The sequence below is a fragment of the Arachis hypogaea genome, chromosome 13 (genome assembly GCF_003086295.3).
Source record: "Arachis hypogaea cultivar Tifrunner chromosome 13, arahy.Tifrunner.gnm2.J5K5, whole genome shotgun sequence".
NCBI classification, from domain to species: domain Eukaryota; kingdom Viridiplantae; phylum Streptophyta; class Magnoliopsida; order Fabales; family Fabaceae; genus Arachis; species Arachis hypogaea.
Genome location: NC_092048.1, coordinates 32,512,441 through 32,583,230, shown reverse-complemented (window position 1 = coordinate 32,583,230; position 70,790 = coordinate 32,512,441). Strand labels below are relative to the sequence as shown.

The 70,790-nt window shown below is 34.8% G+C and overlaps 3 protein-coding genes across 9 annotated transcripts; all 3 read right to left on the bottom strand.

The window, feature by feature from the left end:
* Nucleotides 1-44,730: 44,730 nt before the first annotated feature.
* LOC112733371 (protein FAR1-RELATED SEQUENCE 5-like) lies at nt 44,731-48,900 on the bottom strand. The gene is made up of 5 exons (XM_025782307.2): nt 48,896-48,900; nt 46,642-46,693; nt 46,439-46,543; nt 45,148-45,783; nt 44,731-45,024 (listed from the first exon to the last, which is right to left on the bottom strand). Exons 1-5 carry the CDS (start codon nt 48,898-48,900, stop codon nt 44,731-44,733), a joined length of 1,092 nt encoding a protein of 363 aa, XP_025638092.2.
* Nucleotides 48,901-55,816: 6,916 nt separating this feature from the next.
* On the bottom strand, nt 55,817-56,131 carry LOC112733369 (putative lipid-transfer protein DIR1). Its single transcript, XM_025782306.1, has one exon. It carries the CDS (start codon nt 56,129-56,131, stop codon nt 55,817-55,819), a length of 315 nt encoding a protein of 104 aa, XP_025638091.1.
* Nucleotides 56,132-59,070: 2,939 nt separating this feature from the next.
* LOC112737980 (proton pump-interactor 1) lies at nt 59,071-64,218 on the bottom strand. Of its 7 annotated transcripts, none has more exons than XM_025788178.3 (8): nt 64,012-64,218; nt 62,670-63,083; nt 61,628-61,816; nt 61,350-61,529; nt 61,045-61,239; nt 60,707-60,805; nt 60,059-60,562; nt 59,071-59,571 (listed from the first exon to the last, which is right to left on the bottom strand). In XM_025788178.3, exons 2-8 carry the CDS (start codon nt 63,045-63,047, stop codon nt 59,260-59,262), a joined length of 1,857 nt encoding a protein of 618 aa, XP_025643963.1. In that variant the 5' UTR covers nt 63,048-63,083; nt 64,012-64,218; the 3' UTR covers nt 59,071-59,259. The 7 variants fall into 7 exon arrangements, with proteins under 7 accessions (XP_025643963.1, XP_025643960.1, XP_025643959.1 ...); XM_025788175.3 differs by having other exon boundaries at nt 63,994-64,185; XM_025788174.2 differs by having other exon boundaries at nt 63,907-64,151.
* Between the last annotated feature and the right edge of the window lie 6,572 nt (nt 64,219-70,790).

Below are 70,790 nucleotides of genomic sequence, written 5' to 3'. Positions count from 1 at the left end.
AATCTTCTATACTCCCACGTACTCTCATTCTCTATTAAATTAGTTTATATTTGATGCATAAAATTTAGAATCATATGGCTATTTTAGTCATTTTGCATAATATTTTAGTTTTGTCCATGTCTATCCAAACATAGTACAGGATATTACATTAGTGTCTTATACATTATATCCAAACACGATACACAAAGGATAATTTTTAATGTCTTTGTTCTATTGTCTCTGTTTCAGTATCATGTTCTGTTATGTCCACAAAAACAAATGCAGCATAATAGATGGATATTATAAAGATGGGGACATGAAATTTGGACTGGAGATCAAGAAAAAAATGATTGAAAGGGATTGAACTGATGAGATAGTTTTTACTGCACTCATACCAGGACTTTGCAAAGAAAAAGAAAGAGAAGAAGGAGCAAAAAACTGAGGTTGCCGCTAACCAAGGCCAGCAACCAATGTAACAAATACAATGACTTATTGAAATTTAGGGATATTTGTCCTATTTCATTATTTATTATGGATTTATGTGTCTATGTTTAACCTAGTTAGGGGTTTAAGTGTCTTCTAAATTTTTTTTAGGGATTTAATTGTCTTATTTTACTGCATTGCTAATACGGTTAGGGGCGTTTTGTCCCTTGAAATAGTTCATTGACACCTCATCAGTTAACATGACACGTAAGCAAAATCTGTTAGTTCTAAATAGAGACATTAATAGAGAGATAGAATTTCGGATGAAATTAATCGTTAGAGGCCATAATGTCATTTTTCAATCGATGAGGAACGAGAATTGAAGTATAGATTTTTCTCTAAAAATTTTAATATCATATAATAAAGCCATTCCTTCAAAATTTTAAATTGACAAAAAAAAGAGACATATATGTTTAACAAAGTTTGTATTTGTACATTTTTTTTTAGGAAATATTGTTATAACATTTATTCTATTTATGTCGAATATTATTACGTCTTATTCAATTATAAAAACAAAGTCATTTTATGTAATTTGTATGATGCCATGTTGCCAAACTCTAGACAGGAATACTCAAAGGATAACCATAGTTCCACTAGACACTACTTCCACCTTAAATTAATAACTTAATGGAAACGCAAATATGCAATTTAATGAAGTCTTTTTGTAAGATTAGAATGGAGAAATAATTTAAAAAAAGTAGAACGTACAGTTCCACACTTCCACGTCAGAATATAATATATTGGTGAAACTGCAATTTGTAGTCCTTTCATAGTATTATTGAAGCAGAGAAAAATTAGTCCCACTACATCCCGAATATAATACCATATATAGTAGTGGAAATGCAATTTTTAAGTTAGTCTTCGTACATCAGATTAGAGTATAGAAGAGAAAACATTGTTTCCACCTTAAAATATAACACCTACTAGTCATGAGGAACGAAATTTAAAGTCTTTTAATAATGTTAGAGTGGAGAATTAATCATGATTAACGCCATAAGAGTTGAGTTTTAACATTCATTAGAGGAGAATGACGCACCTGAAGCATGCTGGCAAAGGCTTTAAACCTTCTTATAATTTGTGTCATAGTCACAAAGTCTTTCTACTAATAAGAAAGTGGAATTTTGCAGTGGACGTCTTGGTCATCTCGGATGATGGGACCCATTTGCCCTTTTTCTACGCCCTCCGCGTAATAGATAAGTCACAGTCACCATAGGAACACACGACATTCATGTCGTTTTGGTAGTTAGGATTTTTGTTTATTCTCAACATTTAAATTGAACATAAATATAAATAAAAAACTAACGGTCAACATTGACCGACTAGTGTTAAATATTTCATAGTCAGGCATTAAATTGTTGAGAAATTTAGGTATTCATTCCATGACTACCACAACATTTTAATACTAATAAATTGACTGAGCGTTTTGATTAATTAAAAATATATTTCGTGTGAGTATATTTTTTAGGGTAAAGTATATTTTTTATTTTAATTTTGTTCTAAAAATTTTGGATTTGTATTAAATATATTTTTAATGGCTAATTTTTTTAAAAAATTTAGGACCAATTCAACAATAATTTTATAAGAACAACTTTTAACACAAGCAAATCAAGCATAATTTTCATACATTATTGTTAGATTGGTCTTAAATTTTTTAAAAGTTTAGCCGTCGAAGATATATTTGATACAAATAAAAAATTTTTGGGACAAAATTAAAACAAAATAAAACTTAAAGGTATTTTTTAAACTTTTATCAAATTTTAGAGACAAAAAATATACTTTACCTATTTTTTTATTATCAATGTAATGATTTTATATTACAATTAATTTAAGGAATATATATATATATAATATTAATATGAATTTATTTTTATTTTAATTTGTTATATTTTGACTAATTTAATTTAAAATGCTTTGTGGATATTATAATATTAAGAAATATATTTAAAAGTTAGTTTAGTATAACAAAAGTGAAAATATATATTATTAGTATACGTATATAGAAGGAATTTTAAAAGAATAAAAACATAAAAATACACTTACATAGAATAATGGTAGGTATATAATATTATTATCGCGAATAAGTTATAACTCAAATGACATAGTCTCTCACAATCCTCATATTCATTTAAGAGGTCGCGAGTTCGAGTTTCCTATCTTTGGTAATATATATATATATATATATATATATATATATATATATATATATATATATATATATATATATATATATATATATATATATAGTCTCGCTACACATACAAGTTCATATAAGTTAATCTTAACTCAACAAAATCTATTTATATAAGAGTAATTCTCCACATACAAGTAATTTTCCATACAAGTCATACAAGTCATTTATAAACACGCCGTTTCACGTTTTTTTGTGTGCCTCTTTTTCTTCTTCTTCTTTCTCCGTGCTTCCTCTTCCTCTTCCTCTTCTTCTTCTTATTCTTCTTCTTCTTCTTTCTCTATGTCTCTTTTTCTTCTCTTTCTCCCTCTTTTTTTATTGAAATTTTTCTCCTCTTTTCGTTTTCTCTTTCTCCTTCATCAAAATCACCAGAAAAAACGAAGAAACATTATTCAAGGTACATTTCTTACCTTCTCTTTCTCCTTCTTCTTCTTCTTGCTACACGTTCTTCTTCCTCTTCCTGTTCTTCTTCTTCATTTACGTGCTTTTCTCTTTGTTTTCTTTCTTCGTTATTCTCGGTTTCCATTATTTTTTGACATCAAGCTCTGAAATCGTTTTTTAAGAAGAAGAAGCAGCAGCAGAAGATGAGGAGGAAAAAGAGAAAGAGTTCTGAATTATGCATAAGGTGTACTTCAACGAATTTTGGGTATATTTTTTAAATTCTTTGGGTATATTTTTGTAATCCTTTGGGTGTATTTCTATAATTCTTTGGGTGTATTGATTTCAAGAAGAAATATACTGTCTCTCCCTATATTGGGTGTATTTCTTAAATCCTTTGAGTGTATTTCTTAAATCCTTTGAGTGTATTTTTGTAATCCTTTGGGTGTATTTCTGTAATCGTTTGGTTTATTTCTGTAACTGTTTGGGTGTATTTCTGTAATCCTTTGGATGTATTTCTATAATCGTTTGGGTGTATTTTTGTAATCGTTCGGGTGTATTTCTGAAGTTCCATCATCTTCAAAACAATTTCAAAGCTTGATTTCAGAAACCATGAAAATCGAAAAAAACAGAAGGAGATCGAAGGCAAAGAGAGAACGCTTTTCCATACAAATCATACAAGTTATTTATATTTACGCTTCTTCTTCTTCTTCTTCTTCTTCTTCTTCTTCTTCTTCTTCTTCTTCTTCTTCTTCTTCTTCTTCTTCTTCTTCTGTAACGCGCGTGTTAGGCCCAACTTGTAAGACTTGTAAACAAAAATGACTTGTATGTGTAGCACTCCTCTTTATATAATGCGCGCGTTCCTCCTCCAATGTTTGTATCTTGCGTTCCTCCTCCTCTTCTTCTTCCTTCTTCTTCTCCTTTTTCTTTGCATTTTTTCTCTTTTTTCGCGTGTTTCAACTTCATCGTCGTTCTTTTTATTACTGTTGTTGCTGTATTTTTTTCCTCCTCCTCTTTCTATTGATTTTGTAACATTATGTATTTTTTTTCTTTGTTTGATTTTTTCTCCCAAAAAGAATTATATAAATATGAAATGAGAAGATGAAGAAGAAGCAGCTGCAGAAGATGAGGAGAAAGAAGAGGAAGAGTTTTGAATTATGCAAAACTTATCAGAATAAAAATATATCTAAACGAGAATGGAATAGATTCATCACAATAACAATTCAGATTCAGAACTCCTACATTAAAATTTTTGTTACAAATACACAAAAATATTTTCTTTAATGCATCTTTTCTTCTTCTTATTTTTCTTATTTCTTTCTTTCTTTTAGTTGAATGAATGTGAGTTCATCCTCTTCCAAGTAATTTTACAGCATTATGTGTTTCTTCTTCTTCTTTATTTAATTTTTTTTTATTTTTATTCTTGTTAAAAGAGTAAAACAAGAGAAAACTTGAGATGGTAAAACAAGAAAAAAAGATGAATAAAAAAAGAGAAGATGATGAAATCAAGCTCTGAAAATTAGTTTTGAACAGTTATCTTATTGTTGAAGATAATGAATGATTCAAGTTCAGATTAATATTTTGAATCCAATCAAGTGGTTGAGATGTGGTTCGATTCTAGTTAATATTTTCATTAGTAGTTTATGATTCTATAGGTGAATAATGTTGTTTCTGTTTGTGAAAATTGTTATTCATCACTGATAGTTTGAATTGAATGTAATGTAGGAGTTCTACGTTAAAAAAAGGTAAATTCTACTCAATCCCTTCTAAAATAACATGTAAGTTACCTTTCATCATGTGTCAAATTTTAATTGGTCATCATCTTAACCATAGTTAGATTATTTTATAATTTATTATTTGAGATGGGTAATGACATGATTTCTTAAAATATCAAAACCCCACTTCCGTTAATTGAAACACCTTTCTACTCCTCCATTATTTTTTCATCGCGTAGTTTCCGTCCTTCCAAGCATCGCCGTCATGACAAAAAGCGCCAACGTCGTCGTCTCTTAACGACGTCGTTAAATTGTCATCGTAACTTTGCCGTTTTTTTTAATATAGTCAATGCTGACCTTATCGCTATCTCCTATCCTCTCATTCGATCCCTCTTTCTGCAGTAGATCACTCCTTATCAACATAATTAATGGTTAGTTTGATTATTAAATTTTTTATTAAAAAAATATATCTTTATTTAATTACATAATAGAATATATTTTCGTATGTAAAATATAATATAATAAAATAAATCTATTCAAAGTACTTAAACGTATCATTAAAATCAAGAACATACAAATATAATAATAAAATTTGTATTTTAAACAAATAAACATATCTTTTATCATACATAAATTATTTAAAAAATAAATAAATAGTTAAAATTAATAACACAAGTTTAAAATGATAAAATTCAACTTTTTTACAAGTATTTTTATAGTATTTTTATTCTTTTAAATTTTAATTTATTAGTACTTTATTATTTACTTAATAATTAAACAAATTATTTTCATGAAAATTTATTTTTTGTATTATTTTAAAGAAGAGACCAATATAACAGTTTAAAAAATAACGTAAAAATAATATTTTAAATAAAAAATAGTTAATATTAAAATTTTTAAATACAAAAATAAATTGTATAAATATTTAAGAGATAAATATAAAATACATGTCTAAAATAAATAAAAACAGACAAAAATAATTCTCTATTTTTTAATTTTCAAGAGTACTTCTATTTATATATTTAATTTTCAAGAGTACTTCTATTTATATATTTTATTTATTTTAGGCATGTATTTCATATTTATCTGTTAAATATTTATACAATTTATTTTTGTATTTAAAAATTTTAATATTAAATATTTTTTATTTAAAATATTATTTTTACGTTATTTTTTAAACTGTTATATTGGTCTCTTTTTTAAGATAAAACAAAAAATAATTTTTCATAAAAATAATTTATTTAATAATTAATTAAATAATAAATTAAAAATTAAAAGAATAAAATATTATAAAAAAATACGGTAAAAAGTTAGATTTTATCATTTTAAATTTTTGTTATTAATTTAACAATTTATTCAATTTTTTTAAATAATTTATGTATGATAAAACATATGTTTACTTGTTTAGAATACAAATTTTACTATTATATTTATATATTCATGATTTTAATTATATTTTCAGTACCCTAAATAGATTTACTTTATTATATTATATTTTACATATGAAAATATGTTCTATTATGTAATTAAATAAAGATATATTTTTTTAATAAAAAATTTAGTAACCAAATTATCCATTAATTATGTTAGTAAGAGTGATCCACAATAGAAAGAGGAATTGAGTAAGAAGACAGGAGATAGCAATGATATCGGCGTTCGGGAATTTAACAACGTAGTTAAGAAATAATAATGCACTGAAGAAAGAGAGATTGTATGAGAATGCAGTATCCGGAGAGACGTCATTTGCTCCTTTAAACCTTTCCTCTTACGGATATCAATAACAAGCTGTGCAGCCTGTGATCCAGACTCCAATGGATATGAAGACATCATGTCCGAGTGATCAAATACACATTGCGGGAACGGCTCTCAAGGTGCTGGAGAATACAAAGGACTCGACGACAGGGAGGTAAGCCTTGATGTTGTAGAGTGGAGTCCCGGGCCTCTGCATTTTCTCAAACACGTGTGACGACGAAGTCGGCGCTTCTTGTCACGACGGCACGGCGATGCTTGGAAGAATTGAGGAGTGAAAAGGTGTTTCAATTAACGGAGATTTTGATATTTTAAGAAATTATGTTACCTAGATTATTTCTTTATCAATAATAGGTTTACCATTGTAATTATTTTTTTGTGAGAGTACATAAAAAGTACATAGTATATAAGGTGTAATAACTCAACAAATATTTTCTAAGGGGATTTTTCATTCTCTCTAAAAATGAGAAGAATTTATTTCTCTTCCTCTTTTAATTCCTTCTGGTTCATCAAACCATCAACATCACAGCTTGAATAGCTTAGGGCATGAGATTTTCTTCATCGTGCGGTGAGCGTGGAGAGCAACCAAGCTGGGAATCAAATTATTAAAAAAAAAAGTTGTGAATTGAGATCAATCCAATTTTGCCATTTTCTTTCTATTCCTAATTCTTCTTTCGACATTTTCTTTCCCCCATTCTTACCCCTTCCTTCAAACTCATCCAATAGAGTTTGATGAGAGGCTATTTCGCAAGATTCTTTTTTGGTGAACATAGCTGTTCCAATCAACGAGTTGGAAGGAAGAAGATCTGAATTCCTATTACTCTGTGATTCATTGATTTCTCAAAATGGCAAACATGGCAAACAGATCCTCCCATTGCAGAGGTCGTGGAGCTACATTGGCTTGCTCTCATTGCAACAAGCAAGGCCACACAGAAGATGTATGCTATAAGAAGCATGGGTACTCCTCCCATTTCTATCAATGGCAGCAACATAACACCACCATCAATCATGTGATCACTGAGGGGCATGATGATATACTCAGTGACAAATAATTCCAGCTCAATTGTCTCCAAGAGAACACTAAAATATCAAGATCTGGATTCACTCTAGAGCAAAGATTTGCCTTATTAGAGTTGATCAAAGACAAAAGTGTACAGCAACAACCTCATAATGCAAATCAAATTTTGACTAATTCCATTCAAACTTCCACTCCAGATAAAACCATTGCATTATATTTTAATGCGAGAATTATGAGCATTATCACTCCAAAATATGTACTATGGGTTATTGATTTCGGTGCAACAGATCATGTGACTTTTGACTTAAAAGATTTTGTAAATTTTTAAAATATTGATCCAATCAATGTGATATTGCCAAATGGGACCAAAACTGTTAGCACCATCATTGGCACAATCACATTCTCTAAAAAAAATTTTCTCAAAAATGTTTTATACATTCCTTCTTTTTATTTTAAACCGATATCTGTGTCAAAGTTAACCTCAAACTTACATTGTCAACTGTTAATCAATGATAAGTGTTGTGAGATACAAGATAGATCCACATAAAAAATGATTGGCATTGCTGAGTGTATAGAAGGGTTATATACAATGAGTAGAGAACCAGAATTCTCTCACTTTCCCCCTCTTCCAACAAAGCACACTTCATTGACGGTAACTACGACTACTACTCATCCCACCACACCTTCACACAGTGAGCACAACAACATTTGGCATCTTAGATTAGGACACATACCCATGCATAAATTGATTTTTCTGAAGAAGTATTATCATTTTATAGATTGTATTGCTTCAAAATTTCCTTGTGATTCATGTCATTTTGCAAAATAAAAGAAATTATCTTTTAATCTTAGTACAACTAAAATAAAAGATTGTTTTGACTTAGTTCATATGGATATCTGGAGTCCTATTTCTGTCCCTTCCAATAAAGGACATATGTATTTTTTTACTGTGGTGGATGGTAAGAGCAAATTCACTTGATTTTTTTTATGAAAACCAAATCTGAAGCATCACAATTGGTTATTAATTTTGTGAATTTTGTCAGAGTACAATTTGAAAAACAAGTTAAGTGTATAAGGACCGACAATGGGCTAGAGTTCACTCTAAAATCTTTTTTTGCATCAACTGAAATTTTACACCAAACTTCTTGTGTCGAAACACCAAAGCAAAACGAGATTGTAGAGAGAAAACACTAGCATATTTTAGGTGTTGCTAGAGCACTGCTATTTCAATCAGGAATTCCACATTGTTTTTGGCAATACGCAGTTGCTCACACCATTCACCTAATTAATAGGCTGCCCAGCACTAACCTGGATAATGTTAGTCCTTATAAACTTTTGTATGGTAACTTACCTGACCTTTCATATTTAAGAGTATTTGGTTCTCTTGCATATGCTTCCACATTAACAAATTCAAGAACAAAATTAGACCCAAGAGCCAGAAAAATAGCTTTTCTTGGTTTTAAATTAGGAACAAAGGGTTTTCGACTTATTGATTTAAAATCAAAGAAAATTTTCATATCCAGAAATGTAATTTTTTATGAAACTCATTTTCCATTTTTACATTCCACTAGCACTGACATTTCTGTGGTACCCATTCGTACTCCACAATGCATTGATCTTTTTCAATATGATACACCATCCACACATCATTTGCAATCACCCACACATACCACACTCATAGATTCAAATGAACATTTCTCAAGCTCAATACACTCACCAATTTTCTCACACACCATTGCACCCATTACCACACCACACACTAACAATGCACCTGCATCATAACACTCTGACATCACACATGACTGCATTACTAGAAAGTCTGAAAGAGTCAAGAAACTGCCTGCTTATTTGAAGGACTATCATTGTATGACAACCCACACAGCTCACTCTAGCAACGTTGCCAACTCTAACTCTTTATATCCTATCTCACAATACTTGTCATATGATAAACTAACCCCAAAATATAAGTCACTTTCTCTAGCCATCACCTCAAATCAAGAACCTAGCACTTATGAGGAAGCGGCTACACATGAATGTTGGAGAAAGGCAATACAAGATGAATTGACAGCTCTAGATCAGAACAGAACTTGGTGTCTCACTGAACTCCCAAAAGACAAGAAGGCTATGGGTTGTAAATGGGTTTTTCGGGTAAAATTCAATCCCGATGGCACCATAGAGAGGCACAAAGCAAGGCTAGTTGCAAAAGGATTCACTCAAGTGCAAGGAGTAGATTATGGTGATACTTTTAGTCCAGTTGTCAAAATGACTACCCTACGAGTAATGTTAGCATTAGCAGTGGCAAAGAAATGGCATTTGAAACAGCTGGACGTCAACACTGCCTTCCTTCATGGAGATTTGGACAAGGAAGTTTATATAAAGATACCACCCGGTTTGGCTGTGTCACAACCAGGTTTGGTTTGTAAATTACAAAAATCTCTATATGGGCTTAAGTAAGCAAGCAGGTAATGGAACATTAAGCTCACTCAGACTCTTGTGGATGCTGGTTATAAGCAGTTTTTTTATGATCATTCACTCTTCATCAAGAAACAATCTGAAAGCTTCACTGCCATTCTAGTATATGTTGATGACTTGGTTTTAACCGGGAATGACATTGGTGAAATCAATTCCATCAAGCAAGATTTGGATGACAAATTCAAAATAAAGGATCTTGGTGATCTCAAATACTTCTTGGGAATGGAAGTAACATGCTCTAAATCTGGAATTCACATTTATCAGTGGAAGTATACCATGGACCTTCTCAGAGATTTTGGTTATCTAGATTGCAAGCCTCTCTCTACTCCATTTGATTATAGTCAGAAACTCTCAAAGGAATCAGGTACCATTTTAACAGACAACACTGTTTACAGATAGCTCATCGGCCGACTCCTTTACCTCACAAACACTAGACCCGATATCTCTTATGCTGTGGGACGTTTGAGCCAATTTTTGAACTGTGCAACCACTTCTCACCTACAGGCTACTTTTCGTGTACTCCGATATTTAAAAGGCCGACCTGCAACTGGTCTCTTCTTCTCCTCTACTTCTAATCTGCATCTCACTGGATTTGCCGACGCTGACTGGGCTACCTGTGCCGATACTCGTCGCTCCGTTTCCGATTATTGCTTCATGCTTGGGAACTCGCTCATTAGCTGAAAGAGTAAGAAGCAAGTTGCCAAGTCCTCTGCAGAAGCTGAATATAGGTCTCTTGCTGTTGCCACTTGGGAAGCTAGTTGGTTATCTTTCTTAATGGATTTCATTGGCTTGCCGCTTCAAAAGTCTATCACTCTATTCTGTGACAACCAGTCAGCTATTCACATTGCCAATAATCCCATCTTTCATGAAAGAACTAAACACATTGAAGTGGACTGCCACATTGTTCGTGAAAAGCATTTGTCTCATTCATCTTATGCCAGTTCGTTCCAATGATCAACTTGCTGATTTTCTTACCAAAGCTCTGACACCGGGTTCTTTTCTTGCTAATGTTTCCAAGCTAGAATTGTTAGATTTACACAATTCTAGCTTGCGGGAGGGTGTTACCTAGATTATTTCTTTATCAATAATAGGTTTACCATTATAATTATTTTTTAGTGAGAGTACATAAAAAGTACATAGTATATAAAGTGTAATAACTCAACAAATATTTTCTAAGGAAATTTTTCATTCTCTCCAACAATGAGAAGAACTTATTTCTCTCCCGCTCTTAATCCCTTCTGGTTCATCAAACCATCAACATCACAGCTTGAACAGCTTAGGGCATGAGATTTTCTTCAAATTATACCATTACCGCTCTCAAATAATAAATTACAAAATAACCCAACTATGATTAAGATAATGACCAACTAAAATTTGACATATCATGAAGAATAATTTACATGTTATTTTAGAGGGGGTTGGGTAGCATTCACCTAAAAAAAATATTTTTGTGTATTTGTAGCAAATTTCGGTGTAAAACTAAGATATTTATGTGTATTGTTTAAGAATTTTTTGTGCATGTGTACTGATAAGTTCTGCATAATTCAAAACACTTCTTTTCCATTTTCCTCATCTTCTGCTGCTTCTTCTTCTTTTTCATCATCATCATCATCATCATCTTCTTTCTTTTTTCTTATTCATCTTTTCCTTCTCAAGTTTCTTCTTGTTGTACTCTTTTAACAAGAATAAAAACAAAAAAAATTAAACAAAGAAGAAAAAGAAACACATAATGCTGTAAAATTACTTGAAATGGGATGAACTTATATTCATTCAACTAAAAGAAAGAGTTTTAAATTATGTAAAACTTATCAAAATAAAAATGCACTGAAATATTTCCAAAATACACCGCAATATTTTTAAAATACACCGCAAGTTTTTTAAAAAATATCGAAACGAGAATGGAACAGATTCATCATAATAACAATATTCAGATTCAGAACTTCTACATCAAAATTTTGCTACAAATGTACAAAAATATTTTTTTTAATTTTGAATTAGACAACATCATCAATATGGCAAAAATTCTACGATAACAATAACAACAATACGTAAGAAGAAGAAGACGACGACGATGACTATAACGATAATGATCATGATAAAGAAGATAATGAAGGAGAAGAGGAAAAAGAAAGAAGAAAAAGAGATTTCAATAAAAAAAAAGAAAAAAGAAAAAGAGAAAGTAGTGTTGATAAAGATGATAATAAAAAAGAAAAAAAAAACGTAGAGTAACTAACACAAAAAAAACATACGCATACAAATATAAATAACTTATATAAATTTTTGTATCAAAAAATAATTTATATACGGAGAATAATTAATAAAAATAAGTGTTGCCTATTCATTTAAATTATGTTCCTTGAGTAAGGGAGAAGCATAGACATAGTCTGGTGTGGTAACATCTTCAAAAGCGCAATCTATTCTTATTTAAAAAAAATGTAATCTATAATCAGGGATTGATGCATGTAGATTTTTATGGGGACAAATGTTCTCACTAGCATTTTTAATATTTACAAAAAAGTATATATATATATATATATATATATATATATATATATATATATATATATATATATATATATGTTCTCTGTTAAAATTATGTTTATCTCTATATTAAAATAAAAATTAAATTTAATTATTTTATTAATTTTTATAATTTTATTAATTTTATAATTAATTTTTTGTAATTTTTTTAATAAAATTTTTACGTTATTTTTAATTTTATAATTTAATTATTTTTATATTAAAAATATTAAAATTAATAAAAATTCTTTTTTTAAAAATATACGATCAAAAATTTAATTTAATTTTTAATTATGAATACTTTCTATTTGTAAAAAAAACATTCAGTTAAATTAAATTTTTGATGAATTTAATGCATTAAAAATATAAACAATTTATTTTTTAATTATTTTTAATAAATTATTTTTTATAATATTTTTAAAATGTGTTTTTAAGATACATGTAAGTAAAATTCTATATATTAAATCAATTTAATAAAAAATAGAATATCGTGATACTATGTCATTAATAATTTATTTAATTGAAGTTTATATTTTTTATTTTTTTATTCGACTTTAATCTTTACTAGTAAATTACAAATGTATTTTGACAATTAATTCTCAAATATAAATTAAATAAAAATATTAAAAAATTAACTGAAATAATAAAATATTTTATACTTTTATTTATCTATCTAACTTCTTTATTATTCTTATTATTATTATTATTTAAATTAAATTTAAATTTTTATTAAATAATTGAATAATTATTAAGTAATTTATAAAATATCTAACCGAAATATGAGAGATTTGGCGTTTTTTTTTTGAAATATTATTCATTACATATAATTCATAAAAATGTATTTTGCTATTTTAAAGATTTAAATAAAAATTCTATTAATTAAAAGATAATCAATTTATTATTTTAATTTATCTTATATTTATTATTATTATTATATATATTAAATATGGATAATAAAAAATTATTAAATATTTTATATTTTTATGTTATTTAATTATATATATTTTAATATATTTATATAAAATTTTTTGTTATTTTCATACGATATATATTTATTCTCACTATTTAAAATATTTGAATCAGTGACTGTTTATAATACGTCTTTGTATATAAAAGCGATGTCTTTAAAAATAAACATGATTTTATAGACAATTTTAAATAATACGTCTTTATAGTTAAATAAGTGTAGTATTGATAAAAATATAATTTTTTAAAAATAGTTATACGGATGACCACATACGAAAAAATAAAAATGTATGACTATTCATATGTGGTCAAAATTTCAAATTCAACCATAAATGAAAATTCATACTTTATTTTTTATGTAACTAGCGTCATTATTGAGAGTTGAGGGTCTAACACTCAACATCTCCGTTCAAGGCACCTGCGCTGTAATCGATATAGCTCCGACATGTGTTTTTGAAAAACTATAAAGAAACTAGTACATTACACATGTCATTCTATGGAAACGTAAGAAATGTTATTACAATACACAATGCAACTGATTATTATGCTGGAATTTTTTTAAATAAATAATTTAATTATTTTATTTATGAATATAGATAATTTATAACATATTTATTAATTTATATTATTTTATATATTTTGTTTACAGTATAAACAAAATAAATTTATGCATATCTTATTATATTATAGGAAAGCTTTCCAATGCTCCAGTCCACTTTTCTGGTTCTTTGATGATCCAGGGTGCAGTACCCTTGAGATATATCATTAAAAATGTTGAGGGTGCAGATTTATTAGGATTATTATGGTGTAGAATCATAGAAAAAGGGTGTAAGGTGTTCCCAAAACTTATTGAAAAGGTGACAAGCAAAAGCTACAGGAGTACTTGTTGAGAGTGGAGGCAGCTGTGGTGTGTTGTTAAATTATGGAGCCGCAGCTATTAAGCCAGCGCGGTAGTGGAGTTGGTTTTTTTGTAGACTAACATGGGCATGATTGTTTATGTTGGATCGGGTTTAGAGTTAAAAACCATGTCCCACCCCCATTTGATTACCTGAATATCATCAGTGGTAACCTAGCGCAGCACCTCACAGCCACTCCCAGTCCCAGGAACCAACGCCCCCTAACCGCATGCGAGTCCCGTTGAAGAACCGCTTCCAAGCAGCGCCGGAGAGCCATGGAGCAGCGTGGACCATCCCCTCCCAACAGTGGCAAACCGGCGAACCGAACCCCTTCGAGTCCAGATATGGAGGCTCCAACTTAGGTATTAATTTGAACGATTTCTTTTCTTTGGTGTGTAATGCAGTGTAATTTTCTTTGAATTTCCTGGTAATAGTTATTGATATCCTTGTTTTTGAAATTTTGCATTTCTTTGAATGTGTCATTTTATCTTATTTCAAATAGCCGATTGATTGTCATTAACAGTGTTTGTAATTGAAACTTAATACGTCGCAGATCTAGTAGTTCCAGCTGCATGCATCATAGGGATAGAAATGGGTTGCTCTTGTTGTTTGCTAAGTAAGTGGTGGGGCCCATCTTCTCCCATTCAGGTCTGTGATATTTTTATTTGTTGATGTCAAACTTCGTCTAAATTTGGTTAATCTGAAATCTGTTTGATAGAGGCATGAGAGAGATGCCTTCCGACGGATCTGAAAGTCGGTTGTATTAGGTGGATGAAATCCTGAGTGTTGACGTCAGCGATTACCGATCGAGTCTGCAGTGTGGTGGGACAAACGTAGGAAGCACACCCAGACCTTGAAAAAACCGTAAGTATAACCACCAGTGTTCGGAGATCCTGATGTTCTAATTTTGGTTATGAAAGAGGTTATTCGTTCCTTGAATTTGTTTTATATAATTTTTTGGTTATAGAATACTGCCGGAATGTATGGGATGAGAGATCTGAATGCAAAACCAATATTGTTCTGCCATAGGCCATTCAGTTAGTGTGTATCAATTGGCAACTTGAGTGACGTTGAAGTTTGTCCTTGTGGCATTTATATTTTTTAATCAGTTGATGATTGCCTTACAACTATTAAATAATTAATTAAGCAGGGGATTAGTGCTGGTAAATAAGTTCACAAATAGTTGTTTGGTCCCCGAAAATGGTGAATAAGTTGATGATTCAGTTTGTTTCATGTTGCATCATAAGTTGCTGGCTTTTTGGTTATGGCTTATTCTGCCAGTTAGAGATTAAAGAATTATGGTAATGTAATCTGAAAACTTGAATATTGTTGGAGTTACCAGCTGGGGATGGAGTAGAAGTAAAATGGAGGTAATGAGAAGATTTTAGCGTTTGTTTGAATGAAGGTTGTTACGGAATTGTATACTGACCGGAGTTAAAGCAAGATTATTTTGTTGTTTTTGAGTACAACGGGGAATTTAAATTTAAATTCCCGGTGATTCATTTGAGTGACTCCGATATTGATGATTCAAGTTTCATAAGTTTTCATGAAGATGACCGCCGTATAAGAAATAATTTTCCTATTCATATGATGGTGATCAGTATGGAAACCTTTGAAACTCGAGTAATCAATTTCGGAAGCAGTCGAACGAATTTCCGCGGTTTTAACTTTGGATTCTCCTTTGTACTTAAATGCCACCAGAAACTCTTTCTTTAGTTCCGATAACTATACAACTCTGTCTCAGGCTTCGTTTATTCAAACACTATCATTTTTTTTCTTGCTCCATTTTACTTATATTTCATCCCGGCTGGTAGGCCTAACAATATTTGTTCCCGCAGTCTATTCGAAAATTTATGTTTTAAGAAATTTGATTGGTACCTCGTGATGTTGGCAACACTGTCTATAATGATTGTTGTTAGCACGATATCCAATAGGAATGCAGGAAATCGAAACTGATATGATTTATAACCTCTTTTTTCGTCGAATAATTACGCAATAGAAATAAAAAATGCAGTAGCTTTTTGTTAATGTGCACGTCTTTGTTGCTGACTTCCTGAGGACGAGGCCCACAAGGGGGGATAAGAAAAGGATGCGAGCGCACATTGGAACAGACGAGGAAGAACACAAAGGTTATGCCGACATGTACCTTGGTCTTTGGCTAGAAATCATGTTTTCGTCAGGAGGGAGGGACACGTGAAGCAACCTAAAGTGACCAAATTTGACAAACGGGAGACACATTCTGCGCAACATGAAAAGGGTATTTTGTTGGAGAGGTACATATATGTTGTTGACATCTTGTTTCAGTTTTGCTACCTTATGAATTTAAAAGCATGACATGCCGTACACGTGATTGTGTTTTGTGATTTTAACGTTACTCTTCATTTCTTTAGATTGTGTATCTTGTTGTGGCGCAATTTTTTGTTCTGTTCTTCTATGTTATTTGCACTGAAAGCTTTATTAGCATAAGACTAATGTTGCATCTTTCTACATTATTTTGGCTGGGTTCTTCAGTTTTAGTATGTAACATAGGTTCAGTGGTTTCTGTTCTTTTACATTGTTGGAAGGTGCAGGTTCGGTTCTTTTCGTTTTGCTATGTAAAACAACACATGTGTTTTGTGCTTTGTTTAGTGGAACGAAAAGACACGGTTTGCTCTCTTGGCTGGAACCCATGTTTGTCTGCTAAGCTTATCCGGTTCAGTTATGCTTCTGTTTTGTTCTTGTTTTTGTTTGTTGTTTTTCCCATTGTTCTGACACTATTTCTTCTTCCATTGTATTGAAATTTGAAATATTTTTTTAATCGTTTAAAGAGGCTCGCTTGACTTTCTATTGTCCCTTTAAATATTTTTGTTCTCATTTGATGAAGAAAATAGAAAAGACAATGAACCACTTTAGATGTTTTGTACTTTGTTTTTGCCAACTTTATGTTCTGTATTGTTCTGTTGGGTTGATATTTTTTTAGATTTCCAAACTTGACTTAATTTTTAACACTTCCAACTCAAATTTGTCACTTGCATGACAGGTGGTGGCTGAAAGTAGTTCTCCAATTCATCACAGAATGTTGAATACATAAAAGAAGCCGCTGTTTCCTATAAATGTAACAACCGGGTTGTAAAGAATTTATATGTATTTAGAATTTGCTTCAAGGAAGAAATACAGTCTCAATCGGATGCATGGATGTCAATAATCTAACCATCATTGAAGTGCACTAGTATTCTAAGTTGGACAAATCTTGTCATGCGTTTACTTTTCCTCATGTCCATTTCATTAAGTCTCGTTTTCTACTTCCTAGTAGGGCTGAAAGATGAATTAAACTTCTTAATGTACTCTATGCTATACATTTTCATGTCTGGTTTAGCAAGTGAATCAATTATGTTTGCCACGTTAGTTGTTTATCGTTTTGCTGTGTTCATTTTATTATGCAGATAATAATCTCTGCTTATTATTTGTAGGGCTTAGAGAGTCGGTACAGAATTTAGTAGTTTTTTTGGCTTACTTGCATCGCTGCATTGTACAATTGCATTATTTTGTATGCATTTTGCATTTCCTATATCAGTTTTCAGTTTATAATGAATTTTTGTAGCTGTATGTGTTTCGTCAAATTATTATCGTTAATTAAATGTGTGTCATTCTCAATCCCTAAAGGAAGTAGATCTTAAGATCGTTGTGATTTTTGCTTGTGACTTACATTGGGGTAGTTATTTTGTTTAGGGTAAAAACAAATGTTTTTTTTTTTACAAAACGTGTATGACGTTTTGTCCCTTTATAATAAAAAAAATTAATTATTCAAATACGTCTTGTCTTTTTATATTATAAAAAATTACCTCAGTAACGTGATGAAGTATCATAACAGGAATGTAAAATATCAAAATGAACAAAAATTATTGCATTTCGCATTAAAATTGTCTTTATCCAAATATCTTATCCTGTATGTACCGTATGTGTTAAGATGTCGTAAACAGAGGAGGAGGGTAAATGGATTCACGGATTAAAGTGCTAAAATCACGTATGAATAATTATACTTCGCTGAGTTAATAACAGTTATGCTGGAATAATAAGCTGATGTTATGCGTGAAGTGAACATTAGACTAATTAATATCTAATACAATAGAATATACGTTAAAAAGTAAAATACGGAAGACAGTGAAAAGTTAGACTGCTACAAAGCAGGTAACACATGGTGGTAGGTGCTGTTATAAGTAAGGTTAAGAGGAGCCTACTTCCTAACCAGAGTTAAGTATAGGACGAAGATGGTAACGAAGATAAACAGGATACACGGGTAGGGATTTTGTTGCCGGCGCCCCTGGTTGGATCGGTTGGTTTGACGGACAGTTGAGTGGCTGTCCCCTCGTTCAATTTGACGTTGCTCCTGTATTCCTTCGTCGAAAGGGATTAGTTGGTCAGGATTCGGTGATGGGTTGAGCTGAATGGATGTTGCATGAATTTGATGCACTCGAGGACCATTGTTGGTGAGCTGAGTCTGTAATCTTCTGGCAGATATGAATTGTTCGAAGGCCATACGAGCTTCATCGAAGGTTTCGTAAGACTTATGGAGGTTGCCGCTAAATTCGTTAACTTGGCTATGACAGGCCGGCCAGGAACTATAGATACCAGGGACCCTCCCTATGAAAACAACATAGTATTTCTTCTTGGCACGGACCATGTTGAGATTCCAAGGGAGACTTGTGTTCAGTATGTTTAAGATGGGATGTTGGTTTTGGCGGTTTTTAAAGGCAGCGAGGATGGCTCCTGTGATTTGAGCATCAAATTGAAATTCTGCAACTGTTACTATGTTTACAACGGTTGGAAATTTAACGGCTGTGGGGCTAACATGTGTCGTCTTGCAAGGAGCATAAAGTGGCCTAACTTTTGGTTTGGCGAAGGACAGGGTTCCGGTTGAAATAAAATATTATTAAATTAGAAATAAAATTCAAAATTTAATTATAAGAAATGAAATATAAAAGAAGTATGTAATTCAATTGTGTCGACTCATTCATTTAACGTTTAATAAACAGGTTGTAATTAAATTGTATTAACTCATGGAAGGTTGACGAAGGCTTGCAGGTCGTAGTCTATGCGACACTGGATGCAGGGGATATGAGCGGCCCCTCCGAAAGCATGGACGGAGTTTCGCTCTGCTGCACGTCTGCGATAGTCATAGAGAAGAGGCATGTGGCCCCTGGTGGAGCACCTAGGTGAGGAACATAGGGTGTGTTGTTCTTCTATACGGGGCATTTGGACCTCACCCGGCCACGACATTGTCAGAATTGAAAAGCACCTTGTCTTACCCTCAGCGAGTGAACCAGCTGCATCAAGCTTGCGATACAGTTCCAGCCCTTTTTGTTTTTCGTCGTTGTCGTCCGTTCGAAGCAGCAAGGTCATGGTCAGTGCGTATTTGGCTACTGCATGGCCTGTACTTGCTGCACTATTCAGCATCTGGAGGCCAATGTTTTCGTTACGTCTGATGAAGAGTTCCCGAAGTGCCTCCCGAAACAGAAGCTCTGGATGGCCAGCTACGATGCATCGATCAAAGAATCTCTTGGCCTCCGGGCTGAGGCACCACCACCACGGCGTGGCATGCGGTGGTGGGATGGAAACACTCCGGTGAACAATATCGGCCTCTCCTGCATCGCGTGCAGCCTTACAGGTCATTCTGAGACTGCACAGGTCGCGAATGGAGGCTGACGCAACCTTACTGGTAATTGCTACCCAAATGTCGTTGGGAATGAAAGCGATTTTTGAGGAACAGTCGATTGTCATTTTTAGTTTGTTCCTGTTGGTTCCTATTTCGATGGGGATGGGGATACGTGTTTAGAGTATGGGGTTTGGAGTGAGGCATAGGAGTGTAGCCTCCATATTTATAAGTCCACCGACTCTGTTGGAAACCTTAACTTGAGTGTAGCAGATACGCTCTCAATAATGCATGCGTATCCAAACAGGAGAGTTAACGTAACTATATTATGGTGAACATTGAAAAACTGTATGGGGAATGATATTAATTATTGGAAAAGAATCGATGACTAAGAAGAGTTTTCAACAATGTTCCCCTAGCACTCTCCTAATTAAATTTACTCTATTAATGTTATTATAATACATTGTTCAGACGTTGTGACACAAAATGTTGTAACTTAGGTATATTTTTCTAGACCTCTAGTAGTATACATTATTCCACGTGGAGTCAGGAGAATGTGAATGGTTCTGGGAGATACTTAGCCGTTTTAAGTATATGAATAGTTAAAATAATCATTTTTTATGTAATCTGCATAGTTTAGGGTCTTTTAATATCATGGATGTGAAGTTTGTGTTTTTGAATTTTGTTTAGTATGTCCCATAGAGAGAAGATTATGTGACGCGTAAAATGTGAAAATGAAAAAGCATTGAACATACGATGGAGGGTGGAAAAAACGGATAGGTTAGGTGAATGCATTTAGTATCGAATTTAAAGCCCTGGGGAAGCGGTGTGACTGTCCAGTGAGATAAGTGTGCATACATAATTGAATTGGAGAATGTGATGAGGCATGTCATATATAAATATAAATAACTTTGATGTTTCAGATTACTTCGCTGAGGATTTTGTTAATAAGTTTGAAGGTTGTTACATCCATTTGTGACCGATTCGCTGTTCATTGGGTTGGAACAATGTCGAGCCTACGTGTTGGCGATGGAAGTGGTTCTTCCAGAGGAGGTCGCCCTGGCTCCCCTCTCCGCGACGACGGTAGGCGGTTTCACACTTTCTTTTTTCCCGGTTATCCTTTACGTTTACTCATTGTTTTTGTTTTTCCTGGGTTTGAAAGTCTAGAGGTTGTCCCCACGGTGAATCCTGACCGGTTTGTCATCATGGAGGACCTTGAACAAATGCTGCGCAAGGCATGTGACGCCCTTAAGACAGAGCCTCCAGTGTTTGAGCCCCGCGAATGCGTATACGTCCAGGGCGACCGCTACTATGGGTTTGTGGTGCATGTGGGGGGCCGACCGGACGGAGTCAACTTTGTTGCCTACGGCAGGTTCTCAGCCGACGAACGCCTGGCCAGGCAAGATGCCGCTTTATCATCCCTGCATGCTGTTGTTGGAGAGTCTGGAAAGGAGATCCTCGACTACAATTTCTACGTGGCTCAGAGTTGCAGGAAACGTCTTCTGGAGTTTGAGCGGATATCTGGTCTGTCCGTTGACTCTCGTGTCGCTAAACTTAAGGCCGAGAACGCTCGGCTTAGGGCGCGGCTGGCATCTTGGGACACGTTGCACGGCTGTGGATAATGTTTCCTCTTAGGTCTTGGGCGGACGGTTTGCTGTTTCTGGGGTTTCGAGTTTGTTGGTTAGGGTTCATGGTTGACGGTTTCAGGGTTTGTGGTGAAGGGTTTATTAGGCATCTTTTTGGCTCGTGATGCTAACGTTTATCTTCTTATTACTTTATTATGCAATACTTACAGTCTATTTCTGTATGCGTGGTTTACAAGGCTTGGCACAAACAAATTTTTGCAAAATATCGTTACACGCAGCTTCGAATATGAGATGTGATTTTCATTGCATAAATAGTCATAAAGCTTGGCGTTAATTTGTTCCAAATCACAGTGCATTGCATGCAATTGAAGTTAAATTTAGTGTCTTTCCACGTGTGGTTGCAACCTTTTTTTGGAGACATAAGTGTAACATTTAATACGGAGTAAATCGAGGAGCACAGAAGTTTCTATCGTTAATGTGGTAGCCGAAAGGGTAGAAAATGGAGAAGGTGCGGACATGGTCGATGTGTCATTCTTCATGCGGTTTGGTGTTTGGTGTTTGGCATTTATGTTGTCAAAGGGCAGTAATTTTTCTGTTTGTCCTTTTCTAGAGTTATTAATAGGGTTGATAATAAGAAGAAAATTGGTTTAAAAATTTCCTCCACCAGACAGTATTGTCAACAGTTCAAATGGAACATAAATTTTTTAACATTCTTGGTTAGGGATCACGGCTACGCAGTGTGTAAAGAGAGGGCTACAGCTGCTGCAGAAAATTTCATCACAGGTTAAGATAATGTGCCTGTTTGATATTTAATAATCTAGAATGTGTTAGCATAATGAACATGATTAGGTTTTTGTGCTTTCTTGATATATGATTTATAATTAATACTAGAAAAAACAAGGATAGCATCGTTTGTTGATATTTAGCATACATGAAACAAACAAACAAATAATTAATATTTTTTTTTAACGTCTTCGCAGCTATAGTTATAATAATAACAATAACAATTGTATTTGTTTTATTAATCATAATAATCATAACAATGATAAATTTAATTATCATAACAGGTTATTCAAAGCATGTTAATCTAGGACCAAGTTTTTCCGAATATCTAAAATTTATCCTCTTTTTAATAATAGAGTAATATTATTGTAACAAGAATAAAATATAACTACGATTTCAATTTTGGAAAACTAGCAATTGAAATAGATACTTTTAAATTAAATGTTTAAATTATGTAAACAACCTTTAAAATTAAATATCGAACATAGTTACAAAGTGTTTTTTAAATTTTAAAAAGTAACGATTTATATAGATCACTCATAATTTAAAATATACCATCTTAACAAAATAACTAAAAATTTAAAATTAAGAAGCTAAAAAAAATGTTGATAATTTATTATATTAACTTGCAAATAAATAAAAATTAACAAAATTACAACCTGCGCAACTAACGCAAACTAATATTAACATTTTGTGTCCCATAAGTATGAAAAAAAAAATACGATATAACAAAATTTATGACTGAAGTTATTTTCTCTAAATAGTAAAAACAATAAACATACAAGCCAAATAGGTGTAAACCAAACCCACGAGTATTGTGAGTGTCAGAGCTCAAGAAGTTAAATCTATTCTGTCGGACACGTAATGATTCCGAATATATGAGCATATTGGTACGAAGAGTTAAATCTATAGTAGTAATTTTCCGAATTTTATTTCTTAGATAAGTATGATTTATTTGTCTTTTCTTCAAATAAAAGGTTATTTATTATATAATAAGAGTTAAATGTTGTTATAATTTAAAAATTAAAAAATTACAAACATAATCAAATAACTTATAAATACGTTTTTTAATTATTTCACTAATGCAACAATATTAAATTCCTTATCTATCGCAATACATAAAGCCAATACATATAGTTGACCATGACTAAATCTGCATCATTTTTTTTTGTATATTAACCCAACGATAACCTATTTAGTAAAGCAAACTATATGGACAAAACATAGATAAAATTTGTTTTAAAAAATCAAATAAATTCCCACTTAAATGAAAACAGTGTTGTTAATTCTATTAACTTTCCACTAACATGCAAAACCGCTTTGTAACTTCTATAACCATAATAACACATCTTCCATTATCTCCATACACAGCAGTTTCGAATTTACTTTTCTATGTTTTTCTTGCTGTTCTGTTCTTCTCGTATCTTCAATTCTCTCGCATGCCTCCTCTTCCATTGGAATCATCCATTGCATTTGCAAATTTCTTATAGTAACTAATTTTACGCATATCATTCAAGTATATCTCTTCTTCTCTTTACTTTACTTGTCTAAAATAAAAGGAAATTAATTAGAAGCTAACATATGTTTAACTGGTGATGATAAATAATTTTCCTAATAGATCTTATTAGGATATGATGTATTCATTTACTATATACTTTGTTTAATTTTAGTTTTGGTCTCTGTTTGTATGTTGTTGTTTTGCGTATGTCTGTTAATACTGTACTCAGGTGGTCTGTCAAGCAGCCTAGCCTTATTTTAATCATTCATTTTAACAAATTTCATTGAGTTTAACTGCAGTTGCTACATCCACGTATATATGAAACCTACGCTTTTTCCTCTTTAATTAACTTACCCAATTAATAGTTTCATCATTATTTTTAGCTTTTTAATTTTTTCCCCACTATTTCACGTAGAAAGATAATGTTCTATATTTTTCTCTTACCAAGGATGACCTTATTTTCTAATCTCGAATGTATTATTTATTTTCTTAAATATCTAAGTACCTATCAACTAGTAATTTATTAAAGATGTTCGATATAAGATTAAAAAAAATCATTTTATATTTATTAGCATTGTGTATCTTCCAAAAGAGGGTTTTGAATATGAAAATAAATTTATAAATTTATTCCAAATTAAAAATTATTGCAAATATAAGTACACTTATTATATAAATAACTAATTTAATAATAAATATTAGTACGTCTTTATCTTGATTGTGTTATACATAATAACGACGTAATTATTTAATTTTTTTATGTTAATTTCTTTATTTCATATTTTTTACATATATTCAATCACCTAAAATTTTGTTTTTTTTTATAACCTATTCCTTAATTATTAATATTAAATTTAGACTTTAAAAAATATAAATTTATAAGTATTATTTAAACCGCATTTCAAAATTCAGAAAAAATTGTTACCATATGCAAATAATAATTTGAAATTGATCAATTACACTTAAAAAATCTGACTTGCAACACCTGGATAAAGATTTGTGGCCCATGCGGCACGAAACCGATTGGCTTCTAATAGAAGACTTCAATGAAGGCTGAAGGCACATTCTTTCAGGCACTGCATCTCGTAGTACGTTACCTCACTTAATGAATTAGATAAGATTCACAGAAGACATCCGCTGGTTTCGCACGCTATCCACTCTGTACGGGTTCTTGTTCCTCAGAATATCCCCTTCTTCGTCTGTGTTGGTGCCCTGACGAACAAATGGCCGAAACTTCCGCCAAAGGTGATTGATTGCCTTAGGGTTATCAAAGCGGCAGGAGAGCCGTCGCGGCCCATGGTAGGTTAACGATTCCGATTCTTTTATTGCGATTATTTGTCACTCTACTCTCCCCATCTTGTTTTAACTCTTACGCCGGCGCCTCCTGTGCCCTTATTTGCAGCGTTTGCCATTACCCAATGGGCTCCTCCCCAAAGATAGCAACCATCTGTATGTTACGGTCGCCGATGGGTCAAACCATACTTACAAGATTGCATGCAGCCCCAGGGGGTGGAAAGAGATCACTCTCGGTAGGGGATGGCAAAGGTTCTACCATGAAAACAAGCTACAACCATCTAACATTCTTCTGTTCAAGCACAAGGGCAGAGACGACTTCAGCGTTCGGATATTTCAGTCACCCGGTGTGGAAAGGACGTATGATACGTCCTGTGATGACTCCGGCACCGTCACACCCCCCAGAGTGCCAAGGAAACGTACACCCGCTACTCAAGCGCCCCGGCGTCGATCCGGCTGTATTAATGTCCCTAGGAGCGCAGCTGCAGCTGAGGTGGAGCAGACATTTCAGTCCGACCACCCCTTCTTCATCATGCACATCACAAAAAGGCTCTTGGGCATCCACTTCCTGGTAATGGCTTTCCCCCTCCACGATATATACACCTGTTTCATTGTCGAGCCTTCGGGACCACATTATCTGTTTTGTTTCCCTGCTGTTCCCTCAATTGAAAGTGAATTGGCGGCCAACCAGGTCTGCATCAAATGTGTCTCTTTCGTGAGTACTTACTTTGTTTGCCAATGTCGGTTTTTACGTGGGCCATAGGTTGTGTCTTGTGCTGTGTCTTTGTTGTCAATGGTTGGCTATCTGCTGGGGCAGTTTTTGTCTTCAAATTCATTACTGAAATATGCTAATAAATGTCTGTTTTTGTCAAATAGTTATATTCATTACAGAAATTTGTTGGTAATGTTTGTTGTTGTTAAAATCGTAAATTGCATTGTTTAGGGATATAGGCAGCGCAATGCATACTAATTGTTCATAATGCCATCTTCAGTAGTTGTGTTTGAATTGTGTTTGACTTCATGCACATTGCAACAAATTGTGACACATCCCCTTAACCCCGTATCATTCTCCATTTTGGTTTGCGCAGCCGAATGTGCCGCACTTTGGAGACGACGTCAACGACGATGTCATGGTCACTCTGAGATTGGGGGAGATCTCCGTCCGGGCCGTCTACAGAAGATACGTTGGCCAAAGAAGGCGCAATTGTGGCAGCATTAGCCAAGGGTGGGCGGAATTTTTGAGAAAGTGCAACATAACTGTGCCCAAGCTGGCCGTGTTTGAGATCTCCAGTACCCAGCCAGACGTGGAGCTGTTAGTCCAATTTGTTGATTTTGAATGAATCCCGCTGGGTCGAATGACATGCTTCATTTGTTACTTTGGATTGGCTATTTCGATTTGTCAAAAACTTTATGTCCTGTGTTGTGAATGCTGATCTGTTGCTACAGCTACACTTAACCCATTTTGTGCATGATCCAATGTTCTGTCCGTTAAGTAGGTAGTTTTGACACAGTCTATGTTCCGTAGATTAGTTTACAATTTCAATTCGCACAGCACCACTGTTTAATCTCTACAGTTATTTGCCTTTTCAATTCACACAGCACAATGCATGGTCTCCAGACTCATTGAATTTAACGTCACTGTCCTTTTCACTAGATTGTGTAGATTGTTGTTGCCCTTTTTATTTTTTAATCTTTTTCTGTTTTGTTAATTTGCACTGCAACCTTTAGTTGCGTTCCAGGAATGTTGTATCTGTCTGCATTATTTTTTGTTTGGTCCTTCACTTTGCGTATGTCAAATACGTCAAAGAGGAAAGTTTTAACTTTTTTACACTGGGACCTTGTCCTTTATCGTTACTCGAAGGTGCAAATTCGGATATTTCTTGTGATTCTGTCACCACTTTTTCACTAGAGAACAGAACATGTGTTTTGCGAGTTGTTTACTAGAAGAGAAACAGATGGTTTGCTAGGTTGGCTGGAAGCAATGCTTCTCTTCAAGTATTTGTTGTTAATCGTTTTTTTTTATTTCATTTTATTATGCAGAAAATCATCTCTGCTTGTTAGTTGTATGGTTTCAAAGAGTAGGTTCCCCTATCGAGTTGTTGAGAAACCATAGATGCATCGCTGCATTTAGTTGTTTATTGGTTGATTATCATACATCGCCACAACTTGCTTCCTCTATCAACGTAAAACTGCACTGTGCTATAAATTAATTAGATTTTCTGCGAAAGAAAGAAACTTACCTGTAAATAAGGTTTCAAAGAATGATCGTCTCGCCATTGCATCACACGATATCATTATCGAATTAACCATCTCTTTTGGCTGTTTCCCACGTATATTTGATCAGGGCATAGATGATATATACGTTTAGGTGTGGGTAGTTGTCATGATCTTTACTTCAAACCATGGGAGACTGCAATCAATCAAGCCGAATGTCGCAAATGGATTCAAGCATGTGTAACTTCGAGTCCAGCCTAGTTATCTCTTCCAGAAGATGCGCGCTTTTCCATCTGCAAAGCCTTAGCACGAAGGAAACAAGGGGTGGGTATTTAGGTGGGTATTTGGACGCTCCAACTTAGGTCGCATTAATTGAACGATTTCCTTTCTTTGGTGTGTAATGAGGTGTAGTTTTGTTCGAATTTCCCAGTAAGTGGTTTTGATTTCATTGTTTTTGAATTTTTTCATTTCTTTCAATTTGTTATTTTACGTTGTTTCGAATATCTGATAATTTGTGATTATCAGTGACATGTCCATGTTTCAGGTTGCAGCGGATAAAACATTCGGAGTGGCCAAGTTTGTGTCTGGGCCAAGTTGTGGGTTATTTCAAGTTTGGGCCAGACTGGTGTTATTGGATTATGCCAATGCTTAGTCTCCCTTTGTTTAGGATATGGTCTTATTGCTTTATGAGGCAATGTGAAGCTCAACACGTGAAATCCACTGGGAGGTTGTGGTTCGTGTTCACAGTGGTGTGATTCGGTGGCTAGGGTTGTGATTCAGGATAAGATTGCGTTATCTTATCCGAAGACAGAAAGATCCTAATGGGTGAATGTAGAAGGTTCCAAGCCACGATCAGGAATAATAAATAGCCTAACCCCAATTCAAGATAATTCAGAATCAATGGCGTCCTCTGCATCTGTTGTATCATCCGTTGGGGTTTGCTACCTAAGTCGTGGGGCCTATCTTCTGTCTACAATCAGGTGTGTGATATTTATGTTTGTTGCTGTCAAACTTCGTTTAAATTTGGTTATTCCGAAATCTTTTTGATAGAGGCTGAGAGAGATGCAGTCCGACACCTTAAAAGAAAGATAGTTACTTTGTCAGACCTGGTTCTTGAAGATGATTGTAACTTGTTGTGAATGTCTTAGAGAAAGCTAGCAACATCAAATTTAAGTATTCATTTTTTTGACGTCAAAGTGAGGAACCTGATTATATTTAGGCGCATTTGGATTGGTCGATGCAAAACCAAATAAAAAAAAATCTAATTGTTTTACCAACTTTTAATCAAGGCATGCATTTTAATTGTGTTCCTGTACTGTGTATGTCTGTTAGGTTGTTAAAAAAAAAAACAAAAGTCGTTTCTATACAGCTATGTCGTGTTGACTGTTGTTTTTGACATTCATACATCAATATAATCACTCATACATTCATTACATCACCAGGCACTTCCTGCTGCATGCCTTACCAGTTCAAAGCCTTATTTGAAGGGAAGGATAAATTAGTAGCTTGGTGGGAGTAAATAGAGCTTTATCTATAAGCAGGTGATGTTACACTTTGTATTCTACCTACTACATTGGTTATAATATGTTGGCATGGGTTTTGTTCCTGTCGCGGTCTCCTTTCTGAGAGTTTAAGTCGAAGCAAACAATTCAAACTTGTTGCATCTGGGATTTGTAAACTTGAATATTATTGGACCTACCATCCGGGGATAAAATAGAAGTAAAATGGAGGAAGATAGAAGATTTTAGCGTTTGTTTGAATGAAGGACGATACGGAGCTGTATTGTTATCGGAGTGAAAGCAAGACTATTTCGTTGTTTTTGAGTACAACGGGGAATTTAAATTTAAATTCACGGTGATTCATTTGAGTGACTCCGAACTTGATTATTCAAGTTTGATAAGTTTCCATGAAGATCACCACCGTGTGGGAAATAATTTTCCAATTCATATGATGGTGATCATAATGGAAACCTTTGAAACTCGAGTAATCAATTTCGGAAGCAGTCGAACGGATTTCAGCGGCTTTAAATTTGGATTCTCCTTTGTACTTAAAAACCACGAGAAACTCTTGCTTTGGTTCCGATAACTCTACAGCTCTGTCTCAGGCCTCGTTCATTCAAACACTATAATTTTCGTTCTTGCTCCATTTTACTTCTATTTTATCCCAGTTGGTAGCTCCAATAATATTCGTTTCCGCATGCTTTTCGTAAGTCTTTGTTTATAAACTTTCGATGCAACCTCGTGATGTGGCCAACACGGTCTAACACGATTGTTGTTTGCACGATATCCAAGTCGACTGCATGAAATTAGAAGTTATATGATTTATAACCTTTTATCCCGTCGACCGGTTACGCCATAGATATTAACAACGCAGTAACTCTTTTTAACGTGAACGTCTTTGTTACTGCCTTTATGAGGAGGAGGCATATAGGTGGGTCCAACAAACCGCTGCGTGCGCACCAAACGTATATGGAATGGACCAGGAAGAATATGAATGTCATGCCTCCATGTCGGTTGGTATTTGGGTTGGAATCTTGTTTTCGTCAGGCATGAACGACACGTTTTGCAATTTGAAGTGGCCAAATTTGACATTCTGGAGAGACATTCTGCGCAACATGAAAAAGGGGATTTTGTTGTAGAGGTACATATTTTCGCTGACCACAGGAGGCTACCCATATACAGCTTTTTTCCTCTGGTCTGTTGTGTTATTTGCACCTCTTTGCACAGTGGTCTTCCGTTTATACAATTTTTATCTCAAATGTGTGATTTGCATGACAGGTTGCCATTGAACGAATTTCTCCATTCATCAGAGAATGGTGGATCTATAGAGGAAATGTGGGTCTGCTACATATGTAACAACCCTGTTGAACTGAATTTATCTCATCCCCAGTGTTCGCTCCAAGGAAGAAATACATTCTCCATCGGATGCATGAATGTTGGCAATCTATCCAGCAATCAACTATGCTTGGAATTTTACTTGTACATTTCGTGTCAAGTTGTCAACCATGCCATTCCTTTTCATCATCACGATTTCATCAAGTCTCGTTTTCGACTTCCTAGCAGGGCTGAGAGATGAATTCAACTACTTATTGTACTACGTCCTCCACATTTGCACGTCTCGTTTAGCATCTGAAGCAATTATGCCTCACCTTGTAGTTGTTTATCGTTTCCCTGTTTGCATTTAATTATGTAGAAAATCTTCTCTGCTTGTCACTTGTAGTTCTCAACCAGAGGGAACCAAATTTAGTGATTGATTTGGCTGACGTGCTTCATTGCATTTTGAAGTTAAATCCTTATTGATGCCTTTTGCATTTCATATATCCGTTTTGAGGTCATCGTGTATTTTTTAGGTGGCAGGGTATTTGTTGTCAAAATCTTCGTCATTTTTTGAAGTTTGGCTCATTCACAGTCCACGATTGCACCACATCTGAAGGTGCTGGTGGTTATCTTTTGTTAATTTCTACGACCTTCCCACATCATCTTAGGTAATGATATCACGATAAAGGCTACAGTGGAGTTCCCACACACTTACACATCTAATTATTGGATGCTTTTCGTTTCAACGATCAGTTAGTACGCATTACCCTGTTTACTTCAGGCTGAAGGTGAGTAAAAATCAAATACGTGGTAGCAGCTGAAATTTGGGAGCATTTCTCGCACATTCCTGTCATATTCTTAGGATATCAGACATCAGCAAAAATAGGTCTTTTTTGCTGCCCCGACAATTTAATTTTCGAACTTTTAATAGATTATTAGGCCGAACTACAAAAGATGTCAGTTAATCATGCTTGACAACACAATCGTTTGATTATTAATGCTCACGAGAGTATTTTCAAACCAACCACCCCTCTGAGCAGTTTCCCAGACTCATTTTATCAGGACAAGTTAAGATGTTGGCTGAGGGACAAAATACTTCAAACATAGCATTGACCTTCTTTACTAGGACCAAGACACACATACTACCAAGGGACAAAGAGTTGTGAACCTTACTAAGTTGCAACCACGAAACTCGTAGGCCTGGGTAGTTGCCATGCTTTTACGTTCAATCTACGGGGTGATGCATTCAAGGCTATTGTCGCAGATAGATTCCAGCATGTGAATCTTAGACTCTAGCCTTGCTCTCTCGTCGTGAAGATGCGCGTTTTCCCGCTGCAAGGACTTAGCAAGAAGGTAGTTGAAGTCTCTGATCTCATTATCACTGTTTGCCAAAAGGACCCTCAACATGCTGAAAGCAGCGTCCTCCCGCGCGTCATCCTCCAGGAACGTGTACCGACCCTTCGCCCGGACGTCTGGCCCAAAGGGGTTTCCAGGGATTATAACATTGAATGCATAAATGGGTCCCAGCTGGCGGTGAAATTTTTCCTCACGGAAGAAAGAAGGGCTTGGGATTTTAGCGTCGTAGCAATACATCAATAGCCAGAGCTCCATGCTGTTGCTAAGGGCGAAGTGATGCGACGCACACTCATCTGCTGGAATCAATGGTGCTCCTGGTGATCAAAACAAAACACGAAGAAGCTAAGGTGGTGTTTGATCCCTCATAAATCTATGGGAACGTTGTTACGAAGCTGTTAAATGGTTATTATGTATACATTCATGGAAAGGTATATCAAAGACTTACCACCAACAACAGATGCAACGCGTCCGTCGGACGTTGGGATCGTTCGGGGTGGCAGCGGCGGCGATTCCGCTGTGCCTGTCTCCGCCATAATTTCCATAGTTACCTCATCGTCCGCCCGCAGCGCTTCCATCCTTACTTCATAGGCGTGAAGTGCGAGGACGTAACTATTGAACCCGGTGTACTCCGGTTCGGGGTGGTTGACGATCTGCCTGTTGGCTTCTTCAAAGGAGACGTATACCCCCGTGTTGTGTCCCTTCGTTACAATGAAATATGTGAACTGCTGCATGCTTCGCTCCATTGGGGCCGGACAAGCGTTGCTCAGTTAGTATTTCTGGGGTTTTGGGGGTAGGATGATGTAGGGAATGAAATTTTGAGCGTTTTTTCCTACTCTCCCACTCAGCACAAATAATGCCCTTGTATGGTTATCGAGACTTCCTGAGGAAGCTTTGAAAGTGTTATTTTCGATAACAACACCCAAAAAGGCAGGAAGACAGCGTAATGTCTCTTCAAACGCGTCACATCAAATTTTTGGGGATGAATGATACGTCTGCCGTTATTCGACAAGCTTGCCCTTTCCGGATCATCTAGGATTAGGCGAGGAAATACTTGTGTACCCACGCAGTTTGCTTGCAAAGACATGAGCATTGGTGGCCCACGGAGTCTAGCTAGGGGGAAAGGGGATGTGGGTTCAAGTCCCGTTAATGGAAAGACGTCAGGAACCACCTCATCGTTGGTAATATAAGGATGTGACATGAGGTGATCGCACTCGTGTGTTCACTTGAACACGAATACAGTAAAACCTTTGACCAACGATTTTCCTATAGTGCATAAAGAAAACCTGTGTACAAGCATGTTGGTGTCGATCGATTTTTTTTGTAGGAGTTGTTTGTTATAGAGTTTTTTATAGCCTTTTATCTTATTACATAGAAGATTCATATTTATTTTTAGTGAGACTATTAGGAGGGTTAGGTGTAATTTAATTGAATCAGACTTTATATTAATTATTCGAATGTAAGCAAATTTAAAGTGTTACCACTTTAGGCTAAAATGTAAAATCTTAATCATATTTGAGCATTTAAAAAATAAATAAATAGTTGTTGTATCGAAATTAACATCATTTAAAGTAAATTGAGTGGATAATCTACAGGGCAATAGAGAAAATATTTTTTCTAGGGAAGATAGTTAATATACCATGTTAACAACAACGACCAAAATGATTTTTTTAATATTAACATTTTTAATGTGCGCCTAACAATCTTAGTTAGCTTATGGCGGAAAGTAAAAGTAATCACGGACAATATAACTTCCCATCATTCACGCTGTTCTATAAAGATTACTTTTATGCAGCACTCGAAAGCACTTTATTTAACCACGCTATATGAACTCTATTATGTAATGGGAAATACTCCAAACTTAAAAAACTCTTTTTTTTTTCCCTTCTTTCTTCACTGTTGTGTTTTTTGGCTTTTTTAGCGGAATTTGTTGAAGCGACACCGTTTGATCAGAACTACCGGAACAACATAATATCAACAACAATGAAGAATTTGCAGGAGTTATAGACGACATCGTTCATTCTTTAACGTGCCGTAGCAAAGACTATTATAATGGCCCCTTAATTATGAAATTCAACGGTATTTGAATTTTAATTTTACTGCGTGATTTTCTTACGTCAGAGATATTGTTTATTTCTTATATCCAATTTTGTATTCAATTGTGACGACTTCTACAAGATAAAGCGGAAGGGGTGAAAGGACAACAATTCAAGTTTGACATTTGTAAAGTTATGAAGAGGATGCAAAAAGTTTGTTTTTTTTTGTTATTAGTGTTATATATATATAAATAATTTTTGTTGAATAAAAACATTTGATTATAACAATTTAGGACAAATTAGGCACTGGTTGTATGCGAAATACCGACCAAGTTAGCCAAGAAACTTGTGCGGTTAAATTACCCATAAAGGTTCAATTAATGAGCATACTCCGACATCGCTCACATGCCCGTCGAACTCCTTAGTCGGGAATCGTGTTTTATTTTAATTTGGCATTGCTACCATTGTTCCCGTGACCATATCGGGTATCCAACCGGTCAGGTAACTGGGTTACTGGGTCCCTGATTCAACTAGTTGTGTTATGTAATATATACACTGATGAGCATATAGAATGACAGGTGAATACCCCCCCCCCCCAGCTTGGAGGCGTTGCGTGTTCGAACCTCCCAACGAGAGCTGGGTTCCACAACCCCTGAATTCATTTGTTGGATTTTAGGAAGTACCACAGGATCCTGCCGGCTTTGTTCAGTTTGTATGCCGGGGATTGCGCGGGTTGAATGATTCTTCTATTAAAAGAGTTTGCCGAATTAGTCAGTCTTAAGGGTCGGCGTTTTATTTTTCCAAACTGGCATCGCCGGTTCGGTCATTACAACTACGGTTATAGTTAAGCCTTCTCCGTTATCCATGTAACTTTAGTTAACGGTAATTAGTGAAGCAATCCTATCTAAATTGCAGAATCTAAGCTGTTCTATTGAAATAAACAGTTAATTTTTAATCAGAAATATCTAGATGGAAAAACTTGAGCTGTTATATATGAAAGTATCGGAGGGTCATGCATAGAATTTGCAATATCCAATTAAGTTTACATAATTTAGAGGGCAGGTCGAACCGGTTTGCGCCATCTGTCTTCACGTCCCCGACGTTAATGGATCGGTGAGGGAGGGCGGGCCCACTATGTCACTAAGTGTTACAAGGCTACTTATTCTTCTACTGCCTCTTGTAAGCGAGATGGACGGAAATCGTGGGAAGAGCCTAAGAACAAGAAACTAAGTCAATATGTTTTTAACAAACATTTATCTTTCTCCAAAAATGCATTATTTAAGATGTAGAATATAGTTTTCATGTGTTCAACTCACTTTATTGCAACTCCAATGTTCCATGGCAGATTAAGTTGCATTTCGAATTTTTGTTTTATAGTTATTCAGCAAAAAACGAAAATAGCCCTTCAATCATAATAAGATTTGGAATAATACTAGTTATAACTGCTTTTTGTGATGTTATGAGTAATTTTTGCTATACTTGGTATACAAAAATACTTAGATGTATAGCATTATAAATTTTTTATTAGGTTATTCAATGTATTTAATATTAATATTATTTCTCTTTAATAAGTTGAACTAAAAAGACAATCATATTTGTCTTGCATATAATGACTTCTTTCTTATATAATTGTATTTAAATATAATATAGACACTTCGATTTAAATATATTTATATAATATATTATTGAAATTTGTCTTTTTTATATATTAATATAAATAAGGAATACAAAGATAAAGAGAAAAAAAAACAGGTGATAAATATTAAATAGATCTCTACAATGAAAAAATAATTTTTTTTTTCATTCTTTTAAAATTTTCTATTTCTTTGCTTTTGTTTAGCTACTTATTTATGATATATTAAAGGTGAAATTAAATATTGTTATCTTCAAAAACAAACACATAATATAAGTAAAAAATATTACACATACATCTTAATAATAATGTTGATAAATTTTTTCTTTTTAATAATTTTTGCGTCCATCTTTAATGTACTAATATTAAGATCTTTTCTCTTCGTTAACTTTTATTAACTATCAAAGCGTAAGAAAAAAAATATTAACAACAATACTAATTAAATTCTAAATTAAAAGATGATTATTCTAAATAGATTCTAAAAAATCACAACCAAAAACTTCATAAGTGGTCATTTATTTTTTGAATCGAATTGTCAAGATTTTTTAAAATATTAGACTAAATTTTATCGTAGAATAAAATAGTATAAAAGAGTCAAAGAAAAGAATATAAATTTAGGGTAATTATGATTCTAAAATTTTTCTTTTAATCAATTATAAGTAGCATAAGTAATGACCATTAACTTACAAGTGTAAGCAATTAGTTAATCAAACTTAAGAAGATAGATTTATGATTAATTTTAAAGTTATTTACTAAAATGATTTTTTATATACAAAAAATTTATTCATTATGACTTTACAAAATTTGTGATTTTATAAATTAATTTTTTTTATTTATATAGGGTTTGGTTTAGTATCGTTTTATTGAAGAGGTGTTTGTGCTGTTTAAAAGTACAAACTCTTCACTTTGTGTTTGAATTTGCCGTTTAAATATCTGTCTTTGATAGTTTTTTTAAATTTTAAAAGAAATTTTGCGTAACATAAATATTTTTTTTTTTTGTGTTTATTATAAATTATTTTTAATTTTATTTAACAAAGATAAATGATACACTTTTTAAGAAGTAGGACCGAACGGATCTACTGGCATCGACGTCGAGGAGCAGTTGCGAGGACCGAACAATGAGAAGCAGGTGAGATATAGCGACCGAACGCCAAAGAGCTGCGGCGATGGCGAGGAACAGCGGCAGCAGATGCCCGTCCCCTTTTCTTTTCCATATTCCCTCTTACCTCTTATTCTATTAAAAACCCGCCTCCCGAGCATGATTAACTATCCCCCTGTTCCCTAACCTTGAAACTGTTTTTCTTTTTTTTATATTTTTTAAATAATGTTAATATAATAATAAAAATGAAAGTTTTCGTCAAAATGAAGATTTTACAATTAAGATAGACGTTTGAAACCATTTTATAGCGAAAAAATACCAAAGATAAAATAAATTTTCAGTTTCTGTGTTAGATGCAAAAATAGTAAACCCTTTTACCAAATTAAGTCTCCATATATCTTTCCCTTATAGATGTTAATTAATGACTTAAAATTTAATTCTTTTTAATAAAAATTTTTCACAAATACTATTAATAATGCACAAAAATTATTTTGTTTTTCATAAAAAAACTTTATTATTTATCTATTGTCAAATTCTAAGTTATTCTTGATAAGTCCCGCTCATGAAACTATCCTATATAGTAATTTAGTTAACAAGAATGATGAAATTAAATTATCTTTTTTCCTAAGATTTATCATTAATTAATTTATTGAAAATTATTTGACCACATTTATTTCATTAATTATTAAATATCATAAAAAAATAATTTATTGTGAAATTCTATTTTATCCTTATAAATTTAGCACATTAAATTTAATACTTATACTTTGAAATGAGTATAGTTGATAGAAGTAAAATACCCGTAATATTATTTTTGTACAATTCTTTATTAATACTATTATAGTGATGCTTATTTGAACAATTAAATTTAGCTAATGCTAGTCTTAAAATTGTCATATTTATTGTTCTAGTCATTTAAAAAATGTATATATTTTAAACTAATTTTACATTCAATTAATTAGATTAAAAATATATTTAGTGACAAGTCCAGTTAATATATCAATAGTCTGTTTTCAGCATGAATAGCTTCAAAATTAGGTATTTTTGTATAATTAACACACATATGAGTTTCGTTATTTAATTTACAGGGATGGTTATGCTAAATAATGGTAGAGGGAAAAAAAAGGAATTTTTATCTATCATCATGGAAAGTTGAGCAAATTATTGATGTGGTATCTTAAATTTATCAAATTTAGTATTGTATCGGAAGGCTTTAATGTATTATCGTAACCAAACAGGAAGTGTTAATTTTGATCCACTTGTTTTTTTTTATTAAACCGCATTGTAACGAATGCTTAAAACATTAAATTTGTTCCAAATTTCGTTCAAAGGGAAAAACTTTTGTATGGGACTTATTGTTGTCATAAATGATGAAAAACGATTTCATTATTCTGTTAAAAGTTTATGCGTAGTTATAGTGAACCATTCTAATTGGAATTACATGAATATTATTGTATGCCTATAGGTTTATGTAGATTAAATTCCTTTCTTTAGTTTCAGCTCCATTATTTATTGAGTTTTCGCGAACCAAGGGAATCGCTTGGTTGCATCCATGGACCTCAGGAGAGGTTTTATGTGTGTCATCCACTCGTTGGAAATGCAAACATATGAAAGGCATGACTTTTGGTTTTCTTAACAATAGAAAGGGAAACAAGGAGTATAGAGTGACGAAACAGTAAGGAGTATTTCCACAAGGGCATTGGGTTTGGTAGCACAGAACTAGCTGGGTCAACCTGATAGGGTCACATCAATCATTTTGCCCTTCCCACGCTTCACCCCAGGGATCTCTATAAAATCAAATCTTTGCTGAGCCAAGTTGGAAACACAGAAGCTAAAAGACGCCTAACCCCGGTACAGTAACCAATTAGGAAAGACATACAATAGTCTCAAACAGCAGATGGCTGGCATGGACGACTATGAGAATCAACTAGAAGACTCCAACGATCCTCACACCAATGATGCGTAAGTAGCGTTTTGCTTTCCTGTATATTGCTTCTTCGATGTTGGCATTCAGAAGCAACCATGTTCTTCGCCCCATTCGGGATGTCAAAATATAATCTTTCTTCCGTCTTAACTGGGTTGTGGCATTTACTAACAATCTACACCTTCTCTTCCAGTGTTGTTCCCGTGATAGATATGGGAACCGTCCAAAGCGTCGCGGTCGGAGATGGAACCTCGACGCTTAATCTCGAGCTGACGATGAACGTGGTACTAATGACGATTTCCTTTAGTGATGTCTCCTCTTAACTGTTGTTTAGAAACGCTAGGTGGTTAACCTTGTTTTGTAATCTCGATTTTGGGTATAGAGCGCTATTGGTGGTCAGGGAGAAAACCAAACCGAAGAGCCGAACCCCCAACACGATGGATTACTTCTCCTCGCAGTGAAGCTGCTCGAGGTACGTATGTAAAATAAAATTTCAAAGAATCTTTATCCACACTAGCTACAAGGAGATACTCATGAAATGTGCCTGGGTTTGGAACAAAGGGAGAACCTTTATCAATAACTATAGGGCGTGCCCTGTGTTGGTGAACATGTGGTGATCCCGTTTTCGTGAACAAAATTTTGTTTCAAGTGATTGACCCAATGGACAATGTTTAGCCACGTCAACTTGTCTTATCAAACCCAAGTTTGACCCATAATATCATGAAGGATAGATTAATAACTAGGATTGGATTGTGATATTCTATTTTTTTTTGTGTTTTGTGGTTTGTTGACTGAGTCCACAGAAGATCGATGCTCGGACAGTGGCTTTGGAGGAGCGCATGTCGGCACTGGAGCGACCCATGTGCCAAACGGGTAAGTCCATCACTGAGATCCAGTCAATACTGGCGACCCATGGGGGGAGCCCTACTGCAGCGGCCACTTTTTCATCCACACCTGCCGTGTATACAGCCAGTGTTGATAACCTCCTGGCCGAAACCAACATACCAGCTCAAAGGCAAAATAGAGCACCGGTGACTAACGACATTGGATCCTTAGCAGACACAAAGAAGATCTTGGAAAAAGGAAAGGGTTTGGCCCCGTCGAATGTTATGTCGTCGCTAGACATAATAATCCCAAACTCTCCTGGTTTCGACGACGACGTCATCATAGACGAGTCACTCTCAACTCCTCGCCCTACTAAGGGCAGGAACAATTCAGGCTTGCCTAAGCGAACCCTTGCGCAGTATTGGTGCTCTGGTGTGGCTAAGAGGACTACAACCTCTGGGGACACGACACATGACTCAGTTGACCGTGTTTGTGAAAAAGTAAGTTACATACTTCAGAGCTCCACTATCAGCCTTCTTTAATCTTTTATATAAATTGCTAATGCATGAAACCTGTGCGGTTCAGATTTTCAGGGACCTACCCAGCATGTCTACGCTTGATAGTACAACAAAGGTGTGTGAGATGTTCTCGATGCAGGAAACATGCCGCATTCCACTGAAAATTCCGAAACTGAAAAAAATTGACTCTAACCATATGACCGGAGAGGAAGAGATGGACAGCTGGAAGAGCGCAACTAATGAGCATAATTGCAACGCGAATGTTAATGGCTCGTCTTTAGGGGATGGGAGTGCATTCAAACCTTATGGAAGGGTGAATGTAATGCAGTCTCCCGTGCTATTAATTCCTCTGGTAAGGATTCGAACCACTAAATGCTTAGTGTATAAACCATCACGCATTTGATTTCTTAGTACCATTTTTAAAGTGAAGAGATGACATTGACTGGGTTTTGGTTCAGGGATTCCAAATGGTTTTTAGGCCAACAGTCCACATGGACCTAACAGTTGAAGAATGCAAGATGGCAGCTTACATTTACAGAAAAAATGACCAATATTTGTAGGCACAAATACTGGTTATTCATAAATTTAGAATGTGTAGTATATTTTTTCGAACATAATCTCGGTAATGATTCTGATTTTTTGTTTCACACATTCCAGGGAAATTCTGTTCAAGTTCTCAACACTGGAAGTCCCAAGAGCAGGATTCCACTCCTTATCACCGGTTTATATGCCCAATGTTGACGTGAGTTGCATCCAACCGTGCCTCCCAAATAAGAAAAATAAAACAGATGGGAATGCTAACACCTTTGTTTTGCCTGGTTCAACAGCTTATGAACATAATCCTTATGAGCGCGTCCATGAGAGCATGCCAGTATTTGCCTCCTCGTGTTTGGTACACACCTTCCGTGTTTGCTGAGGACGTCCTTGCTATGAGGCCATTCGATATCATTACAAGAAAATACATGAACAGATGGATGCCGGCAACTAGTCGTCTAGAACATGTTGTTAACCATCTCATTCACTCCACATTTTAAATTTTTCACTCAAGTTATAACCTATGATTGATCCTTCTTTACTGACAGGTCTTGGTCCCAGTGTGCGAGCCAACATACACATGGTATCTGATGGTCGTGGACGTTAAGCATGGAAGGGTGTACTATCTAGATGTGACGAGAGCTCCGGAGCACACGGAGCGGAGGGAACGCAACATGAAAACCATTGTGAGTGTTATCGAATTTGCCCAACATTTTGCCTCCATGCAAAATGCCACAAGTTTTACAGTTGTGAGTGCGACTAACATTCGGTTACGTGTGACCATTCTGACTTTCTTGGATGCAGCTGCTAATGCTCAGCCAGTTCTTCAAACTGGAATGTAACATGCTGAGCTTTTCCCATGTTAGTTCTGATCCAACCACTTGGGAACCAATTAAGTACCCCGATGGAGTCCTAAGTTACCCTGAATGGTAATAATTTTGTTTCTTAACATGTCACCTCACAAGCCCCAGTGCAAATATGATTGAAATGTGATTGTCCGATTTTGCAGCAACGATTCATGTTTGTGGATTCTGAACTGGATTCAAACAGAGGGAAAATTCAAAGTTTCCAACCTTCCTTGGCAGGTATGTGATGCCTTATGTTACCATGTGCCTCTTTTAAGGATTAGATGAATCTTTACCGTCTCCCTTTGTTACAAGCAGATGGACCGGCTCAAATTAAGGATGAAGACCGCAACCAAGATTGTGCTTTTGGATTGTAACGAGACCAGGGCAACAGTGGTCTCGAAGGCAGACGCAGCGTGGAAGAAGCTAGTTCGCATAAAGGAGTGAAACAATTTCCACATGACGCCGAACGATGCAAATCTGGAGCTTTTTGTTAAAGATAACCCTTTCATTTTAAGCCTGGAAACTGAATTTTGTAGTAGTAAACTTTTTTACTGGTGTCGTTAAATTATTTTGATTTAGTGTAGTATATCTATGTCTGCTTCTATATGTGTAGGATGGCCACTTTTGTGTGTGGATGCTAGTGGTCCTGTCGACAGACTAGAGCACAATATCCACACCCCCCAAGTTACGGCAACTGTTATTGAAAGGGGGTTTATGGCCAAAACGAGTTTGTACCCAGCTTGTGCCATTTTGCTTTGCCTTCATGGCATACATGTTTGGCTTATTTTGCTTCAAAACTATGTTGACCATAACTAATTATATTAAGTAATGAAGTTATTGCTAGTTTAAGATTAATAGCAGTACTTATCCCCACTCTCCATATGTTACCCCGTGAATGAACAAGAAAATGGATAAAAACTGTCAGCTGACTTTGGTCATGTTAGTTAGGAAAAGCTATAAGACTGATATCCAATTGTTGGGAAAGAACATGTGTAGCATGACCATGGTATGAAATGAAAATCATCATAACACTCTGGGCATACAAGTAAGTTGTAGTTGTAACTTTTAAATAACCTGGTTGGCACAAATCAGGATTTGTTTATTGTAATGGAACCCTAAAACCTGTTTGAACAAATTTCAAAAATAGTTATGCGTTCGTTTTTAGAACACAGAATAATTACCAATTATAAGTATAACAACGAAACTGAGGAAACAAGCAAGATTAGTTGACTTCTTAATAACGCTAGCTAATTTTGTTTAGTCTTTATTGTTTATTACTAAACTAACAATATAATCAAAATATATTCATTAACATTAATTGTTTATTACTAAACTAATAATATACACTGAATAGAACGAATATTTATTTAGGTTTGCGTCATTAAATTATTCTTTAAATTCAAGATCTCTAAGATTAAAGATTTTTTGTGCTCATGAAGAGATTCCAAATTGTTAAATTTTGATTAAATGCGTTTGAGGGGGGGCTTGATTATTTCTGAATCTTACATTTATAAATGTTGCAAAGCAATCAAACTAAAACTTAGGACTATTTGTGATTTACGGAAAGACAAACTTTTTCTTATAGGAAAAGTTCCATTTAAATGAATTGCTATAATACACATGTACAAAAAACTCTAAGGGTTTACATTAGCAAAATCAGAAGTTTCATGCATCGACACTGACCGCAGAGGGACAAAATCATTGTGAAAGTGTAGTAAAAATCCCACTCAGCAGAAAAATCCCGTTGGATAATGGAATTTATAATTCGAATCCACAAGGCAGCATTGGTTATTACCAATAAAAGGGAGTGAGGCCAGAGTGTAACATTGTAGCTATTAAATAACATATAAATTAGAGTTTGCAGTTTATGATTAACAATATCCACATATGCATACATAAGTTCTCAGAATAAAATGCAGTTTCAGCATAACATGTTCTTGGTTACAGCATAGTTGGAACAACAGCTCACAAGTCAGTCGACCGTTGTCACACTTCTCCATTCGAAAAATGTTCCCAAATGTAGCCAACGGGTTGACATGGATTTTCAGGCTGCGTTTTTTCTCCGACAACGACGGGTGCCTGTTGCATTGACAAGAACGTCAAACCACAGAACTGTTAACACCAACATAATGAAGTGATAACGGTTGGTAATGAAGCATGAACAATGCAATGGCTAAATAATGAGTGTGCACTCGGTAATAAGCAAGAACAAATTGGTAAGAAAGCAATTTAAGAAAAGCCCACAAGGCGATTTAGACTTTAATTTTATTACGACGATGACTGCTCCTTCCCCATCATCGTTACCATATCATATGCCTGCAAAACTGGTTACTTGTTAACCCACAACTCAATGGTAAACCAAAAAATAACACATCAACAATCCCCTACGTGCATTAATTAGTATGTTGATTTTATTTACCAACAGACTTATTTTTCTGAATATTGGAGATAAAAAACATTGAGACACAAATTAATGAAATAACTACTGCTGCTCCTGATACAGTATTAATTTAGTTACAGGAAATAAATTGCATTGGTATTGAAACTTTTTATGGAGTTAGTGTTATTGGTAACGTGTCATAGTAAATAGTCCATGCACGAAATAAGTAAGGCGGTAACCTTTGATCGCTTGCGTTTATTTATCCCAGCAGGTGATTTATCATTCCTTGGTGAAGGTTGCGCGCCTCCGTTGGGGCATCTAGTCCTCCGGTGCCCTAGCTTCCCGCATGTGCTGCACTTTCTTTTGGTTTTCGGGGCAGACCCACATGCTTGACTCATCCGACCCGTGCCTTTTGTTCTAACACGAATCGGGTCCTTCACCCCGCAATCTTGTGCTGCTGTGAGATCATCCGTTGAAGGTCTTAGGCCGTTCTTTATTTCAAGGAAGAGAGCATCACTCAGAAGCTTCTTTGAGTAAAGCTTGAAGTCTTCATCACTCATGCACGCAACACGCCCTAAACGTTTACAAAGCTGGGAGAAAGCACCCACTCGTGTCCTATAGGTCACACTTCGGTCAGCAGTGTGTTGCTCACCACATTGGTTATGAACCTCCATTTTGGCTGCCTTAGACCACCTGCGCAGCACAAGGCTTTCAGGGATTTCCACTAAGTCAAGCCTAACACACACGGAAAGGATATGCACACAAGGAATACCAAACGACTCCATACGCATGCAGGTGCAAGTAAATCTGTTCGCGACAGGGTCCCTATAAACCTTCCAATTCATCTCAGGCCTTCGATACTTCTGGAGAGTGTATGCATGAGGGTTCTCAGTTTCATTAAATTCACAAATTCTAACACGAACACACCGTTTCAGGCTATCCCAGAATCTGAGAAACATTTCGCGGGTGAACATCGTCCACCCGGACTTTTCCAGCTCAACAAACTCTGTTTGTAGCACAGGTGTTCCGTACCATGAACGAAAGTCTAGCTCGTTCTCGGTGTCACGCAGAAAATCCACACACCTTTGAAAATTTCTGACAAATTCTAACACCCCGTACCTGCTCTCGACAAACCTCCCTAGTTTGGCATGTAGTGACTCGCACCTAGAGGTAGTCCGGACTCCAGCAAAAAATCTACCGCGGATGTATGCGATGGCCCAAGCGTGCTTTTTGGTGTACAAGTCCTTAACCCACTCAACCTCCCTAACACCGCACTCGTTAAGCATTGCCTCCCAATGCGCTTCGTACTCATCGATTTCCATATCTGCCAACATGCAGTGTCTAAACATTTGTGTGAATCTCGGGTCGCTTACGTTAGCAGTCGCGTTCCTCAGCAGATGTCAGGCATACAACCGATGATGTGCATCAGGAAATACAGACTGGATTGCTATCCGCATGGCCGGGTCGCCATCCGTGATGACCGATTGCGGTGCCTTACCTTGCATGCATTCCAGAAACTGGCGAAGAACCCAAATATATGACTCCTGCGATTCGCATGAGACCATTGCTGTTCCAAATACGCATGTCTGGTTGTGGTGGTTTACTCCGGAAAAGACTACAACGGGTAGGTTGTACTTGTTGCGGCCATACGTAGCGTCGAATGCTAGCACATCGCCGAAAATCCCATAATCTTCCTAGCAACGACCGTCGCTCCAAAACAAGTTGCATAGGTGTTGCCCTGCCCCCAACTTGTAACGCCAAAACATTTTCCCATCCATGCGTGCCAGACCTTCCAAGTACCTAATAGCCGCACTTACATCTCCGCCTTGCAGACCTCTCTGTTTCCGTATCTCATTATACATATCTTGCTTTGTGAATGTTACCAGATTAAAACCCCCCAGTTGTGCTGCGAAAGACTCATAAATCTTAGGTATGCTAATCCTAATCTCCTTCATGCTTGTTAGCTGAGCAACTTCTACCTCAGATATCTTCCTGTGTGACCGAAAATAATCAACAAGCTTTCCATACGCAAGTTTGTGGTTATGCTCCTCGACAAAACGCGAAACATACCACCTCCCACTACCGTCTTTCCTCTTTATCCTCATCTCCGCCATGCATCCGCATCGGGTAACGACCTTATGCTCCCTTTTGCGATCAACCTTTTCCAACCATTTCTTCTCTCGAAATCTTTGCCTATTACAAACAAAAGTATACCGCACGATCTCTCCGGCAGTGTTTCTAACCGTCTTGCCTCGCCGTGATGCAAAGCCCTTTAGTCGGCTGTAATTGTTATAGAAGCCGCCTGCCTCCTGAGGTGAAGAGAACTCCATTTCAAGAACATCTTCTGCTCGCAACCCATCCAAACCCAAAAATCCGGGCAACATTGAAGCCCCCCTTCCTTCCCAATCGGATAACTCAGCATCTTCCTCCACTCTCGTATCAAACATTGTGTCCTGAAGAATAAAGACAAACATTTCGCAATCAACTTCATTATGTGGAATGAATTCTGTTTAAATATTGCACGTCCATGCATATTAAAGCTCTTGCCCATCAAAGCCTTTCATTTTAAATTTATTTCAAATTTAATTTTGCAAATGGAATGTTCATAGGCACTAACATGGTTATTAATTCAGCCCTGAAAACTTGACCTGAAAAACTCCTTTCAGGATTATAATATTACTATAATTATAACATTGTCATGTTATAATTTAACATACAGTTTACCCAGCCATCATAGTGGTTGGCCACAACAAGATCTTCATGCCAAACTATTTAATAAAGGATTTGCTTGTCGACTTTCATTGTCACAGATGCAAGTAGTGCATATTTCTTTAAAATGTGAAAGTTCAATTTTGCAAACTTAACAGATACTACAGCCACGGCTAACTTAACAAAAAAACACCAATCTAGCATTTCTTCTACGCATCAGACTCATCACATCATAGTCACCACATAGAATATTAGTTCTCACAACATAACCCTCACACCTGCTAAGAGTACAACCAACTGCATGAACCATACCACCGATATGGTGTATCAGACCATTCCCATCCAATTAGATCCCACTAACACACTATAAAAACAAAATGGCACGTATACCCATCGTACCTGTGCATTCGACACACCACCATTGCCCTCCATCCAGAAATCCGCAAGAGGCTCATTCCACATACACGCATCCTTCCAAAACTTGCTACTTGATGCCATTATTACCTAAAGGACAAACATGTCAAACTGTAACAAACAATAAACAAGGGATTGCACAAACTTCTTTGGCACTTACGTAGATAAAAAAACCCTTACTTTACAACCTCATCTACTATCCAACATGATTCCAACATCCTCACAGCATCCACTTGCCAACTACAAACAAAGACTTCGAATAACACCACATGCATTACAACTACGACACAGAGAAGCAAACACATTCACCACTACCTCCTAACATTGCTACCAATACAGCTACAAACCAAGTTGTCACAAAATAAATACCGAAGGATTTTACACAAACAAAACGAATTGTATAAAGCATTCTTTGCAGCAGCAAATTCAGGGGTTTGTCACGGGATTAAAAAACAAACTCTGTTACCTCAATGTTTTTCAAAACACAATTAATGCTCAAACACCTAATGAGGTCGAAAATGCGGTTAACCCAACATTAACACATCGCAGAAGTTTTCAACAAGATCGTAAAATATTTATCTCAATGGAGAAATTAAATCGAAAACGAAATGAAAATTGCCAGAGTGAGTCTCAAAGGTGGACAGACTTACACAGGACGATTGGAACACTACGAATACTCATATGCTTACATAGAACTTCAACTCAAACCAACAAATTAAGGCCACTATCATTTTGGCCAACACATTTAATTAAAATAACTTTCAACCGCAAAAACATCATCCTTTTCAGCTAACACATAACATTACTTCAACAACGATAAAAACATTCGGCAACAGATTCAATTTAGGTTAATGAAATCGAAAAATAGTTAAACATAAATTAACATCGCTAACGGACGCTTACTTGCCCGGATGACTACCGACGGCGATGGTAGCTGAGAACTTAACTGATCGGATAAGCAAAGTGACAACAACGACCACCACACCACGGACCGGTTGCTGGTTTTGTATGCTGGAGCTTCCGAGAAAGCAACAGCAGGCAGACAGCGACTGACCTTCAGAGCCTCACGCCCTGCCGCGACGAGCTCCACCCACCACCGGTGACGAACGACCTCCACTCCAAATAACTTTCTCCCCAGTTTAGACCTACCCAATCCTTAGCCGCCGACACTATTTCCTCTAGGGATTTGCTCTTCTTAGGCCCACTACTGCCCCGCCAAAAGCGTCAACAAAAAAGGACTAATCCACCAACATTGTACATCGGCTGGCTCAGCTATAAATTGGCTTCATTTTTTCTTTCGGCTGATGCCAGTCACCTGCCCCTATGGTGACTTTTAAATTTGTTCTAGGGATATCATGGATATTTCACAATGTGCTACAAGACAAAATGTTAACCTTTAACCTGACCGTACATAGATCTTCAGAGTTCCAATAAAGATGCCTGGACCATTTGAAAAGTTTCCTATACTATAAACAAGATAAATAAGATTCATGTTTATAAAAAAAATTGTTTACAGCATGGCTATTCATGTTACTTTTACATCCTCTTTAACTTTCTTTTTCTCTCATTTGAATATTTTTCTTGATATTCTTAAAGTGTTAGGATATTATGGCGATGTAGATACATAAAATGATGATATCAATTATCTGAACAAAACATGACACATTATTGGAGCGCTCGACTTTCAGGTCATTGTAGTTGTTTCCTCTTTTAAATAAATAAATACATATAGTTATAGTTAAAGTACTTTTATAAAATTTTAGTATTGTTATATATAACTAAAGTAACTTATGTTTTAGTAATATAAAATAAGTTAGGTGTCAGATTGCTTTTGTTAGGCGATAAATAATGTTATTAAATTATTCAGTTGAGTATTAATTGTAATATTAAATAAAATTTTTAAATGTGTGATTTAGGAAATTAATTTTTCAAAAGAGATTTACTAATTAATTTAATTTAGTTTGAAGAATAATAAGTAAAGAAATATGAAATAAATATTTATTACGTTTTTTTTTTTCAAATTTCAAATTTTAAATTTTAATTTGAAATATGGTATATAACTTATTTTACTGAATATTGGTTGTAATATTGTTAAAATAATTATTTATTATAATTTTTATCTTTTTATTTCGAAATTTAAATTTTTACTTTTGATTTCGAATATGTCATATATTAAATAGATCTTTTTAATTTATTAAAATGTTTTATATTTTAATAGAAGCTTCGTTTACTACTCCCTAGTGAGTTAGTCACACTTTCGCACCACCAGACGCCATTCTCCCTAATTTGAGGGAGGCTGGGTTTGGCGACACGGTACAACTCAGGAACTTTATATTTGACAACCTCCTGATTACTGCATTCGTGGAGCATTAACGTCCAGAGACCCACATTTTCCACCTACCTTAGGGTGAGTGCACCATCACTCTGCAAGATACTACATACCACATTGGATTATCTACGCACGGAGAGCTAATATGGGTGGGTACTTGCGTGATTTCTAAACATGGTACTAGTACCTAACCTGGGAGTGGGTAGAGGAATCTCTCGGTGCTACGCTTCCTCAAATTCAATAGCAGGGGCACAGAGGAAGGAGTCATTTTTCATCAAGCTAATATGGTTTAGGAACCGAGTACGGCATATGTCAGCTGCTGCAGATCAGCCACTCTCTGACAGTACACGAGGTGTTACATCCTGTTATTGATCGGAAGTTAGATGATGAAAGACAAGTCAAACAACCAGGTCCATATCAGGTGGCTGCCATTATTAGAGAACTTCGAGAGGTGCTGCAGTCTGTCTTAGTGATCCACTATACTCGCATGGACGTACTACTCGTTATGCTCTGCATCACATCAATCTACCACTAACATTGTTAGATGCACGTCACTACTAATCTCGTGGATATACCATAGATTTTTAGAATGGTGTCCACCTGATAGATAGATTCTTATGTTTCCACTAGTCATGACTCATGAGTTATATATTTTGATATACGATTTTTGTCTTTATCTCGTTTATAGTGCAAACGAATTAACTTCTTTAATATCTCATTTACAATGTAAATGAGTTGAGTTTAATCGTATTTCGTTTACACTGTAAACGAGATACATGAAGATCACTCTCTTCCATATATCACGTATGCAAACGTGATATGTGTGTATGGTGAACTGTGTCTTATCTCCTTTACAATGTAAATGATATACACTTAAACTTAACTTGTTTATACAATAAACGAGATATATAAAGTAATGCAAAATGGTAATTAAACTATAAATTACATATATCTATATATAAAATAATGGAAAAGTCTAGGGGCCAACAATTTTTTTAAATTCTGGCCAGCATGTAACCAACAAAGAAAAGTGAGTTATTAGATGAAATCTTGCACCATTAAAATCATTATTGATGACTATTTGATGGCTACAAATTATAAAAGTCGATGCCTCTAGCATCCCTCTAAAATAATTAAATTATTTACTGAAAAAATCCTTTATGCTATTCATATTGTCAGCCCATTTATTGCTACCCCTCGATTAGTTCATTGGGCTGCTTCGACTAAAAAGATTTTCAATCAAATACATTGTAGCTAACGAAAACACGAATCTATCTTCGACTTTTCTTATCACTGAAAGATGGACGGGGGCTTCTCTTACCTCAAAAATCCCTTTCAGTAGGTAAGGATCAACAAGATGGGTTGGGTAAGTAAAATAAGAAAGGCTTAAGAATTAATTTTTGTTTTTGATTAATATTCTTTTTTTTTCTTTAAGTATTTTTCTCCGTATTGGGTTATTATTGGTTAAACAAAAGTTGGTAACTAACAAAATTATTTTTAAAATTAAGAGTAATTACACAAATTAGTCTCTAAACATTTTAAAATAGATATTTTATTTCCAAAAAAATTAATACTCAGATCAATGTCAAATATTTTTTTCCGCCAGATATAACAGTCTTAATCAATTTTTTGGCATGACTCACTAACGGAAAATGCTGAATTGACACGTAAACTCGAACATACAACAGTTAAGTGTTCACGTGTGCAAGAAGGACAAAACAGTCCCTAGCGTAAAATTTCAAAACTGTGTCTCTAACCCCAACGAAAAACATCTCCTTCAGTTTTGGCCCCGATCCTTCCCCCGATAGATGCTCAACTCCCCTTCCATCCTTTGTCCTTCCTCCCTTTCCTGCTATCCTCCGCCATCGCCTCCTCCACAACCATCGACCTCCGAAATCTTCGCATCTTCTCAAGTTCCTCTGGATCCACACCAGGACCTAAATTCATTCGATCCGATGTGTTCGATCCGTTTACGTTTTTTTCAAAACCACCTCTAAGGCTTTTGCGCCGACGGAGGAAATATACAATTTGAGATCAACCACCCTTCGAACCAAGGGTTATGCCTTCCGACAAACACCATTGGCGACTACTTCCTCAGTTTCGGCCTCGAGCAGTTGATTCAACAGCTATCCGAAAATGATCCCAACCTTTATGGTACCCCGCCGGCACCGAAGACCACCATGAAGAATCTTCTGACGGTGACAGTAGACGACGAGTTGCTGAACTCAGAGCATAACCAATGCGCGATTTGCAAGGATGAGTGAGGCAAATGCCTTGCAAACACGTCTATCATAATGATTGCTTACTTCCGTAGCTTCAACTACACAATTTGTATTTTGATTACCCGTATGAATTGCCTATCGATGACCCAAATTATGAGAATCGAAATCCCAAGGGGACACTAGCGACAATGGTTCAAGGTCTAGCGATGGTGGTGGCAGCAATGATGATGTGTCTGGGGTATACCTATTCTGAGGACTTTTAGGATATCTTTGAGGTGCCCATTTGGCTCGGGTGGGTCTCCTCAGAAAAGTGGTGACAGGGGATGGGGAAGTAGGCAAGAAAATTTGGATTGAACCGAAGGATATGTAAGTTTGTTTAGGATTGAATCTCTTTTTTGTATAGTATGTTACTACTATTAATAAGTGATGCCATTTTTTGTAGTATGATAAGTTATTTTCTTTATTAAAACAACACAATTTTGAATTTTTAGGTCAGGGTTACTGTTTTGTCCTTCTCGTACACAAAGACATTCAACTGTCATATGTGCAAATTTATATGCCAATTCAGTATTTTTTGTTAGTGAATGATGTTGGATAATCGATTGAGGACTGTTATGTTTGACGGAGAAAAATATTAGAAAATTAATCTAGATATTAATTTTTTTGAGACTTAAATATTCACTTTTAAAATTCTTAGGAACTGATTTGAATAATTATTCTAAAATTAATGATTTATTAAACCATGTATTGAATTAAAGTGACTTGTATATTTGTGGACGAAGAGATAATTTATTTATTTCACACCAATTAATTTTAACTATTTGGCTTTATCAGCAAACAAAATTACAAGTTACTAAAAGTAATCTAGTAGCGACATGTTTGTATAATATATATGTAGACACTGAATTTAAACGAACCTAATATTCTTAGATAGAGAAAGTGTAAGAACCACGATTAATTAACCGTTTAACTAAATAATTAAATTGTCCAAAATAGGTTCCAAAAATTTACAATGTTAATTAGAAAATATAAATATGATAGTTGGATTCAGTAGATTTTTCTGAGTTGGAAAATGTAATTTTTTGCGGAAAATTGCGTAAAAATGTGAACCAGTAAATTAACTGACAGTACCGGCTTAAATCTGTCCGGTGCTGTGTGAGAATAATAAAAACAGTAAAAAAACTAAAAAATTAATTAAAGTTGAAAACCAGGTACTAATTTTAAAGGTTTGGCCCAACGTTGGATCAAACAGGCCAAAAACACTAACGGGTTGGACTGGATCCAAATTGGGCCCAAGCCCAATACATATAACACCATTAATGAACCATACTTAGCCACAAACACAACATATGTAGTTGAGATGGGAAGGAGAGAAACCCTCCGTTGACACTATTTACCTCTAACTTTCCAAGCTCATAACTTGAGTTATGGAGCTCCGATTGACGCACTGTTTGTGACCACGCGATCACCACGAAGAGCTCTACAAAACTCATACAAGAAACTGGTGATAAAATCTCATTTTTTCTCTCAGTCTTTCCTTCCAAAAATTCGAAAATCTAGTGTTTGGAGTTTTGAGATTTTGATGTTTTAATGTGTTTAGAATCAATCTAACTTGAGAAGATTATTGGGTTGTGATCCTATAATATTTGGAGACAGTAAGAACCCTAACCCTCTTGTGAATTTTGAGATTTTGAGTTTAGAAATTAATTGTAATGATATATGTGGTTTAAACTAAATATTGTTGGTGTAAAAATTAAATTGGAAGTTGAGTTTGTGGAATTGGAACCCTGGGAGCTAACTCTTGTGATTGGAAGCTTGTTTGGGCTCAAATTTGGTGTTTTACACATATTAAGAATGGGCCAAGGTATGGTTTCAGTTTTCTCTATGTAATTTATAATATTTCTGGACACTTAGGCTAGTGGACTAGGATAGGTTTGACTGGTTGATAGTTGATTATTATGATTATTGATGCTTGTGGTGACTTTGATAAATTATGATGATAATTGTTGATGTTGGAATGAATGATGATAACTATGTGAAATATAATGAGATGTGATGAATTATGTTGGTGAAGAGTTAAATTCTGTGAGATTGGGGAGGTTGAAATCTTGATTTAGAACTTGTAGAGTTTGTTGAATTATGTTGAAAAAATTGATTGAAATAGGGTTAAATTGATGGAGAAGGTCAATTGGTAAGTGGGAAAACATATGATTGTGATTGTGGACCTGAATGGTAAGGATTGATGTGCAATAGAATGTTTGTAAAATGGTTTTGGTTAGGAGTTTGGAAAATTTAAGAACCTTGTTGATTTTGTGAAAACCCTGTTTTATTGAATTTTGATGGATCATAACTTGAGCCTCAATTTTGAAATTGGTTTAAATTTATTTTAAATTAAAGGTTGTTTTGAGATATTTAAATTGATATAAAATTTGATGAAAATGGGTTTTTGTAGAGGGAGTTATGACTGTTTAAAGTTTGGTGTCAAAAAGTAAATTCTGCAACTTTGAAATCTTTTTGAGTCTGGTGAGGGTCGCGTACGCGACCTAGTGCACGCGACACGACCAAACCCTTCGAGTTGGACATCTCGCGTACGCGACATAATGTACGTGACGCGAGCAACCCATTCGGGTTGGGTATCTGGCATACGCGAGCAGGGGGTTGCGTACGCAACCACCTTTTTCAACAGCATGCGTATGCGAGGCAGAAGCTTGCGTACGTGAGACCCCTGTTTTGTTGAAACATGATTTTTTCTAGTTTCAAAGGTTCTCCAACTTTACAAACTTCCTTAAATTGCAGTTTAAGAGTAATATCTTGTAGTTAGGCCTAATAACTAATAGAGGAGAATTAGTGACTTAAATAGGTAAATTTTACATGAATTTAGAAGACGGAGGCTTAGGTTTCTGGAGTATTGAGGAAAGATTTGTTGAGTGAGATGGCGGAGTACTGTAATGAGGATTGAGGTAATGAGTTATGGAAGTTATGAATTGATGATTTTTGAGATGAGTCAAGGACTCAGAGTGGAATAATGGATTACTGATGTACTGAAAAATGATTTATAAAAACTATTGCTATATTATTTCATATTGAGATTGTTGAGACGCTATGCGCCTGGCAAGGACGGTTGGTTAATCCCGCTTGTCGAGGTCGCGGTGGCGGCGTAAGAACGGTTGGTTTATTCCGCTTACGGTGAGATGTGAGGTCTGTGGCAAGAGTATCATACTCGCATCCTTTCGGAATTACTAGAGTGTACAGGCACTATATCCTGGACTGTGTTCCGGGCACAATATCTCGGGGGTTCTCATTCTGAGACCGAAAGGTGACGTTCCCATGGGAATGTGTCGGGTTGGCAGTTGAACCGACGATGTGATATCACAACCAAATAGGACAGGCATTCATCATGTGCATTTTCTATCTGTTTGCTTGCTTTGCCGACTTGAATTGCTTGCCTAATTGTATAATATGATTATTTGCTTCTTGAAATTCTTGATATACATGCTATACTTGTACTTTACTTGCATTGTTATTACTTGAGTTTTCTATTAGGATTGAGGAGGTTCGGAAGGCAGTGGCGATGGAATCGCATGGCGGTTAGGCTGGTGAAGGTTGTGGGACAGCGGTGAACTGATAGTTAGAAATTCCTTAAGATAGTTACCCCGTTTTCATAAAGGATTTAAAGTTATGGTTTTAATTTTAGTTATGCTTTAAGTTGAATCTTATGATTGACATGAAGCTCTAGGATTGTCTTTGGCGTCTCGGGGTCTTATATCTTATATTATTGGATACTGTTACCATACTGAGAACCTTCGATTCTCATTTTATACTTTGTTGTTGTTTTTCAGATGCAAGTCGCAATACACCTTGGTGAGTTGCTTGATGGTGACAAAGCGGAGGACCTTTTTCATGTTTTGGAATCTTTTGGTTATTTTGGATTAGTTTCTCTCACTTTTGTATTTATATTTGCCCTAGAGGCTTAATTTGAGAGAAATTTTGTATAAGCTATTTTACTTTTAAAATTCTGTATGTCTGTATAACACTAGTCGGCCTAAACTCCGCGGCTGGAGCTAGTACCTTATGACTATTCTACTTATATATCTATATACATTTTGATTATCTTGTATATATATTTTGTGCCTTAAGTTTGTAGCTTCGTGTGAACGTTTCGCGCTTTTGAAATTCTGTTTTCGAACTTATTATTTCTTCATCAGGCTTCTAAAATTATTATTCCTTCTATATATATATTTATGTATAAGGATTGTCGTGACCTCTGATTAACCTTTGCTTTATGGCACGAGGTAAGGTTTAGGGTAATTATGGTGTTACAGAAAGTCTAGGGGGTCAGCATTTTTATTAAAATCTGGCCAGCACTTAACCAGCAAAAGAAGAGTAATCTCACACCATTGGATGAAATCTTACGCTATTAAAAATATCAATGATGACTACAAATCACAAAACTTACTGGTCCTAACACTCCTCTTCTTAGATATACTAAACAACTCGATTGAATATATAACACGTCATTAATTGTGTTATTGGAAAACATATATAATATACAAAAAAAAATGAAGGAAATAAAAGTCAAGTCTCATGAAATAAAATTATCTTCAATGGAAGGGTGGCCTTTATGAACTTCAATTCCTAACTCATCAATCATACAAACAAATTCAGTTCTTGAGCATTCAAGTACATTATGGCATAGATAAAAAGTAGATAGTAGATGCAGTACAATTGATGCCTTAATTGCGTCTACATAAGGACATAATGACATATATAGGCAGCAGGGGAAAAAAAGTACACACATTATATCATAGAAGCTTAGCAACCAACAGGAGTTTGGAGATTGCACTTGGCGGGAAGTGAAATAGCAAGATCTGGATCAATCCCAAGAAAGGGCAGCTCTACTGAGTTCTTGTAAGAGCAAAGGCATTGCAAATCTGCATTACTAACAGCGTTGCAGCATTCTGTTGTTGGATCAGTTGGGTTTGGCTGAGTCACCGATGGCTTGCAAGCCATCAACCCATCCTCACTCATATTACATACATTAATACCACTTGAACCTTTCGTAATATTTGCGGTCATCAGTACTGCCGCCACCACCATTAATCGCAGTGCGACCCAACTGCCATCCATTTTTGCTCAATGAAATGAAATGCCGATGGTGATGGCCAGTAACTATTGATGAACAAGCGTGAAAGTGAAAACTGTGGGTATTGTTATTTAAAGAGGAGAGGATCGGAACTTCGTAGCCTCACGTTTATGGACCCGTGAATAAATGGTTTGGCGGGACCTTAAGGTCACGGGGTGGTCGGATTCTTGTTTCTGTATGTTGTCACTTCGTACGTAAAGTGGTTTGATTTTGTAGTTCATGGAATTACACGTAGTAACAATATGTACAGGAAAAAATTTAGGAAATTCTATATGCACCAAGCAACTAACTTAAAAAAAAAGCGCCATTCGCATACAGATGTTTAAAATTTTTTTTTAAATGTTTTTTATTAATTAAAATTTAATATATATAATTAATTAAATGGTATTATTTTTGTCAAAATTGGATCAGACAAATTGATTTAAATATGTTTGCTGGGTTTCAACACGTTTAAACTATTAACCGACACTAAACTCACTATCTTCTCGCCAAACGGGTGCTGACTTACAATTGCATCCGCTTCATTTTGTACCGCCAAATTGTCTATCAAGTCTCCGTTATCGTTTTCATCATCGATTTTATAGTTGGCTTCGAACTCCTCTTCACTGTCATTATTATCTTCTTCCCAATCTATATTCCCGAGCTCATCAACATTGACCTCCTCCCCAACCGCGCCCAACCCCGACTGCTATTCGAACTCAACGTACAGCTCTATCATCGGCACGTGAAATCGGGTTTGTTGATAAATACATAATATCTGCTGCATATTGCCATCATTAGTGAAGGGCATCATTTGAAATTGTATCAACCTACCAAATACTTGTACATGATTCCTATATAAAATGTTGCTCACCCTTTTCGAAATGTGGCTTTGAATGTTATTACAAAACCCATTTTGCAACTCTACAAAACTCATGATACATGGAATAGCGAATGATACGGACATTCACAAACAAAAGTCACTCCATGTGTGTTTGGTATAATCGAACCGTTATAATACATTCGCAAATTTACAACTTTCCATAATTTCAACCTCACCTAATCCGATTTTTTAACACAACCTACTGCCAAAAAAATTTTAAACTATCACAAATGTGCAAATAAGAAGAATAGGAGTAGAAATGGAGTGAGACATTTTGAACGAGTATTACTTCGTATTTATAGGGAGGATTCTCGAATAAAATATTTTTTTGTACAAAACGCAACCTATTTTTTATGTTTTCCAAAAATAAACCTGACATCTTCAAAACGCAATCCGCATTTTCAGTCTTCCAAAAATAAAGCTGGTGCAAAAAAGAAAATGCATCCTGCGTTTTGTTATGTCCAAAAAAAATAAAAAAAATGCTAATCACTAAATATAGGCTGTGTTTGGACTTCAATGAATAAAAAGAAAATTTAAAAAGCTTCCAACAAACAAAACGCACCCTGAGTTTGTTTTATATGTTGAACAAAAAAAATAAAAAAATAAAAAGTAAAACACGGGCTATGTTTTGGAGTGACACTATAACAGTGAAAATTTTGTCCATACATTCATTTTAATCCACTTCACCAATGTATTTTCCATAACGAAAAAGATGAGTCCCAACATTAATCAATATTTTATTTCAAAAATATTTTAAAAATAATAAAAATTCAATCCAAAACTAACACAAAAATACCTTAAGTCATTGTCTCCTAGCAATAGCATTGCCCATTTTATTCAGATTTTCGTGCCGACTCATACGCATTGCTTTCACTCTCTTTGGCATAACATACACGATTTCCGCATCCTCACTCCTTTTCATTCATCTCTCTCAAACTTCTAATATATCATTCATTCATTTCCCTTAATTGCAATAATGCCGCTTAAGTGATATTTTTAGAATATCACTTTTAATATTTTTAAAAAGTGAATTAATTTAAAATTAAAATTTATATTAAAATTAATATCATTTTAAAAACAGTATTATTTTAATAAAAAATCAATAAAATTATCACTTATATAATTATGTTGATGAAATAATAAAAAAAATATAAAATTTTAAATGACTAAAACAAAACATTGGATAAGTAAATTTTATTTTTAATTTTAAATCACTATTTATAAAATATAATCCAAACAACAACAACAACAAAGCCTTGTCCCACTAAGTGGGGTCGGCTACATGAATCAAACGACGCCATTGTGCTCTGTCATGTATCATGTCTATAGAAAGACCGTTTACATGTAGATCTCGTTTGACCACCTCATGGATGGTCTTCTTAGGTCTTCCTCTGCCTTTCGCCCTTTGTCCATCTTCCATCTCATCCACCCTCCTGACTGGATGTTCTATCGGTCTTCTTCCCACATGTCCAAACCACCTGAGACGCGATTCAACCATCTTTTCCACAATGGGTGCTACTCCAACTTTCTCCCTTATATCTTCATTCCTTATTTTATCCAATCGCGTATGACCACTCATCCATCTCAACATCTTCATCTCAGCCACACTCAACTTATGTTCGTGCTCCCCTTTAGCCGCCCAACACTCCGTACCATACAGCATAGCCGGTCTTATAGCGGTGCGATAGAATTTACCTTTAAGTTATAAAACTCAAAATAAAATTAAAATTAGAACTAACATTAATACATTATATTAAAAATGCTCTAAGGCATGCTTTTTCTTCTTTTTACTTTCTTATGTACATTCTCATAAAAGAAATATCTGAAAAATCAAGCAAAATATGCAAAACCCTAACAAAAGAACATCTGAACGGCATGCAAACATTTTTTTAATGAATTGGAATACAGCATCCCGGATCTGGATAGTGAAGACTATTATTGGATATTGGCTTTGTAAGTCCCAGCTCACAAGGAGGAAGGGAGGGAGGTGAGGTTTAAGAATGCGGAGGAAGACAATGGTACTTTTTTAACAAAGTTAATACGTAGTTAACAATTTGTTAATTTTGTCAAACGAATTTTATCTTTCATAAGTATTAAATTAATATTATGGTTAGTTTTGTTAACATCTAAACATTTTATGGTCAGAAACGGTGATTTACCACTTCTCATCAAAAGAAAACAAGGCAAAACAAGTTGAGTTTGATCCAACATAGAAAGCCAGATCACAGGCTCCTTCTAGGCCTAAGCTTCTCAGGGTAGCTGGTTGTATGTAAGCACCAAGAAGAGCAGAACTAGCAAAGCAGAAACTGCAACCCATGCCCAGTAATTATTTGACCTTTTCCTCTTAAGTATCGCTTTTGGAATTGCTTCAGGAACCTTTGTTTTACTCCTGTATCTAGCACTACTCTCCTTTGCCACCTTTTCCTTCACTGGCACAAGACCTTCATCGCTGTCATTAACCTTCTCCTGCACTGTAGCCTCAGCCACTTCATCTGCAGGTCCCTCAAGATTGGGAAGAGTTGATGAGCCCCCAGCTCCCTTCTTTGCTTTCTTCTCACGATCCTACAGTAAATCAAGTGCGATTTTCATATTTTAATACAAAATTGTATATTCATGAATCATAAGAATCTTATTCATAAGCAAGATTGTAACATCTGACTACTTGAATTTAAATAAACTCTTGATAAAATATCTAATTCTGTTTTCACTTTTTTCTTTACAAAATATAGGAAACAGGAAACACTAAAAATAGAAAATAGAAAATGAAACAAAAACCAAATACGTACTAGGAAAAGAATCTTATAAAAGAAAATAAAAGTAAAAAAAAAAAAAATCTTTACTTCATCAAAAGATCTTATACGAAAATATCTCGTTGAAAAAGATCTTTTTGAGAAACTCATCCAAAGGAGTCCTTTGTTAAAGTTTCATTTGACTGAGAAATGTTTAATAAAGAGTTTATTTCTGATTAACTCGGTTTTGCAAAGTAGCATTAAAACTAGTTATCAAGCATTTATATTAGAAAAAACAAAGGAATTAGATCAATCATCACCTTAAGCTTCTTTTCAGCTTCCTTTTGTGCTCTGGCTGCTGCTTTGGCTGCAGCTTTCTCTGCTAACTTCCTCTTCCTTTCCAAGGCCTGCTTTGCTTTTGCAATTTCCTCTTCCCTTTTAATTTCTTTCAACTTTGCGGGATCAATTGCAGGCTCTTTGTTCTCCTTTTGTGGTATTTCAAATTCATATTCATCAGCATAATCTAAACCCTTACCGTCCGGATTAGATTTCAAATCTCTAGCTTTGTTCTTGGTTTCTTTCTGAACCTTCTGTGTGGGCAGTGTTTCATGTGGAGAAGCCTTCGGCTCCTCTTTTGGCTGCTTTAAGCTCATTTTTGCATCAGTATCAGCAGCTTTAGGTTCCTCCAGCAGTGGGTTTTCATCTGGGTTCCTCATCCGTCCATCCCTACTCAATTGCCGCATATCCAACGATGGCAGAAGTCGTTTCTCATAGTCATCCCTAAAAGCTTTGTCACTGCTCCAAAGCGACATAAATTTCTCGATCTAGTAACCAGGGGAAAAAATGACATCACAACCGTCAATCATCAAAGTCATCAAAGAAGGAAAAAAAATTATCAGAAAGTTAAAGTGCAATCCCATTATTAATATCAGATGGTGCTCCGAAGAATTAATACTTTGCAGACAAACCTCTGTTTGTGCAAGTTCCTCAATAGCACTGAGATCTTTCTTTGCAGCAAGCTCCCGTGCTTTGTTCAGAATTGCACGACTTTTGAAGAAATAAGAGTTCTGTAAAATAAATAAATAAATATTAGTAAGTTAAAACGCAGAAAGTATCCAGCAGTTCAACATCAAAGAAATTGTAAAAGATAACAAAGTTTGGGAACAGAAAATGAATAAAAAACTGTCTAATAGCATGCCCAGACACCCTAATGAAGGAACAGCAAAGAGGATGGCAATTATTTTACGAGTCAAGATAAGGATACATATTAATACCACAAGAAGAATCACACAAAGGGATAACATACCCCTTCATCCCGCTGTTTTCTTAGTTGCTGAATACTCTCATAAGCCTTCTCCCTCTTCTGAGTAACATCTGCTAGTTCTTCCTGCAAAGATTGGATATCCTTGTCTATGGCTTTCACTGAATCATCAAGTTGCTTGATTTTGGACCGAATTGCTTGTCTCTCTTTCTTGGCACCATCTAAGTCCCCACCTATAAGCTGCAATTGAAACTAATAGCTAAAGAACTGTTCCAATAAGACAATTACAAATTTATAACAATCTACAAAACAAGATGTTCTATAGAGAAATGAAAACAAAACTCTCTCACCTTAACCTGATCCTGTATGACTTCTTTCTGCCCAAGAGAATCTTGTACTTTGGCCCTCATGGCAGCATTGGCAATAACTTTCTCCCTTGTCCCCTCAAGCTGTTTGATTTCTCTAAGGATTTGTTTCTCCTCGGTTAACGGAATGCTTTCGTGTTGCATGCGGTATTTCAAGCTATATATCTGCATCATCAAAACATATACAGCATTATACTAGGATTAATTACAATAGAAAGAACTGATCCAATATGCATTGAAAAGAACATGGACTTGTAACAAACAATATCATTCAGTTCCTCCTCAGATGAGCATAATCCTCCACCTCGACCTCCATTGTTAGCAGTACGCAGCTTGCCAAGCGCCTGCTGCAGAGGTTCAATCTCTTTTATTTTTTCATCCACAATACTCTGAAATTGCTTGTTTTCATCCCGTAGGGACTTAACCTGAGTAATCAACTCTGCCCGTTCGGACTGCACAAATACCAAATATACAATTATATTTAGATGTAAATCGTGACAGACCTACAATGCCTTATCAACAAAAACATAAAACATTCATGAATGAACAGCCCATTGATGTGGTACGAAATCACCATGAATTTTCACTTATGTCAGATAAACTTCCAAACAAGAACTTATTTTAACAAATGCAGCTTTCACACTCATTAACTCCTGTTGATAAACCTAGCAAGTATTTAGAGTAAACAATGAAATCTTTTTATCAACGGAAATTGATAGAATCAATAGCTTGGAATATCATTTTTACTATAAACGTCTGTGAATCAGTACCGCTACCATATAGTAAAGGAGATTCCACCAATAGCCTTTGTTTTTATGAGGGTACTATATTCTAACAATTCAAGTATTCAACTCAGTTGAATATACAAGTCAGGTAGGGATAAATAAATATCATGCACTAATTAGGTTAGATAACAAATGTACCAGAGAAACCGCCCATAAAGTGCTAATTAAGTTTCAAATCAAAACTTGTATATTTTAGGTTAGTCCTTTTTTCCCAAAGTAGTTTGTTTTTCAGTCGTCAAATTACAAAATCGTATCCATTTTTTCCCTGTAGTGATCCTGGATTCAAATTAATTCGGTCAACAGTGATGTGGTGAATAGTTACTCATGCTGTGGTCTTTAAAAATCCCGATACTACAAGTCATCATTCGATAGAATGACATAAATGTAGATTCAACATCATAAAAGCTTTAATCATAATCGGACAACCGAGAGACACGAGTAAACAAATTAAAATAAAAAGGACAAAAGAGCCCGACACAAATCTTATCACGCAACCATGACGAAAGCATTCTTGACTCACCCGCTTCACCCTTAGAGTATCGGTCAGCTTAATCCGTTGTTGATTTTTCTGGTTTATCTCCTTGTCAAGCTTATCAACTTTGGATTTAATGTTGGGATCATCGTAAGGCCGACACCTTGCAAAATAAAAAGAGTGTATCATCTTAGGCGCAGGCCAATCTTCAACTGCGCCTTCTGGGACACTGGAATCTAAAGCACCATTCCCCCGAACTTTAGCATATTCATCTCCATTGGACCCTAATTTTACGGGGTCAGCAACTACTGAATTTTGAACCAATTTCCCATGTTCCTTGTCACCCGACACAGATTTGTCTTGTTCGGCTGCGCCGTTTGCCACTTGCCCTTGAACCACCTCAAATCCCGTGACCTCAACTACCATGTCAACTACAGGATAGCCTCACAAAACACAAAGAACCTGATTCGATAAAGAATAAATAAAATAAATTAAAAAAAAAAACTGATGAATATACGGAATATTCAAAGGATAATGTTACACATCCAAGTCTTTTTATGAACTAAGTCTAACCAAGTTAAACAATAAGACTTGGAATAATGCTAGTCAACTAATTGTTATGTTAAACCAACTTGGTTGGACTTAATTAACAAAAAGACTTGGTTAACAAAAAGACTGGGTGTATAGCATTATTCATATTGAAAATCATGAATAATCCAAGTATTCAACTGTTTGATCCACAGGCCTAATGAGCAGATACGCAAAACCCATCAACCAAAACGAAGAATTTTACAATTCTTGATCATAACTACAAATTATTCTTTTTTTAGGGGAAAATTAAAAAAAAAAGCAGGGCAAGCCTTAAATGAACGATGAACACCTCATTCAGTGGAAAAACACAACAGTTCTATCAACTTGATCAGCAGCAATTAAATTTCAACGGTGCATGTCAAAATAAACAAAGGAATCAACATAGAATCATCACAATCTCAAACATGCAAAATAATTAACCAAGAGAAAATGTTCAATTTTAAATGTTTAAGCAAAGATAAGACCTCGTTCTATGAACAAAACCAAGCATGCAAAAATGCAACCCAAAGATAAACGAGAAAATTACTAGAATAAAAAACACAAAAACAAAAGCGCATGATCAGTGTACCATGAATGATCACACCACCACACCTGATACGCCCCAGAAAAGGCACAATCTTTGGACACAACAGCTTCAGAAAATGAAAATTTGAGACGAGTAATAATAAAAGGGAGCTACAACGATGAAACATACCAGTGTGGTGATGGAGTGAGATATAAGCTTAAGCACCAAAAATATTTGCTAAATAACCCTAACGAAAGCGACAGAGAGAAGAAAAACCGTTTTCACAGAGAAGACCTCCAAAATCCAAACTTCAAAGTAGTCAGATCTCTCTCCAAATGTGAAAGACTTAATCCAAACCGATGTTAGAGAGAGAAAGCCTAAATATATGCAATATACACTGCCGCTATTTCTGTCAACAAAATGTGTGTTTTTTTCTTTTTAAAATATAATTTTTGTTCGGTTCAGCAGTGGATTTCGCTATCTTAAATTCTACACGACAGTGAAAAGGTTGGACTTCCGTTTTTCTCTTTACACTATTTATTGTTTACGGTTGTTTTAATATTTTTAATCCTTTATTTATTTTAAACAATCCATTTTTATCCTATTCAGGTAATTCCAGAAGAAGGGGGGGGGGGGGGGGGGAATCTGTACGTTTTTATCACTTTCATGGTTTTGCTCCATGACATAGGAAATTGAGAAGAGAACTGTTCTTTTTTTTTTTTGACAATGAATTATTATTTAATAAAATTCTTTTAAAGTGAAAATTTTAATAAAATAAAAAAAATTAGATTTCTGTTCTTTTAATACTATTTTAGAATTTATTTGGATGAGTTTTTTAAGAAAATATTTTTTTTAAATTATTTTTTTTTAAATCTTATGAAAAAGTAAAAGTAATTTTATGTTTAGATATTTTATACAAAAAGATTTTTTTATCTATCAATTATGTTTAGATATAATAATATAAAAATATATTTTTATTTATTTATTATGTAAAAAATTTATTTTTAAGAAAAAAATATTTTAAAAAATATGTAAATTATAGCTTCTCAAAAAAGATTTTTTTTTCTATATTTTTATTTTTACTACTAGAAATTTGTTAAACACGTTAAAAAATAATTAAAAAAAGATATATTTTCATTGAAAAATAATTTTTTTTATTAAGATAATAGCACCCAAATAAACACTTAATTATTTTTGGATCAAAATAGCATAAAATAATAAGACTTATATGATAAAAAGTAAAAAATAATTCATTTCTTATTTTATTATTTTTCTAATCTTCTCGATTAATTTTTTTAAACTACTTATCAATATTAGAGTCAACCCAAAATGGATTAGATACACTCTTTTTTTGTTCTTAAAATTTTCTATAGTATTCATTAAATAATATATGAATCTTTGCTAATATATATTTTAAAGAATATATTTAACAGCAGCAAAAAAATATATTTAATTAAATTATTAAAATATTAAATACATATTATTTTTCAGTACGTTATTATGCTTTTAAAATGTAAGTTATTCAAAATGGTATATGGTTTTTTTTTTTTTTTATTAAAAGATGGTATATTCAAATTTTAGAAGGATTTAGTTAAAATAGAATATAAATATTTCTTAAATTTTTTATGTATTTTTTTTACATAATATCTACTTTTATTTTAGAAAGCAGAAACACGTTTTAAATTATTTTAGTGTATTAGACAAATTACACATACAAAGACACTCGTTTGACACCTATGACTTTCTATTTAGAAGTGTCTTATCCAAAAAAAAACAAAAATATTTATCAAACACAATGTATTAGGCTTAATTTTTTGTCTAATTTTACAAAACTTAAAATTCCTTTTACTTGCTCAACACGAACATAACTTCCACGTCCTTCTTCTATTTCACCTCCAAACCTAAGAACTTTGATCGATGGCACTTTTTCATCACCTGTGGCGCCTTTACAACCATGATTGAAGGCATGATTCCATCCAAATGACGTCACTAATCCTAGGTATTGGCATTGCTCCTCTGCAACAAGCATCAACTGGGTCATTGTGACATTGTAGCTATTCCCAAGTTTTGCGTCCTTATAATAAATACTTTGACTAACTAGACCTTTACTTTTAGATATGGTGATAATTTGCTGGTGGCGATTTTGTTTATTGAAGTCTTTTCTTGTGTTGTTGTTCTCACCCAAATAAATAGTCAGCACACATTTTATTTTGTTGATAATTGCTTCTACTCCTCATTTGTGATATTAATTTCTCCCATAGAAATTTTTTTAAATTATTATAGGATTATGAAAGATAAGCTATGCTAGTGATCAACATGATAATGAAAAAGTAAAGATAATCTCCTATGAAAAAATATAATAAAAAAAGATAAAATTAAAAGCCGTGGAAATCTTGAGTTTGAATGTAAATATTACAATGTTTCATATAATGATTCTTACACTAAAATAAAAATATATTTATTGAAGATTTTATGTTTTGTATAATGATTCTTACACTAAAATAAAAGTATATTTATTAAAGATTTTTTGGAAAAGAATTAGACTTGTACAAAAACCTTATTTTTAAAACTTGAAGAACTTTAGAAATTTAACCGTAAAAGTATATTATTTTATAAAAATAAAAAAAGGTAAAAGTAATTCCACCCTTATCTATTAATATAAATATAAGTGAATTTGATTCGAGAAAAAGAAAAGTTACTAAACTTTTAGGAATTAATAGTCAAAATCATTCTTGAAAATATTTCGATCTCTATTTTTGTTTTTAAAATATAAATTTAATTAAAATCGTCCTCGAAAGATTTAAAATTAATCACGTTAGTCTTTTCGTCTATTCTGTCACTAACAACGTTAATTTTACTGACGTGGCATGTGAGTTTTGTTTTATTTGTCAAGGTTCAAACCATTAGAAAATTGGAGTCCCAATCCAACGACCCGACCCGGAGATCACAGACTCTCCTTCTCCCCTACACATCTCAACCTCCATGCCAGTTCCAACAGTTGCTGGCTCCCCGTCGATGTCGTTTTTCCCACCGTCACCTACATCGGCGCCTTCGCATCAGCTCCCATCAGTATTTATTTCCATACCCAAACCCAAACCCCAAACTGACCCTCTCTCTCTCTCTCTCTCTCTCTCTCTCTCTCTCTCTCTCTCTCTCTCTCTCTCTCTCTCTCTCTCTCTCTCTCTCTCTCTCTCTCTCTGAGTGTTTAGGTTGGGTCAGCATCCAAATTTAGAGCAATCTCTAGCCTAGCAGCAGAGGCAGAAACAATTAGGAACACCATGATACTTGCAAACAATTTGGGGCTACAGAAAGTGCTTATTAAGTTAGATAGCTTACCTCTAATGCAGAATTTGAAATCGAAGAGCAGGGTTGAGGACATTGATCCAATATTGTTGGACATCCTACAGTTAGCAGGGGAGGATAACAGGTTCGGGTTCACTTGGACGTCAAGGGAGGGAAATAGATTGACGTCAATTAACTCGGTAGAGCGCTGGAGCAATCCTGGATGATTAACCCGCCCCCTGAACTCAGGGTAGTGATCGGACGCAATGTCGAGAGTCGTCGAGGAGCAAGGATCGAGCAGCGTCAACAGAACCTACAGCAACAGATGACGTCAGGAGCCACAAACAGAGGAGCATACATCCGAGGAAGCTCAGATTAGGGGCGGAGACCGAACGGGCATATCGTTCAGAAGACGATGATGATGGCGGAAGTTTGAAGTCATCCTCCTTGGAGCAACGACGACCGCATTCCACAAGTAGTGCTTTGTGATGCAGCTAACCGAATTAGATTGGGGGTGGAAAGCGAGCACTATACCATTGATGCGGCGGTGGCAGCAGCAGTGGAGCAGGGGCTCTAAGACGCTTGATAGGTGGCGAAAGTTGACATTCAGGCAAGGCGTGGTATCTCTGCAACATCCGGCAACGACGACGGTGGTTACTGGAGACAGTGCACAGCGTGAAGCTTGAAGAACCACCATTGTGGGAGTTGTATTGCAGCAGGACGGGAATGGAGGCTCGAAGCTACTCAGATGGGTTGAGGAGAAATTTTCGGGGCGGGTACGGGTGGGTCGGGGTTCTGGGTAGTTAGGGTTCTGTTTCTGTTTCTTAGGCTTAACAGCCCATGACAAAAAAAAAACTAACGTGCCACGTCAGCAAAATTAACGTTGTTAGTGACAGAATAGGCGGAAGGACTAACGTGATTAATTTTAAATCTTTCGAGGACAATTTTGATTAAATTTATCTTTTGGGGACGAAAATGGAGATCGGGGTATCTTTTAGGGACGATTTTGACTATTAACTCAAACTTTTAGTGAATACTTTAATATGAATGCAAGGGAGACTCTAGATTTACATATTGTTAGAATATTTTTTTTATCTGAGTTACTTTTTTATCTAGCAAGAAGTTTTTATTTTGTCAAAATTTTCTCTTATGTTGCCACTAATTATATTGTTGGTTATGTTTCTGCTAGGTACTTGTGAAAGAAAAGCAACGCATGAAAAAAGTGTTAGAGTCTACTAAAAATGCATAGAATAAAAAACGAGTGAGCATTGTAAGTAATAGATAGTATGATTTTTAAAGAAAGAATCTTCTTAATTTATAGTGTCCCTGAAAGTGGGCTTATGTTTTTAAAACCTGTAGATTATTCAGATGAGAACAAGGTAAAAAATTATGTTGCAAAGAGAATGAGAAAAGTGATCATAAAAATTGATGTTTCAAATATGGTGCTAGTTGTGAGTGACAATGCACTAGTTTGTAAAGTAACTATTTATTGGACCCTTATTCGTCTTTTGATTACCCCTACAATGTGATTAGATTTGTTGTCTTTGTCGCTTTTAAAGACATCCATGTTACTCTACATTAATTATACGATTAACTAGAAGTTATAAAATGTGCATAAGAAAGAGGTTGAATCGTGCTTTAAAATCTTTTATCTGAAATAAAAATTTAAGAAGCTTTTCAAAAGGTAGACTTACTTAAAATTCTTTTAAAAAATATATACCGAGATTTTGAACTTTTGAAAAGCATCTTTTGAGGTTTTAAGAGACTTCAGATAACTTTTTGAAATGATTTTTTAGGTATCTCAAATATAACTCAGATACTTCTAAATAAAAAATAAAAAAAAGAGTAAATAGACAAAAATACACATAAAAGAATTTGTCATGAATAAAAGTACACACTAAAGTTTATAAATACCAAAAGTACACTCGAAAGACTGATTTTGATGGATACAATGCCATGTTGGTAGTGGATATGTAAAACTCAGGGTGTACTTTTGTCCAACGAAAATAATTTTTGGGCAGTACTTTGATATTTATAATTTTTTGTGTGTATTTTTATCTACTCCAAACTCTTTCATGTGTACTTTTGTCCATTTACTCAAAAAAGAACTACAAATAAAAGAGATAGTGTTCACAAGAAATACACAAGTGATATTTACTTATTTTGTCTAAAATGCTTGTGTCCAGTCCTTATGTATCCTGAGAATTTCACTAATAGAATAAGTGTAAAAGGATATTGTTTCCATAGAGCCTTATGAGGCTACAGTTTTAACTCAAATTGAATCGCAAACACAATCTAAGAACCTTTGATTCATATAACGACCTAACTTCTTGCACGTCCTGATCGTACTAGAGGCAAGGTGCCACCAATTTGCTTCTCTTAAACTTTAACTTTTATTAAATATAACATATGAGCCTGATTCACCGTTAGAGACATAGTCATATTTTGGGGGGTAATTTAAAAAAAAAATAACATATGGAACGTAATAAACAATACACAAACAGAATTAAAAACATCATAGAACATAAAAACAACCATAGGGAGGATACAGTTTCATTGAAATTCCCAAGCACCACCCATGGATGCTGAATGCTTAAGGAAATATCCACTAAATGCTTCCACAAATTCTCTCTAAGGGAGTTGTGGGCTTCCATATATAGTACTGCAAACCCAAGTTATGCCACTTCTATTAATCTCTATAGTCAAACACTGGTCAAAACTTCAGAGAATATTACAAGAGAATTTTATGTTATAAGATAAAAACCAAATACCACCCTTTTATCCATTAGCTTCTTTAATACCAACTAAGGAGAAACCTAAATTTTTGCAGAAAACCTTCATTGAATCAAAACTAACATGTGTTTCAAGAAGAATAAAAAAGGTTGGTTGGAATTTTCTTACCAACTCCTTGCAATGCACACGAGATATCTTATTCAATACTCCTCTAACATTCCAACTTATGATGTTTAAGCAATACATACGAACACCAAGAAAGAAGTTGGAATGTGGCTGACAGTGACTCATGCCACTAATCTTCTGTCCCCGAGTTTCGATCCACCACCCTTTGTTTTGACAGTGTGTTGAGTTGCTGCAGCCACATCTCTATGGAGTTCGGCTTCAATAGGTGAACCTTGGAAGGATGTTGGTATTCTCCTTTCGTGATTATTGGAGCTAGTGATGCGGAATTTTATAAAATCACAATTTGATAAGTGCACCAAATCGTATCAAGTAATATCACGGTAAGTGAGTTATCATTTCTACGAGGATTAAAGGACTAAGCAACAATGATTAATTGACTATTCGAATTAGACAAATTATGAAATAGAGGAATGAGTGAGGAATTAAAAGCAAACGTGTAAACAAAGGCAATAAAATAGCAAACAGTGAGTGAATGAAAACAGTGATGAGGAGAATATAATGTTAAGGTTTCAGAGATATTCACCCTTTAGGAAAACAATCCTTGTGTTCATTTAATTGGGGCATGTAGGGATCAATCACGACAAATCATAAATAATCAAATTCCAATTCCTTGACAATTCAATTTCTCTTTAACCTAATTAATCGCTAATTCTTTAGTCAACTATTTAAGAAAAGAGGTGAAGCACAATTCCTGATTTAATTTCAAATAAAATTCAAGAATATTCCTAAACAATTAAAACTTACAAGAAAGAATGATTTCCAAAAGTTTTCTAATCCAAACTTATGTCACTTATTTAAACTAGAGAGATTAAAAATCACAAAGTGTCGCACACTCTTTGAAACACTATTCCTAGTTATATTAAAAAGTAGTG

What these genes read in the sequence shown, in the direction of transcription:
- LOC112733371 (XM_025782307.2), bottom strand. An exon ending in CATGTTGGATAGTAGATGAG is followed by an intron (nt 46,544 to 46,641) that starts GTTGTAAAGTAA and finishes TTTGTCCTTTAG; the next exon opens with GTAATAATGGCATCAAGTAG. An exon ending in GTGGTGTGTCGAATGCACAG is followed by an intron (nt 45,784 to 46,438) that starts GTACGATGGGTA and finishes TTTATTCTTCAG; the next exon opens with GACACAATGTTTGATACGAG.
- LOC112733369 (XM_025782306.1), bottom strand. Translation starts at nt 56,131, where the DNA reads ATGGATGGCAGTTGGGTCGCACTGCGATTAATGGTGGTGGCGGCAGTA.
- LOC112737980 (XM_025788178.3), bottom strand. Translation starts at nt 63,047, where the DNA reads ATGGTAGTTGAGGTCACGGGATTTGAGGTGGTTCAAGGGCAAGTGGCA. An exon ending in ATACTCTAAGGGTGAAGCGG is followed by an intron (nt 61,817 to 62,669) that starts GTGAGTCAAGAA and finishes GTATTTGTGCAG; the next exon opens with TCCGAACGGGCAGAGTTGAT. An exon ending in AAGCTGAAAAGAAGCTTAAG is followed by an intron (nt 59,572 to 60,058) that starts GTGATGATTGAT and finishes GATTTACTGTAG; the next exon opens with GATCGTGAGAAGAAAGCAAA.